The 72,089-nt window shown below is 37.0% G+C and overlaps 1 protein-coding gene across 1 annotated transcript; it reads left to right on the forward strand.

Moving 5' to 3' along the window:
* Positions 1 to 23,916: 23,916 nt before the first annotated feature.
* Ldoc1 (LDOC1 regulator of NFKB signaling) lies at positions 23,917 to 25,358 on the forward strand. The gene has a single exon (XM_070039626.1). It carries the CDS (start codon positions 24,066 to 24,068, stop codon positions 24,510 to 24,512), a length of 447 nt encoding a protein of 148 aa, XP_069895727.1. The 5' UTR covers positions 23,917 to 24,065; the 3' UTR covers positions 24,513 to 25,358.
* The last annotated feature ends 46,731 nt before the right edge of the window (positions 25,359 to 72,089 follow it).

The raw sequence follows: 72,089 nt of genomic DNA on the forward strand, positions 1-72,089 counted from the left end.
TGTTGGGCTTTGATTTAGTCTTTCTAAAGAAGTATACTAAGAAATGTACTCATTATCTTGCCCATGTAATTGTAACCCCTCTGTACAGTATTTTCACAATAAAAAAGTATACTAGTTGGGTTCTCCGTAGACTCTATTACACTTCACTTAATTCATTTGTAACCCCTCGTTTACCACACAATGTATTTGCTTGTAGATTGATAGACACAGTCTAGTTACCACAAATGAGGGAAACTGTGCAACCTATGTTTCTCTGGAGCTCACTTCACGTATTTTTTTCCAAGACTTTCTAATTCAGTCATGAATTGATAGGAACCAATTGATGTTAGTCCCCTGCCAATCTGGAAATGAGTGTCAGGAAATCACTGGACTCATTGTCTCCTAATTTAAATTCTGTGATTCAGTTAATAGTAACAAAAAGTAGCAGATTTGAAACAAAATGATTTCCTTTTCATGTTCGATTCAATGATCTTATAAATAACTCTTCCCCCAAGTCACCTTCACCGTTCTTTCAGCCATGGGGATCTAAAGAAAACCTCTCGCCACTGGCATCTGCTTCAAAGGCTTCTGCTCCCAAGTCTGCAGAGAGCCTAAAGCGTTTACAATAAACACTTCTCTCAGCACAAAAGTTAATAGGAGGCTCCACTCTCTCTCTCAATCTGAATGTTGATTAAGACCTCAGTAATCATACTCCATTTATACAAATCCCAAATCAAAAACACAGATTAATTGCCAGGGAATATAAAGAAAGCCAAACGTTCATTGCCAAAAGAATCAAGTCTCGCTCACTAACCTAATTGGATATATTTTTATGGCTAAAATATTCACATATCATAGCATTTTGATACTCTTAGAGACACATGAGCATATACTATCAAATGTTATGTTTAAGAAGACTAACTTGTTACAGGTGAACTTTAAATACCAGTATTGTCGCTTGCTTAATGAGAGCTCTGATCTGTAAGCACGTGCCTCATGGTGCCTTTCTAATTCCACTAGCAGAGCCTGGAGCAGTTTCTTCTACTACTGGATGTGCTTTATTGAATTTCCTGCCTGTCCTAATTCTATATATTTCCAATTAGCTGACCTTCAAAGCTGATGTTAGTACAAAGGAATTGTTTTCTGACAAGCTAACATTTTAAGGCTAATGGCTTTTTAATAAGCAATTGAGTTTGCAGTGTTCAGCTCCTGTTATGTTTTATTGGGTTTTGCGCTTTAATTTGGTATGTGTATTTTGGCATGACTCCACAGCAGGTGCAATTTTTAAAATGCAATCAATAAGATTCACTGTGATGTATGATATGTGCATTCCAAACTTAGCTTTCAAAACAAAATACCACTGTCGTGCAAAGAAGATGTGTTGACTCCTTAGGGTTTTCCTTTCTGGGGCCTTTTAAAATCTTATTCACACATCTCTAGTCCCTAAACAGTTCTTACACTCCAGATCTCATCTCCTTTTTAGAAGAGATCATGTCCATCTAGCAGGAGAATTGGGAGACAGTTTGTTTTCCTCTTTCTAGCACTACTAATTAATAGGGCTTAAAAAAAATCTTAGCCAAATGACTGGTAGAATTTTTCTTCTCTTTGTACTCTTACTCTCAGGAAGAGAAAACCTTCGTTTCCAAGTCTGTAATAACATCAATGATGTCGAATTTATCTGACTCTATCCCCTTCTGTCCTCTTCCTGTATTTCTTCTTAGTCTGAGTAGGTTAGGTCTTGATTTCTCCATGGACTACTTAGTAACCACCTATAAAAACAGACAGACATATCTCAATTTTGTGCAGTACTCTGAAGGAATAAGTGTGTGAACTGAGACATAATCATGCAGGAGTATATTAACTTGCTTGGCAATGTATTATCATTTGATATGTGACTGGAACAGGTAAAGCCATATACTGTTTTAGTGTTCTTCCTTTATTTTTGTATAACATAAATACCCTTGATTTTAAATTGTTTTAATCATACTTTTATTATCTTAAGTAGTTGTACAAAGTAGTTATCATTCCAAAAGTCAGTTTATGAGTACAGTGTGTCTTGATCAATGTCAGCCCTTTCATCATTTTCCCCTAGCCCTCCAAACCCAAGCCCTCCCCTCAATTTTCTTGGTTTCATAGGATATACATTAGATATTATGACTGCATTCTTCCCCTCATTCCCTTCGGTCGTTTACTCTCCTCCCTCTGGCCTCATCTCTACCATCTTTCAAGTGCCAGTTTACTGTTATTTATTTTGTTGCATTGTGAGTTTTTCTAAGGAATTACACCTTTTCGACGTTCCCCCGCAAATGCCAGATTTCACCTAATGCGCTTGTGTACACTTGTATACAGCACTGTATTTCTTTACTTGTACATTTTTTAATTTGTTCTAGCTTCCAAATATGAGAGAAAGCATGTGTCCTTACCATTCTTTACATTTAATGTAATATAATTCTTTAAATTTAATATACGGTTTTCAATCAGCATATATATATATATATATATATATATATATATATATATATATATATATATACTGTTGTTAATTATAATGTCAGTCCAACTCAGAAGAAATTTAACAATTATGATTATTTGAAACTAAAGTGAACCCCAATGTGTATTTTTTTTCTGAGATTAATAATAAAGTGCTCCATAAAAGAAGTTATAATGTTGTTGCTTTGGGTTTTGGCATTTTGTTTTTTCGGTTCTGATTTTTGTTGTTGTTGCTTTTTGGAGATTGAACTGAGAGCATTATGCCAGTTGAGTTACACCTCGTGCTATGTTTTGCCTTGGTCATTTTCAAGACAGTATCTCACTTTATACAGTGGAATGCCTGGACTATAATGTACCCTCTTGTACAGTCAAGACTAGGATTATAAGCATGCACCATGTCCTGCAACTATTTAGTGAGGTCTTAGAAACCTTTCTACCTGAGCTAGCCTCCAACCTTAAGCCCCAGACTTTGCCTCCCAAGTAGGTAGTATTAACAGCTTAAATTATCTTGCTTAGACATTGGAAAACTTCTAAGCATTATAGAAATAACATACTGTCAGAGATGAATCAGAGATATGTTGAAGGTTAATTTCCAACCTAACTGATATCAAGAATTAGAAACCTTTCATATATAGGAGCAAATAGTATTAAATGTTGTGGCCTATACTGTCTGTTATACCAAATGTTACTTTAGCTGTTGTCATGTCAAAATTGCCAGACACAACACACACATGAAGGGGTTCTGATCTAACAGAACTATTTCCAAATAGTTGATGAGACAGATGTGCGCCTATGTGCTGTAGTTTGGTTACCCATGATGCACACACACACACACATATATATATATATTTATATACATACATACATATGGCACTATAACAAACCTGTGGTGACCACTGAGTTTGAAAAAGAGTTAAATTGGCCAGTAGAAAAGTCCAGGGAAACAGTTTTTGTTTGGGGATTACGGAGTCTGTCTTTTATTTTTGGCAGTGCTAAAGTATAAACTCAAGACCTCATACTTCCTAAGAATGTTGTCTAGTACTTAAATCATGCCTCCTCAACCATTTTTTTGCTTTACTCATTATTTCCTTTTTGGTGATCCTCGCATATGAACTCAGGGCCTCCATTTGGTAAACTGGTGCTCTATCACTTGAACCACACCTCAACACCTTTTGTAATTGGTTATTTTAGACTTGGAGTCTAGCCAACTTTTCAATCCAGGCTGCTTTTGAATCTCAATTCTCTGTATTTCAACTACTGAGAAGCTAGGATTATATGTGTGAGGTCTTAGTATCTGGCATTTAGTTCCTTTTTTTTCAGATAGGTTCTGAAGCTTTTGCCTAGGGCTGTGTTCAAGCCAAGATATTCCTACCTTTGCTTCCCATGTATTTGGCATTACAGGTATGCACCACTACATATTGCTAGCTTTAAATACAGAGTCTACGCAAATTTTCTCCTAGTTAGGCCTTGAACTGTAATCCTCTGGATTTCTACCTCCCAGGTACCTAAGATTACTGTCATGAGTCACTCCCTTGGGTGAAATACTTTATTTCTTGTACTTGATTGATTACTAGATGATTGTTCAATGGAAAAACACTTGTTAAACTTTACATATAAGTTTTATTTCATTTTTGTGTGTTCTGTTTTATGATATATGACAATGACTCTGCAAAAATATTTCCTTAATTTATTTTTATGCTAATAAAGAATAAAAATAACCTTTTCTTTGAATATCCAACAAAACACATTACAAGGTTTGACCTCAAAATCTCAATAGGACGAATATATCCTAGGAAACCAATGGCATCAGGGGAAAATTACAATTACACAGGAAAATTTGTCTTCTTGTATTTTCAAAGTGCTTACTACAACCTAAATAGCCACCAATTAAAACAGTGTGAAATAAACTATGGAATGCTATGCCAAGATTAAAAGTGTTAATGCAAATCGATATTTACTTACAAGTAGATCATTAAACAAAAATGAGCAAATTGTGAAGTAGCATCCAGTTTTCTTCTATATTTGTGATGATGTATGCATATACATGTTTGGAAAATACTTCTTAAAGTTCTGTCTGTGATTAACCTCAGCAACTGACCTAAAAATGGTACCTGCATTTGAATCCAACCTTAATAAGAACCATTTCTTCTGCAGATGTTTTTCTTCATTAGTTGAATAGAGTTAAAGGCAGGTATTCAGAAAGCAACAGTGTTTCAGCTCACTGTGTATTATGTATCAAGAGACTGAACTGTACCTGGTCAAGAGGACCCTGCCAGAAGGATGTTCTGACTTATTAAATGCATTTCTCTGTGCACAATAAAACAGTTGATGCAATATTTTATACATTTCCTCTCTCATTTGATCTTAGGAAGCAATAAGGTAGTGTGAGGCCCTCACTTCTTATGTGTCAGCCTTGGTGAGAGGGTTCAGTGAAAGGCTGTGTGTCCTCTGAGTAAATGAATAGCACCAGACCTTCAATCTAAGAAGCTGTGATAAATACTCTGAGTCATGACTACACCTTGGGATCATGACCTGAAACTAAATGCTACTGTTCTTGATTACCCTTAGACAGTAAAAAAAGGAGGGTGGACCACGGGGACCCTATAAGTGAGCCATGGCACAGAATCATTGACTTTGAATTGAAAAGAAACACCTTTTACCACAGCTCATCAGTTCCCTATCAAAGGCTAGTGAAGACGTAGAAATGATTTAGGATCAGTGCCATTTTTATTTTTCTACTCTTGCTATACATATAAGAAAGTAGTTTTTGTACCTCCTTCTGATGTTAAGATTTGAAACACATAAGGAAGCTTCTGACAAAGTTATAAATACCTTCAAATGTGGCTACCTAAAATATGAACAGTGCTTAAATTTCTGTTGATACTTTTCATAAACATTTTGCTTTGTTCTTTGTGCATTTTGTATTTTTATTTTAAAATAAGAATGCACCATTTTTAATGCACAAAAACCTAGGAAAGCCACTTTTCAAAAGTAGTTTTCCCTTGAAAATACCATCCCTAGAGCTATTTCTCTGCTTTCTATTTAACGTCTCCTTTGCTCATTATCGACTCATCTCTTTTCCAAGAATGCCACCCTTACCACTTCATTGAAAATGTGCTCCCCAAGATGAACCTTTATCTTTACAAAATCTTGTCTTCATTTCCTTTGACAGCTCTCTCCACCATTCAGTATAATCAACCTCTTTTAGCTATGCAAAATATCTCCCTTGGCTATTCATTCCCTTGTTTTTCCCCTTAACTTTCTGCAGGCATTTGATCATGTCTTTGATTGGTTTTGTTTGCTGGCTGTGCAATGTAATCCCCAGCCTTAGTTGTTAGGACACTGCTCCTAGGCATGTCTCTCTGAGCAATTGCATTGTGGTGAATGACTGTGCAGCCTGCATTCAATGTTCTATGACCTTCAGTTGTACCTCTCCAACTGCCATTTCCACCGGGATACCTTGACAACACCTTAAACCTAACATACCTAAAACTGGATCTATTGTTCCTAGACAGTTTTCCCCCTAGACCATACTGTTTCTGTCCACAAAACTAGGTCACAGTTTTCTTTGTTTTTGCAGCCTTTGGCTGCAAACTTGCAAACTGATCTTAGCTTCAGTAGCAAAAGAATAGTGAGCCTCGGAATACAGAAATATTTATTTTATAGAGCTAGTGCCATGAGAGAAATCATAACAATATATCATGGTGTCAATTTCAACGTAGTCCCAAGAATAAATTTAGCTCCAATTTTAGAGTCAGACCCTGAGGAAAAATGTTTTCATTACCAGTATTTATACTTTGTCCTCTGATGTATTTAGATTGTCCACCACAGGGAGGCGTAATTCTGTTCTTCAGCCTTCATTTCCAAGTCATTCATCAATTCTTCTCATGTAACTTTCTTTGTTCATTACACTGTAACATTTTAACTTACACAAAATTTCTGGTTCCCACACTGCTTACCTTATGGTAGAATGATATAACATTCAATCATTTAACTAATACACTTTGCTTCATCTTCCAGACTTTTCTGATTTGAGAAAATGTAAGCTTCTTAAATTACCTTTTGCACTTGTGCTCCAAAGTGTCTGTTTGAGACCTTCAATATCTGAACAAAAGCAGCTTTTCCTGATCCATTCATCACTATATTATTTTACATACTATTTCTGATCTGTTTGTGATAACTACTATGTAGGAAGAAAATGATGAAACTGATGCATGGATAGAAAGCAAACTGCAGGAAGCAAATTGGATTAGATGTAGTAAGTGAAGAAAAAAAAGCATAAAGACTAAGGGTGAAGTTCAAGGGATGAATAAGGTAGGCACTAGTAAAGGAGGTGAGAAACAACTCACTGAGTTAAAGGAAAAAAGAGATTGACTGAACAAGGATGTTCAAACACAGAGGAAATGGTTAGCCCTCTTAAGACAAAACTGATAAGTGACCATTAAATTGGGACTTTGAATGTGTGATAACAGAGAAACAAGCAAGGTAGAGTGGACAGACTGAAGTCTGCAGTGGCTTAAGAGAAGTTGAGAATTCTCTGAAGACAAAACAATATTGACAACAACTATCTGTCTTTTTAGTGAGAAGAGAGAAACTGGAGTATAGATGGAAAGAGATGCAGTGTGAAGGAAGATTCTTGTGTTCTTTTATACTTAAAACAGAATATATTGTAATATATCTGGACACTGACAGAAATGACTCAATACAAAGAAAGATGATGTAACCTAAAGAGGAAAATGTAAGGGCAGATGAAGGAGATCGATTCAGTGCAGTTACAGTGTGACTGAACTTTGTTGGGAAATGGGTTCTTCATCATTTATAATAAAATAGAAGATATGTAAATAACAGGCTTGGGGATTTCCCACTCAGAAGATAAAGCAGAGTATTTTACATGGCTTCTTACCATTTTTCTCAGTAAAATATATAAATGGAAATAAGAGAATAGGGTGGATAAGTGAAAAGTCAATGACCAGAAAATGGATGGAAATAATGTGAAGCAAGGGGTGGGATGGTTGGATTGTCTTTTGCTAAGAAGAAAGGGTAACCAATGTACAAGGAAGATGTGGAATTCAGTTTCATGATTTCTCACTACAAGATCAATATTCTTTCTACCCAACTTTTTGTGTACTTTTTTCTTTATTTATATGCCAGTCCTTCAACTTGAACTCAGGATCTGGGTACTGTCCTTGAGATTGTTTCCCAAGGCTGGCATTCTACTACTTGAACCACAGTTTCACTTCACACTTTTTGGTGGTTTGTTGGAGTTAAGAGTCTCACAGACTTTCCTGCCTGGGCTGGCATCAACCCAACAACCTCAGATCTCAGCCTTATGAGTTGTTAGGATTACAGTCATGAGCCATTGGCACTCAGCCCAACTACTTTTTCACTGTTATTGTTTGGCACATCTCCTTGTAGAAAAGTAGCAGCTAAGTTAATAACTGAAATACTTCTTTAAACTAGCAATATATTTTGCAGTGGACAGTGTAAAACAATACAGAAAGATTGAAAGGGCTTCCAACCTGAACTCATTTGAACCTGTGTGCCAATCAGCATACATTTCCTCCTGTAAATATTGCAAAATGGCCATATGTTCATGCTGCAAAAGTCCTCATGGAGCCTTGTAATCAGGCCATTGGACCATATTGTTATGCGCAGTGTAACCTCTTTCATTCTTGGCCTCCAACAAAGGACAGCAGGCTGATAGAGCTGGAGCTAATTAGCACCCTGTTCATCTTGCCTTATGCTCCTAATGCCTAAAGGAAGTTTCTTTTTTTTCTGGCTGCTGCTGATAAAACACAATCAGTCTCTTTTCTTCTGATCTGTGTCACTTATCAATTGCAATTCGACAGACACACTGAAAGGCAAGGAGAAATACAGACACACACACACACACACACACACACACACACACACACACTCTCCTATGTTCAAACTGATTTATGGATGGATGGATTTGTAGATATGTGTTTGTTATCATGGTATAACATAAGGAAAATTGGGAGATTTATTGAGAAGTCAGGAAAATGGCTATAGCTAGTTATTTCTAGAGAGATACAATATCATAGGGTTCAAAGCAGGGAAATACAATATCAGGGTTCAAAGCACAAACGAACTCTCAAGTCAAACTAGCTGAAAATCCACGCTCTGACACTTATTAGCCATGAGGCTTTGGATAAGTGAGTCACCTTTTCTGCATCTCAATTTCCTGATTTGTAAAACAGGAATAATAATAATAATAATAATAATAATAATAATAATAATACCCAAATTAAAAGTTTATTGGTATAATTAAGCAAGTTACTTAAACTCTAGCATTTATTATCTATTAAACATTGGGAAATTATAGGGTCCATTTTCTAATCAGTAAATCTCATCTCTCTGAGACTACTTGTTTTGCAAAACTTTTCCTATCACAAAATTCTACATTTTTTCAGGCTTTGACAAAATGTTTCGCAAGACTTATGGGAAAGTGAAAATTAGACCTAGTTATACAGTTACTTTAATGTTCCCTGTTACCTATGTTTATGTACTCATTGATAGCCATGTAAATGTATGCACATTCGTGCTTGATTCAAGGATATCATATGTAAATCTGGAAAGTAAATAAGTCTTCCTAAGAGTTCATGTCTCATTGCATTCCTTGAAGCCTTATCAGTGGAATGCACAAAGGCATTCAACTGAAGAAACTTAGCCAGCATAATGGGGGGATATAGAACTATCATTATCTGGAGCCAGGACTTGATTTCCCTGTCTTACATCCTCTAGTTTCTGCTCCTTTATAAAGATTTGAGATAACTCCACAAAAGTGGGCTTGTATGTTATTCTCTCCACATTCCTGCACCTAGAGTACAGGTTATCATTAAATAGGTTTTCAAAAAAAAAAAACCTTAAAAGTGTGGAGGAGAGAATAAAACACCCACCAATGTCTCATCATCTATCTTCCTTGAAGTCAGTTTCCATAATCCAAAACCTTTTACTGATATGATAAAGGAAGAGCAATACATATATTTGGGTGATCAATTCCTGAGCAATATTTAGAAGGCTCACAAGAAAATTCTGATTACTGGTAATGTCTAGGATAAAGCCTTTGCCTATATCATGAAAAGTTGCTTCTTACAATGTTTGTGCCCCCTAGTCACAACACTCACTCACACACACACACACACACACACACACACACACACACACACACACACACACGTGTCTCTGCAGTAAAGACTAAGTACACTTCAGCAGTGCTAAAAATGCAAAGAGATAAAGGAAATCCACAAAATGCTGTTTCATACTTAAGGCCCTGGGCTTTTGTGTTCCATATGGTTACTGAGCTTGCACCACAGCAAATACAGATTTAAAAGATCTTTTTATCCCTCTACTTTGTGATTTGTGCAGTCAGGCATGTGAGAAAGAATAAGTAACCAGAACAAAGAGCTGACCGGCAAACAGATAGCAATTTATAATCAGTGAAGAGAACACTTTACTTGGGCTCCAAGATTATTTTTTTCTTTGTTAAACCCCATACTTCTGGGCAGAGAAAATACAGTTATTTGACATTCAAATAACCATATATATATATATATATATATATATATATATATATATATATTTGACATTCAAATAACCCTTTAAGGTAAGAATTAACAACATATTATAACTAAAGAAGCCAAAATGTTCAATATTAACACATTTCTCTAAAATCATTCTGTTAGAATTTTGGAAATTCAGATCTTCCACATCAAACTCACTACACTTTCAATTATGACATACTGACTCTCCTATGCATAACATTTACCCTAATGTTCAAAGTTTCTCAAATTAAAATATTGTATTAGCCACACACAGTGAGGCAGTAAAGCAACAAAACATTTAATTGGACTAAAATACAATGTTTTGATCAAAAGAGCTAGAGTTAGGGAGATATTAGTCAAGGAGCACAAAAGAAGTTAGGAATAAGTTCAAGAGATCTACTATTCAACATGGTAGCTAATAACAATAAACCTGAAAATTGTTAAAAAATGGTAGATTTCAAGGTTCTTTTGGTATGTGTGCCTGTGCTGAGGCTTGAACTCAGGGCTTTGTGATTTCCTTTGGCTCTTTCTGCTCAATATAAGGCCACTTCTGATTTTGTGCTTGTTAATTTGACATAAAGGAGTTCACAGGTTTGTCTTCTGGGTTGACTGAACTACGATCATCTGATCTCAGCCTCTTGAATAACTATGATTATAGGTATGAACCACTGATACTTGGTTGATTTCAATAATTTTGATGAAAATAAAATAAGGAAGTGAACTAATATACAAATGTTCAATCATTTAACTTAGCCATTCCACAGCGTGTGCACACATTAAAGCTGTGTGTTCTATTCAATAAATACTAATCAATTAAAATGAATGAATAAATGGTTAAAATGAAGTAAAACCAAAAGTAAAAGTGTCCTTTCAAAGTTTTATATCAAAAGATCATCGGAAACACACTGTCATGGAACAAGCTGGGTTTATTGTTCCTTACATTGAGAAAGCAACAGAGCGAAGTGTCGGGCATCTGATTAAGAAGAAAACAGAAAATACTTGCTCTAGTTCTTGCTTTTGTATTAGGTGATTTGTGGGAGGTTTTTTAAAAGCAGCATTTTGTTCTAGATTGTATGTTTTCAGAAACTGGAGGTGAAATGATGACGTAGTGACTTAAAACAAAACCAGGGTGAAGCTATAATTGGTTAAAAAAATCAGTAGAGTTTTATATTAGTTAACATAGTGGAATGTTTGGTCATTTCTTGATTTGTACTGTGTTCATTTTCTGTTTGCGATCAGATGTGATTATAGACTGGTCTTGTTTTTGTCTTCGTACATCATCAGAGTGCTCTTATTTCAAGTTGATGTTTTGTTCATCAGCAATATAACGGAGAAGACTAAGTGTGTTAGAACACCTTGTCATAACACCTAGACCTAGTTTTTCAACATCAGAGGCTATTTTTCCCTTTTATAATACCACTTAACCAGTTTAGTGCTTTGCCTTGCTATATGTATATGAGGAGAAATTTTCAAAGATGAAAAATAGAATATACTAGATCAAGAAACTGTGGTATACACACACACACATACACACACACACACACACACACACAAACAATGGAATTCTATGCTTCCATCAGAAAGAAAGACACAGTCTCATTTGTTAAGAAATGGAATTACTTAGGAAAAAATCATATTAAGTGAAGTAACCCAGTCCCAAAGAAATTGAGCTCCCTTGGTTTCCCTTATTTGCAATAATTAGTATACGTATATGATAATCTTATCAGAGAAGCTGAAAAGCTCCAAAGCCATGTACATATGACCATAGAAGATGATGCTAAGTGAAATGAACCCCAAGATATGGACACAAGAGGTCTGTCTTTATTGTTATTGTTTGAAATGTACGATGTGATTTTATTTTTTGTTGTTGTTTCCTTTGTATGTTCTTTCCTCTATGGCATATCCCCTGTTGTCACTGTACTCGATTTTGGTAGCCTGCATCTTGTATATACATATGTCTAATCTGGGGAGGGGAAGGGGAATAACAAAATGCTGAAATAGGGACACAGGATGACCCATTACAACAAGGATACCCACAGGGCAGTATATTGGAAATGAACTTTACAACTTCAGATGGGAGGGGCTCTGGGAGATGGGGGAGGGAAGGAATAGTGGGACTACAACAAGAAAGGGAAGGGGTAACAATGATCAACTAGTAATGTACTCATTGCCTTACTTATATAACTGTAACCCCTTTGTACAACATCTTTACAATAAAATAAAAAAGAATATATTATACTGTTTTTCAGAACACTGTTTCAAGTACTACATTTGTAAGATAAATGCTTTCTTACACAACGTTGAAATATAAACGAGAGTGAAAAATAATCACCATGTGTGTAATTAAAAATTAATATATAAAACCATTGTATAAACAAAATAAAAAGCAATCAACTTAATAGGAAAACAGAATGGCCATAAACAGGCTATTATCTGATTAATAACTACAAATGAATAAGGAAAGGTATTCAATTTCACTCTTCAGCAGTAAGTATAAATTAAAATGAAAGGAACAATTGTATTACATTAAGTTGACCCAAAAATAGTATGGGAAGAATAAATATCTGTAATATGATAAAAAAAAAAAAGTGAGCACTATACAGCTCCTTTGCAGAATTCAGCAATTTCAATAAGACTTTAAAGTGTACTTGACATTTGTATAAATCCATACTAGAGAAAAACCTTGCATTTCATGTGGCATTAAGTCAGGACATCAGAGGATATTGTCATGGTTATGGGAGAAAAAAACCTACCTCTAGATTAGTAGCTAGTCTGGACATTTCTAACGAAGTTTAAAACTAAGCTTCAAAACAATCATATATTCCAAGTAAATTAAAAGCATATTAAGTGAAAGGTTCAACTACCAGAAGTGATGCTTCTTTGAAGAAGGAATTCTTCCAATGGATGATACATTTAATGCAAGGCTGAGAGTTCCAACCTATCCTTCTGATGTCCTACCCTATATATTTCAAATTTGTCTAAAAAGACTTAGAATAATTCCATTTCTTACAAGAACTTTTAAATAAGTACATAAAATGGTGTGTGTGTGTGTGTGTGTGTGTGTGTGTGTGTGTGTGTGTGTGTGATGGTCACATTGATTAATTGATGATAGGAAGACAGACAGAAAGATAGAGACTGACAGACAGATTCTACTGATGCTTTATTTGCCAAACCCCTGGCTGATAGATTTGCCAAATAAGAATAAAAATAAATGTAAAGTTATAAAACTTAAATAAGTATTGAGTTGAAAATAACAATAATGGAAATTTACTAGAGGCACCCAAAAGCAAATTGGAACTACTTAAATTTATTCCTCTAATATAGAAAATACGTAAAAATATAGAACAAAGTAGTAACCCAATCCTTTGCAGGAAGAAAGTTTCAAGTAGAGATTGCACTGCTTCTGAACTTATCCACAAACACCTGAAAATGATTATATACATTATCGAGATAGACTTACCCAGATAACAGAAGAATAGTTCACATCTGAAAAGCAATATATTTGTTTTATGAATATGATAAGGGTCGAAAGCCACATGTCCAAATCTGTACATACAGAAATAGTACTTGACACAAACTAACACTGATACTGGAAAGTAATTTCCTCGGCCTTCAAAGCTAATAAACAAATTTAAAGAGGTAGCAAGAAGAAAAAAATAACAAGTTAAAATAGGTTGCAGCATGATGAACATTGAAAACTTCGTACAAAATCAAGGAATCCAAACACAAAGGCTCTATCTCACAAGAGCCATTTTATATGAAGTGTCCAAGCAAATCCACAGGGAAAAATATAGGTTTGTGCTTTCCACAGACCAACCACAAAGGTAATAGAAAATGTCTCCTGATGCAAATGGTGGGTGTTTTTGTTTCATGACTATGTTCTGAAATTAGGTAGTGATGAGTTGCATAACTGATTTTTAAATTTTAATAGGTGAGTTTCTGTGGAATGCTAATTATATCTGTGTGAAGCTGTTACTTAAAAAATTATTCATCAGTAAGTAAATGGCAAACAAATTGGGATTTAGCCATATAATATGCTTCATCAGCTAAAAAAATGCTATCAATAAATGAAACAAATTGATGAATCCCAACAGAGTTATCCTGAGTAAATAAAACTCAGAATACAATAAAACATACATATTGTTGCTTCATTTGTATATAACTGTAGAAAGAAATCCAAAGTGAGCTACTATATCATCAAATGTATTGGTGACTATGAGTGGACTGGGGCAGGGATAAAGACAGGAAACACTGGAATTCCAAGCCGAGAATAATCCAAACACGATTTTGAATGTTACAAATTAAATTCATTATTTTATAAGAATATGTGAATATTTTCCTCAAGAAAGAATGAGTATGAAGGTATTATATGATTAGATATATAATATAATTATATGATCATATAATTATAATTAAATATATAATATAATATAGATATAGATATAGATATAATTAGATATATCCAGAACACATAAAATTACTGAATAAATCATTACTATTAATGTTGGAATTTACTCTTCGATGGATCTGGATTCTACCCTCAGTTTTCTCCTTTGTTTGAAGCATATATGAAGTAGTCAACTATGCCTGATCTATTTGTTTAATTATTAATATTTAATATTTAATGTTTAATATAATCTACTATATTTATGTTCAATTTCAACAATGATATATGCAAAGGAAGACATACTGTGTCAAGTACTGAGATTAAACCAGTTCAAGTAATGTTAAAAGATAGCAGTTCATTCCCTCCAACGTAAGGATTTTCCAGAATTTACAGGGATACATAGACAGAGATCCTTTGCCTTCTGCCAAGTTCATTGCTGACATTAATTGGATTTTCTTTCAAAGAAATTAATGTAAATGTTCCAAAGGAAATACATAAGTGAATCCATAGACTACAAAGAAACAAAAAACAACAAGCTAGGTTAGATTCATGCCTGAAATCTTAGGTACATGAGTATAGGGCGACAGAAAGATGGCTATTCAAGGCCAGCCTAAGAAGAGCCGTTCAAGAGGCCGCTTCTAGGCACAGAGTCACATGTCTATCATCACAAGCTACATGGAAAGCAGAGAAAGGGGAGAATCTTGGTTCCCTGGTAGCCTTGGCACAAAAGTCCACAAGAAGTATTAGAGACAACTACTTTCAGTGGTACACACCTATGATCTCAGAAACTACAGGAAAACTAACGTAGATGACTCATAGTTCAAGGAAAAAACATGACCTATACTAAAAACAACCATTAAAAACTGGGCTGGGGGCTGGGAAGGTGGCTCAGAGGTAGAGCACTTGCCTTGCATGCTTGAGGCCTTGGGTTAGATTCCTCAGCACCACATAAGCAAAAAGAAAAAAGCCGGAAGTGGTGCTGTGGCTCAAGTGGTAGAGCGCTAGCCTTGAGCTGAAGAGCTGAGGGACAGCTCCCAAGCCCAGAGTTCAGGCCCCAAGACCGGACACCCCCCCCCAAAAAAAAAAAACTGGGCTGGATGCATACTTTAATGGTGAGCACCAGCTTTGCAAGCACATGGCCCTGAGTCCAAATCATAGTATTGCCAAAGCCAAAAAAAGAAAAAAATGTTAAAGTAGTAAACATGCTAAACTGAGTGCCACATATGCATAAACATATTGAGTATAAACCAATAATAAGATGTAACAGAAAAATTGCTACTTTAAAAATTCCCATTGACAGGGGCTGGAAAGGTGGCTCAGTGGTAGAGCACTTGCCTTGCATGCATGAGGCCCTGGGTTCGATTCCTCAGCACCACATAAGCAAAAAGAAAAAAGCCAGAAGTGGCGCTGTGGCTCAAGTGGTAGAACGCTAGCCTTGAGCTGAAGAGCTGAGGGACAGCGCCCAGGCCCACAGTTCAGGCCCCATGACCAGACCACCCCCAAAAAAATCCCATAGATAAATTTTATCTTAATACTAGCACACTGTGACAGTTATTTAAAAACTTATACTTAAAGAATTGAGCCGGGGGCTGGGGGTTTAGCCCAGCGGAAGGGTGCCCGCCTGGCGTGCCCAAGGCCCTGGGTTCGGTTCTCAGCCCTAGTTTAAAAAAAAAAAGAATTGAGCCTGGCGCTGGTGGCTCACGCCTATAATCCTAGCTACTCAGGAGGTTGAGATCTGAGGATCTCGGTTCAAACCCAGCCCAGGCAGGAAAGACTGTGAGACTCCCATCTCCAATAAACCACCAGAAAACCAGAAGTGGCGCTGTAGCTCAAGTGGTAGAGCGCTCGCCTTGAGCTGAAGAGCTGAGGGACAGCGCCCAGGCCCAGAGTTCAAGCCCCACGGCCAACCAAAAAACAAAAAAATAAAAAAGAATTGAAATAGTTCAGCTATCTTTCTTAAGTCATTACAGATGAATTTGCAAAAAGATTTAAATATATTTCCCAGATGTATCTCATGTGGTTTTTGCAAGAAAAACTTGTTTTTTAACTACAAGGTTCACCCAGCTTTCCTTGGAACTCAATGTCTAGGGATATACATGGTTTACAAGCACAAAGCTGGGTCTTGATTCTCTTTCTAATACCCCAAATATAAAAGTATCTCTCTGATTTGCCTAGAGCCTTCCACACAAGGTCTTAGGGTACAGTTAAAAAACAACCAATAACCTGACTGTGATTGCTGTTTTTGTATGACTAAGTAATGTTCAGAGAGCTTTGTCCTTTAAATTTTAATTAGGGGATGTTTGAACTAAACAATGCCTCAGAAAGAATTTTTTAATGAAGCTGAAATAGAAACTTCTATTGAGTCACATTGAGGGGATATTTTTATCACTTTGAACATATATAGGAAAATAAGTTAATTAGGAATTAGAGATGCTCAAAACGTGTTCATAATAGAAATTATCTCATTGTCTCCTTTGCATGGTACTTGGAATTGAACAGAGCTATTCTCTTGCTAGAAAGTGGCTCTGCCACAGGAGCCATGCTCCACCCTTTTAGTTTAGATATACCCACATCCGTTATGTCACACAAATCCTCCCAAGATGTTAAAGAAGATAGGAAACATTACATGCTTGACTTTTAAATGTGATAATGGTCATTCCTTCCTGTTTTCCTCCGTAAAGATCAGTTAAATCTTGCAAGCTTGGTAGGGTATCTCTATATTTAGTGTTTGGGAGGTTGAGACAGGAGAATCATGAGTTTCAGACTCGATCAAGATACATACCAAGAGCCTGACCTCCCTTTCCAAAAATGAAAATCAAAAAAAATTAAATCTTTTATCTCATCTTTATAATATCAGCAAGTAAGGAAAGTTCAGTTCTAAGTTCATTATATTCTTCCAATACTTATTGAAAAGTAAATCTTTTTCTTTTAATCTTCACATATAAATTTATGTGTGTTATATTAAAATAGAAGATATGAAATAACTACACATTAAAATTTAAATGCAGGGAACATAGTCACATTAAGACTAGTAAATCACAATGCTCCATTGAAATCTAATATGCAATCTGTATAGAGCACATTGTAGTTTTCCCAATTCATTTTATTATATAATTGATTTCCACGGTAGTATTATGATCTAGATATTGTTGCTGTACATATTATTAATAAGGAGACTCATGATCAGAAGTAAATAAATGAGTTGCAGAAGCCACACAGTTAATGAGCAACATTTCTATTTTAAACATTTCTATTTTTGTCTATAATATTTCCTCCAAAATGCATTTCACTTTTTCCTATGGGAAATGCATCTGCATTCCCTGGAGCAAATGTGGCTGCTTCTGATTCTATCTTTGTTGATCTGTGGCATTGTCATTTCTTTCCACAAGTAGCATCTAGGGTGGTTCAGAGAAGCAGCATGCTCGTGTCTGCTTACACGAGGAGACTCATACAAGGACACAGGAGTCCTTGGAGGAAAAGATGTCTTTAGCTTTATCTCAACAGTACCCACAGGAATTTAGTTGACAGACATGACTAAATGTCATCATTCAAAAATATTAATGACTTAGTTTCTCGAAGGGAAATGACACTCCATTCTATGTCCAGCTCACCCCCTCCAAGTACCCTGTTCTGTAAAAAGAGTGCAGAGGAATATAGGGAAGCTATATGCCACTGTTCTGTTTGTTGGAGGCTCTATGGAAAAGAAAAGAGGGGACAGGATAAACAAAATAGTAAGAGTGATCATTTTAAATAATTCCTGCAAGCTTTAGGATATAGAGATTAATCCCTAGTAAGTCTGGGGTGACTTAAAATATGGAAAATAATGTCTGAGTGTGTCAGTTACAGGAAAGAAGTGATTTTACAATATAGGCCCTGGATCTCCGTAGAGGCAAAGAAATGCGGCTATTAGTGGAACTCTGAAATTAAAAGAGGTCAAATAGATAAATACATAATCTAAAAGCTATAATATGGCTGTAGATCTAAAATAGAGCATCTGTTCTTTTGATCCAGCCAGTCATTCTGTTGTGTACAGTCCATCATCAGTGTCTGCTGCCAAGAAACAAACCATCCTCAAACTGTGTACTTTGAAGAAACTGCAATTCTATAAGCTTATGACTCTGTGGATCAAACATTCATTTAAGGTTCAGCTGAATTTTTGTTCTGTTTTATGTAGTCAGCAAGGATCTTTCAGGTGGTGACTGCTGGGCTGGAAAGTATGACAAGGGTGGCTGCTTGTTTGCTTTCTTGCTGCTCCTTTGTATGGACTCTATTTGTCCATGAGTCTGGTTTGTGCTTCTTCACAGTATCACGGTCAGGTAAACTAAGATTTCTTTCTTATATGAAAGCTGGCTCCAAATAGTATACCAAGTGAAGAAGGCAGAACTTTCAGATCTTTAAGGTCTTGCTTCATAAAATGTAAGTCACATTATTATCATCTACTTCTTAGATCAAATTATAAATGTTGACAAATTGTTTCTTCTTTTCTGATTCATAGCAAAGCAATGGTGATTATCTTCAGTTCACTAAACTATTCTGATTCATGAGAAACTAAGAAGCCAATCTGAAAGAGAAGCTTATTAAATATTAAAATAAGCAAACAAATTATGAACAGATATTGTTTAATATCCATAAGGACAGATTTAACACAATGCCATGTAGTTTCCCAAATAAATGAAAGTGCTGTAAATAAACCCAATGTATAAGCTCTTGTATAATGAGCATGACTAATTACATAAAGTAACTAGGCAAGAGAAATAATAAGAACAACAAATCTAATGTGAATATGCTACAGGCAACAAATTCTATATTATTGAATAAAGAAAATATGGGATACATAAAGAATACAGTTTACTTAGTATAAAATACTAATTCAAAGAAAATTTCCTTTAGTTATAGACATTAATTTTTTTCAGTTAGGCATCCTTGAGACTATAAACATGTTCAGCATCACATTTTTCTATCATCTAAAAAAGCAAAGTCTTGGATCTCCTTAGTTATGAGACAAGGATATAAGTCAAATACAATTATTAAGAAGAGAAATAGCTCTGACACTGGTACTCGTGAGTGTGGACGGAGAAAACAAAGCAGGAATACAAAAAAAAAAGGAAGAAAGAGGGAGAAAGCAGATTTTAAATTTAACAATATTGGCAAGTGATATTTTCTGGAATTAAAATGTGTTGGGCATATTCACTATGGTATTTAATGTAATTTCTTTCAACCATAATAAAGTATCAAGTTAGTACCTTACAAAAACAAGCAGCCTAGCTACTCGGAGGCTGAGATCTGAGGATCGCGGTTCAAAGCCATCCGGGGCAGGAAAGTCCAGGAGATTCTTATCTCCAATAAACCACTTGAAAACGGGAAGTGGCGCTGTGGCTCCAGTTCTTTTATAAACTGGAGAGGGCAAAGGCAGGAGGTAAAAAACTGACCTGTGCCATTCTTTGCTTTAGGCTAGAGGGTTCTACAACCTCTGGATTATGTTCTTGTTCCTGTAAAAAACAAACAGACCAAGACACCCAGGAACTATTGGGCAAGAAGTAGGGAGAGGAGGTAGGATCTGTGAACAGAAGCATGGATCTTGGTAGCATCCATCTGCCTGTTTTTTGTTGTTTGTTTGTTTTTGTTTTATAAATGCTTCTGGGTACACATTGCAAGACCCGATATACTCTGTACACCCCCTTGGTGATGGATGAATTAAAGGACATTTCTTCATGTTTATTTCAAAAGAATCCTACAGCCTGCTTGCTAGATATATACCGGAATATTATTTGGAACACGCAAGATGGGTGCAGCAAGAAGCATCCGATGCCCTTCGCTCATCCTTGGAATGTGTTCCTGCTACCTGGTGACTTCAACCACCCTTTAGGTGTTCCAAGCCAGAGGTGTTCTGTTAAAAATTAATGAAAATGAAGCTGGGCGCTGGTGGCTCACGCCTGTAATCCTAGCTACTCAGGAGGCTGAGATCTGAGGATCGCGGTTCAAAGCCAGCCCGGGCAGGAAAGACCGTGAGACTCCTATCTCCAATAAACCACCAGAAAACCAGAAGTGGCGCTGTAGCTCAAGTGGTAGAGCGCTCGCCTTGAGCTGAAGATCTGAGGGACAGCGCCCAGGCCCAGAGTTCAAGACCTACGAACGACAAAAAAAAAAAAAAAAAAAAAAAAAATTAATGAAAATGAGACAACTCACAGAGTACTCTCCATCTTCACACAGGTGTAAAGGAATATCTGAAGGTCATTTAAGAGGTGGAAATGGGTATGAGCAAGCAGCCCTGAACAGGATGAATGAACAAAGAAGTAAACGTTAATTGCCTTGGGCAATAGTAGGGGAGAGGTTCACAGGCACTTGGAATACTGGTTGCTATCAGCATCAAAATGCTACATAGTCTGTCAACAGATACTCCTTTCCAGCTACTTCCTCTGTGAGCCAGTGATAAGTTCTCTGTGTTCTTGCTTCAAGCAAGAAAGCATTGCACAACAATGTTGCGGCTCCACTCTGGGCACATCTGACCAAGCCATTTCCAGTCTTTTTGGATTCCAGCGTTCCCTCAGAGGGAATACAGGGTTTTCCTCATATGGATATATTGATGAGTCACTCTGCTTTGGAGTAGAAAACTAAGAACAGAATTGGGGTAACGCACCTAGGTATGGAGGACATATAAATTGTTCCATGGAAGTCAGAAAAGCTGGGATGGTGGTATGGGTGTATAAATTAATGGCTGGTGATTTTTTTGTTCCTATTTTATTTGTTTTTTTTTTTATTTTATTGTCCAGGTGATGTATAGAGGCATTAGAGTTACATAAATTAGTGATTACATGTCTTGTCTAACTTGTTACCCCCTCCTGCATTTTTCTCCCTCTTTCCCCTACTCAGTCCCACCCTCCAAGTTGTACAGATCATTTCCAACATATTGTCTTGTGAGTATTGCTGTTACATAGGTTCCTACTTTGTCTTTTGTCTCGCTTGGTTTTAAGCAAACACTTCAGGGTCCAAATTGCTCACATCTGATTGTGAATGTGTCAACCCTGTGGCCCAGTGTCTACCATAGGAATCAGTTTCTGGAGCAGAACTCCAGGCATCTCTTCGTGAATTAAGCATTGTAGCGCAGGATAGTACCCCTGCTTAGGCCAAGCCCATACTAAACTGAATGAGGAAGATAGCTAGAAATATTTTCCAATATTCCCCTTGCTTTTCCCCTGTTCCATTCATTGGACATGTATGTAGTAAGTAATAGACAATGTCAAATGGAAAAGATAAAAGTATGAATCAGAGCTGATGCCTGCCTGCCCTAAAAGAGTTTTAGATCTAGTTGAAGAGTTCCTAGTGCAGGAGGGGGTCAAAGGCTCATATTCCTCCTACCTTCTCTTTTACCTTGATTGCTTTTTCATCCAGGTAACCTTTCCTTCCTGTACTTGTTTTACGGCTGTTTTCTTTCTCTCTTCAAGCCTACGACTTCCATGGGTGATCATTCAATTCTATTGTCAAGGACAAAATAAGATTGCTATGGAAAAATTTCTCTTGTCATTTATATATTTCCATTTCCCAATAGAGACTTATGCATGACTAGAAATAGAATATACTGGACAATTTGGAGAGTAGGTTTGGACACCTTGTGCAGCCACTACTTTATATTTTTATCATCAAACTGATATTTTGGGAGTTCCTGCTGTGACTTCTGTACATTTACAAAGAGAGTGTATCTTGCAAGGCAAAGTCCCCTCCTGGTACAGCTACTTATATTCAAAAGTGGGTGCAGATGACCAAAGAACTATATGGTATCAGTCAGTATAGTAAGTACTATATAGATAAGTGAAGTAAGGTAATGGATTAGAGATCTCTAGCAGAAGACAGGATGCTCTAATTGATTAGAGTTCTCTCTGTGAGCAAGGGATTAGACACTGGTTGCAGACCTTGGTAAGGCAAAAGGGATGGCAAAGACACTAAGATGTAAAGATGGCAAAGATCAAGGTCAGAACTACTTCATAGGCATATGAATCAGCTAGGTAGATAACATGATTAGTACAGAAGAGGACATAGGAGAAGGAGCAGGACCTTTTGTGATGTGGCTAGCTAAGCTCTAAAAGATTCCTGTGGCTACACTGTAGAAAATTATACTATGGGAGGAGAAGAATGAAAGGGGTTACATACAAAAGTCTGTTTGAGAAGGCTGGAATCAGGGCAGTAGATATAAAACTGAAAAAATGAGATTGAATTTGGGGATATATTTTTAAAGCAGAGGTCATAGCAGAAGTCTACACTAGTATTCTGGACCAAGTGAGCTGTCAAAAGTTATTTCAATAATCACATTCAAAGCAGAGACATGAAATTAAAGGAAAGACATCTAACAAGGTGCCTATGGCCTGTAATGCTTAGAGGCAGGCAATTCTGTGAGTCTTCAATTAACCAATAAAAACCTGATAGTAGATCTGTGACTCAAGTGTTAGTTAGAATGACAGCCTTGAGAACGTACTAAAGGATAGTGCCCAGGTTCTGAGATCAAGCCCCAGTACTTAAACAAAACACAAAATAACAATAAAAAAATAAAACTGAGATATCTTTATCTATTGTTAATCAGAAAATATTACTCCAAAACAATGCAATTAATATCAGAACATGAAAGGAGTCAAAGATAGGAGTCCTACAAATGGTTATTGGATTCTGATTTTGCAGGTTAAAAATAATTAACAGAGAGAGAGAAAGAGAGAGAGAGAGAGAGAGAGAGAGAGAGAGAGAGAGAGAGAGAGAGAGAGAGAGAGAGAGAGAGAGAGATTGCAATAAACTGGGTGCCAGTGGTTTACCTATGTAATCCTAGCTACTACCAAACTCAGGAAGCTGAGATCTGAGTATCCTGGTTTGAAGCCTTTTGCGATAGGAAAGTCCATGAGACTGTACAATAAACCTCCAAAAAGTCAGAAGTAGAGCCATGAGTGAAGTGGTACAGGCCTAGCTTTGAGTGAAAAAGCTAAGGAACAGTACACAAAGGAGGAGGAGGAGGAAGAAGAGGAGGTATGAGTGTTTAATCGTTCTTTGTTATGAAAGATAGGATCCTATGATATTCTCATGACTGAAAGGAAGTGAACTCCTACAGTGTGTTCAGCAGTGTTGATATTTCTCTAAATGATATTTAAATAAGCAAAGGATTGTGGTAAAACATCAAGCCAAAGAAATTCAGTGACCACAGACCCATAAACATACACTGTACTGTAGGAGTAGTCTGGAACAAAGGCTTCCAACTGGAGCAAGTCGGAGGTCTCTAAAATAGGAGTCTGTGTGCTAGCTTAGCTCCCTGCAGAAACAAGCCTATTATGCCTCTGCCTTGGGAGCTACCTCATGCTCACAGCTCAGAGACCCTGCTCTGGCCACGCCCTCCCAGGCCACTACTCCCGCTACACAACCGGTCCCGTCCTAGCCACGCCCCCACGTTGTCCCAGCTCCATCCCGAGCCACTCCCTTCTCGTCGAGCTGCGCCGGCGCGCTGGCCACCTGAATGACCTTGGAGGCGGTGCTTGCGCAGCTGCCCATACCCCCGCCTTGCACTGTCCCAGCCTTTGGTCTCCGCACGCCTCTGCGGACACGCACTTCCTGCAAGGCCTTGGCGTGCACTTTAGCCGAGCCGAACTAAGTCGAGCCCTAGCGATCACTTCGCCATGGTGGACGAATTGGTGCTGCTGCTACACGCACTCCTGGTGAGACACCGAGCCCTGAGCATCGAGAACAGCCAGCTTATGGAACAACTGCGGCTGCTGGTTTGCGAGAGGGCAACTCTGCTGCGCCAGGTACGTCCGCCGAGCTGCCCGGTGCCCTTTCCCGAAACGTTTAACGGCGAGAGTTCCCGGCTCCCCGAGTTCATTGTGCAGACGGCCTCTTACATGCTTGTGAACGAGAACCGGTTCTGCAACGACGCAATGAAGGTGGCCTTCCTGATCAGCCTTCTCACCGGGGAAGCCGAGGAGTGGGTGGTGCCCTACATCGAGATGGATAGCCCCATCCTAGGTGATTACCGGGCCTTTCTCGATGAGATGAAGCAGTGTTTTGGCTGGGATGACGATGAAGATGATGATGATGATGACGACTACGAAGAGGATGATTACTAGGCCTGGAACCCCTTGGGCCTAGAGGGGAGAAGGCCCTGCGTGCCATCTCTCCTCCCTCCTCCCCTCCCCCCGCCCCGGAGTTGCCGCGCTCCCCCTTCTGCTGCCATCCCCTTTGCTGCCCTTCCATTCTCTCCTTCGCCCTCCTTCCTTGTAGTGCTTGTTGTTTGGTTTCAGGAATAGTGTTCCAGTTACCTGCTGCCAGGGCTGGGGTTGGGCCTGGGCTTTGATCTGCAGCTCACTGTGTCTCCGTGTGTTGTCTTCAACTCTGGCCAGTCAGAGTGCCCCCTCCCTGCTAATCCGAACTGTGTCCTGAGCTCCAGCCACTGGCCAGATCATCCTCACCCCTAAGGATGGCACTCACCCTACAACTCATCTGCCCAGACACCTATGCTTCCACTTTCCCACCACCCATCACATCTCACCGACAGACTACAGCCTTTTGGAGATAAGGACCAAGCGAAAGATGCCTGAGTTGGCTACATGACTTTGGACACTTATTTGGACAGCTCACCAAGCCCTGAAGGGGTACATTTACAGTCTGGTTAGTTCTCTACCCACTCCCAGCGTCCTCCTCTGCCCTCCTAGAGTGCTGCAGGAGGCTAATGTGCCTGACAGCTAAAATGTTATTATTCCTTTTTTTTTCTTATGCACTCGGTTTTGCACAACGGTTGTGTTTTCTTTCAAAATTGTAGCAGTCTCACCGATGTGAGCATTTGGACACAAAATATTGTAAACAAAACAAGCAGAGAAACAAGAACAGGCTCTCAGCCCAGCTCCTCAATACTACCTTGAAAAACATTGGCATTCTTTTTAATAAATATCAAGCACTACAAAAAGTACAAAGAACTGTCTCTTAATGGTTCAATGCTATTATTGCCCACCTACCCACTTACTTGTGGCAACCCAGTTCAATCCCAGTAATTCCCATTGTGTCTGGATTTCAGAGGACCATGACCATGGGAGTGGGGAGGGGTGGGGGTGGGGTAAATAAGAATGCTAATGCTCTTCTCACCTAGGTGTTTCTTAACCCCTAGGAGCAGGGGATGTCCTCTGGACCTCCATGGGTAAGGGGTGTCTGAAGAAGTTACTTATCACTCTGAACCAGGTCATTTGAGGTAATGAAAGTGACATTGCTTTAATAGGTACACTCATATCCCTACCCGTATTTAAGTCCCTATTCCCCCAAAATTTTGGTTTCCATAATACTGAAAGGGAAGTGCTGTGCATAGTCCATACTGCCTGTGGGCTACGGGTTCAAGCACCCACGAACCAAACTCGTCAACTGACAAATGCTTGAACTACTATTCATTTGTATCCTTAACTTGTACCCCCATAATCAATGTAACCTGAACTTAATATTTCATCTTCCTTGAGCAGATGTCTGGGCATCCTTTGAATCCCTGCTCACTCATGTGCCCCAGATTTCTGTCTATAGCAATTGACAAGCTGCTTCATTATCTCTTGGACCTCCTGTTCTCAGGGATATGCTAAGGTCCAACTGGGAGAGGAAAATTCAAAAGCAGTGGAGGGTGGGTGCTGAGCATATGTTACCTTTATGAATCTGCTAATGTCTGGTTAAGTCACTGAAGTGTTTAAGTCAGAAAAGCTTGTCTGGGGATTTGTGGGAGTATCTGGAAGCCAGGAATATGGAGATGGATTTGAAGTTAAAGAGTTTCCATATCTACCTCAATGTCCTCATTTTGTCATTTCTAGAGCTAATCCTATTCAATGTCCTCTAAGTAACCACAATATACATTTCCTTACAGCTGAAGCTTTTTTTTTTAAGGCAAGTATTCTTTCCTTGGTATTAGAGGATCTCACAGTATGGGTTATCATATTAGTAACCTCACAGGTGTCAATTAAATGAGATCCTATACATGAGGCATTTAGAATTATTTGCTGCATTTTAAGCATCTACTACCCATCAAGGTTTGGCAAGCAAAGACTCAGGAAGCCCATCTCTAGCTATGAGCTTGGTGTTAGTAAGAAGATGCCACAAATGAGCAGGCGCAAAGCAGAAAGAAGAAATTAGAATATGGCAAGATCCCATTTACTCTTTTGGCCCTAACAAGAAGCCAGGAAAAAAAAATCATCTTACTTGTTGAATAAACAAAAAGGACAGTAGTCATTTTCTGGGCTTAGATTCTAGAGGGATGTGGATGAGTGGAGGTGGGTATGATGTAACAAAGATGCTGAGGCCTGGGTGGAAATGAGATCTGGCGCTCATTAGGAAATCACTTTCTCTAAAGCCCAATAATGATCATTGTGATTTGGAATGTTAATCAATTCTCTCATCCAGAAAAACATATAAAGGAAAAGTGATGGGCTAAATCTGAGGCATAATATGTAAGAAGCAATATAATCACAAGATATTCATTACTAAAAAGGCTTTGAACAAGGGATAGACATAAGAAGATAGTGACCAAGAAATAAAAGCTAGGTAAAGGACAGAGAGTAAAAACAAGCGTTTCATCTGCAATTCAGCATGTCCAGGTACACTGAGAAGAGCCACTAGTGAGTGCAATATGTCCTTACCCCTATAGTCATTGCTATACTCTTATTATAGTACCTCTGACCCAAATTGTGATGATAAGTAGTAGATCAGAGCCAGGAAGAGAATCAGGTCTTGATTATATCTGGGAGTGGCCCTCTAGATAGAAATTGAGAAGCTCCAAGACCTATTGTCCCTCACTTCAGTCAAGAAGGCACATACTCTGTGGGGAAAGGAAGGGATCCAGAATTAGTGTAAATGACGTTACAGCAGTACCTGTGTAGATCTGTGTAGGCCAAGAAGTTTCATGACCTGAAATGTCCACTTCTGAGCATGTGTCCATATGCACATGAGGTGGTTTCCAGGATGGTATGTACATGTATTCATGCACATGTGCCTGTGTCAGGTGATGTACTCCGTGGATCCTGGAAGAAGAGCTTATGCTGTGAGCTGCAGTAAGATTATTGTGAAACTGTTTACCTGGAGGGCAGATTCCAGGATAAAAGCAGATACTGGCCAGGAGTTTAAACACTTAGAGGAAAAAAATCATAAAAATGTCAAAAGTGCAGCTGTAAAAGAAAAAGTAGAAGTGATAAGCATTTCTAAAGATAAAGGCATTTCTTGGACCAAAAAAAACTATTAAAGAAATGTAGGAATGCTGAAATTACAAATATGAACAGAAGACTCCTGAATTTTGATCTTGGCATACTAGTAGTAAAATAGTTACTATATTTGAAAGGATTATTGAAATTTCACTGTCATTAAATCATGGCAAATCTACCAAAAAATTTTTGAATAATTTTATTTGAATTAGATAAGCACTGTTATTCATTAATTCAAGGTTACCATGTTTTGCAAAATAGTATATAAGGCTAGCTATTCTTTATGCACATTTTATGTCCTATTATTTGCCTAAATCCTCTGCAACTTGGAAGTATGCAGGATAGAAGAAGTCTTAAACTAATAGTATATTTACATTAAAAAATGAGGTCTTGGGCTGGGAAGGTGGCTCAGTGGTAGAGCGCTTGCCTTGCATGCATGAGGTCCTGGGTTCGATTCCTCAGCACCACATAAGCAAAAAGAAAAAAGCCAGAAGTGGCGCTGTGGCTCAAGTGGTAGAGCGCTAGCCTTGAGCTGAAGAGCTGAGGGACAGTGCCCAGGCCCACAGTTCAGGCCCCACAATTGGATCCCCCCCAAAAAATGAGGTCTTGGGGCTGGGAAGGTGGCTCATTGGTAGAGCACTTGCCTTGCATGAATGAGGCCCTGGGTTCGATTCCCCAGCACCATATAAGCAAAAAGAAAAAAAGCTGGAAGTGGCGCTGTTGCTCAAGTGGTAGAGTGCTCGCCTTGAGCTGAAGAGCTGAGGGACAGCACCCAGGCCCAGAGTTCAGGCCCCACGACCAGACCCCCCCCCCAAAAAAAATGAGTTCTTAACCCAGAAGCCGAAAAGAAATATACTACTAGTTAATACAGAAACTGAAACCTGGAGGACTGCAGTTCAAAGCCAGCCCAGGCAGAAAAGTTTACAGCCTGGGGAGATATGGGTCAAGTGGCACAGATCCAGCTGCAAGCCAGCAAGCTAAATGAAAACTAGAGACCTGGAGTTCAATCTACAATATAAACATGGGGGCGCATGCGCATGGGTGCACACACACACACACACACACACACACACACAGAGAGAGAGAGAGAGAGAGAGAGAGAGAGAGAGAGAGAGAGAGAGAGAGAGAGAGAGAGAAACACAAGCACATGCATGAAGTTCAAAAATGTTCCTTAGATCATCAACTCAGTTAAAACAAAACTTTTAAAGCAAGAATTTCCTTAGTGCTGGAGTTGAATAACTATGTGAGTAATGTTTGTTATTTCATGTGAAATAAGGATTTCAATAAATACTGTTAAAAGCATAGGGTAGAGTCTGCATTACTGACGCTTAGTCCCCTTACTTTGAACAATACCTTCTTTGTTGCTTTCACAGTGCTGGTAAACCTATACCATTCAGAGTGGAAATCTGATCTTTTCCCTTGCATTCTTTTCTCCTGACTGAAAAGCCTGTTAGGTTTGTTTTGTTTTGTTTTGTCTTCATTCTATTTTCTTAAGACAAGGTTTTCGTTTGTTTTTAAACCCCGACATGGGTCATATCATGCTTGAAGAAATTATGAACACAACATGAACATTTGCTGATGAATCAGAGGTGTACTGTGGAAGAGTTACTATTTCCAAATAGCCAGATAGAACTCCATTTGTATATTTCCCTTTATCCCTTCAGAGCCTGCTATCTGAGTTATCATCAATTAACTAATTTATTTTTATTATGATTCAATCTACAATATGTGCATGCTGCTTCTCTATTCCAAAATGACCAATGATTTCATCAGCAAATTGCAATATTTATTTTCAATATTTAATAGAATGTATTATTCTAATTTAGCTAATGTCCCTAAACTGTTTAATTAAAATGGACAGTTTAATCACGTCGATAAACAAGCTGCAAAACCATCAAAAGGCTGTTCATGTACTTATATTTTTCCATGTACTTATCTTTAAACATGTAACTTAAGCAAAAAGTATCAGAAGAAGAAAATTAAGGGAATTATAGTTCAATGGTAATGAATTGCTCTATTTTTGATTTATCTGTTTGCTAGACATAATTTTATTGCCACATAGGACTTGTAGAAACTGCACATTTGAATGTACATATTAAAATATTAAGTATATAATATTCTGATATATTATAATAACTGCTAATGTCTTTTTATGTTGATTTCCTTTATTTGCCCTCCACTTTCAAGTTTTCTCAGAATTTTATCCTGTTTTGATTATTTCCATTTCAATCTGCTTATATTTATTAGTATTGTTGTTTATTTCCTTTAATTTTTTTATCTTCTTTCCACTTAGGCTTTCTATTAAATTACAATTTTGTTTATTTTTCCTCTAATTCTTTGTCAAATACTGCCAGTTCCTAGTTAGTTTCTAATGGCACCTGAATAGTGTGCTCTCTATCTTTTCTTTTTTCTCTTATTGTCCAGCTGTTATCTCCCTTCCTTCTCCCTTCCTTCCTCCCTTCTTTCCTTCCTTGCTTTTGTTTTTGTATGCCAGTACATCAGCTTAAACTCAGGACCTCACACTTTATTGGTTTTATTGGCTTCTGGATGGCACTCGGCTTCCATACCTCCACTTCCAGCTTTTTGCTGACTATTAGATATGGAATCTCATGAACTACTCTACCCAGGCATCTTCCAGCCCCAGGCTGCCAAGTCTCAGCCTCCCGAGTCACTAGGATTACAGAATATGTTCAACTAGTACTCCAAGATTTCCTTATGTTTTAAGCATGAGTGTTGAGAATATGCTCTTATTGTATTGTAGCACATCATACTATATGCTATGCTATATGTGTATAACATATATAATATATAATTACCATTTCACAGCATATGATATGATAATATGATGATGTAATTGGTCATATTTATTTATATCCTGGCCACGTTTTTCTAGGGAGTGTGATTTCCCATTTTTTCCTTCTCCCTTCTCTATGGGAATGATCATGGAAAGCCTCCAGGATTTTATGTACTTCCTAGTAATGTTATGCTTCCTCAGTCAGCTCTTTCAGTCCAGTTCCCAATGGCATTTCCTCTGGCACAAATGACTTAATGCTGTTGTCCTGTACATGGCATTCTTCTTGTTTTCCAGACATGAAATTGGTCTCACAAAAAATCTTCCCTCTGGGCCTTTTTAACATTTCATGGGTCATTTCAATAACTCTTTTTTTTTTTTGTCTTTTTATGCCTGGATATACCTGGATGGTTTCTGACTCTATTTTCTGAGGTTACATCCTGTAATTTCTGTTTCTACCTCTACTGTTCAGTAGTTTTGATGTCCAAGTCAAATTAGATGGGCAATGTTCCTGGGAATTATGGTAATAACTTTTGAAAGGAATTGAATGAGACTGGATCCACGGTGGGCAGGAAGAACCTAAAATAAAAATGAAAATATATCAGTATTTTACATTATTTTCTCACTACAACAGTGCCCGTGTGTGTGTGTGTGTGTGTGTGTGTGTGTGTGTGTGTGTGTGTGTGTGCTTTTAAAATTAAGATGAATGTTTTTCCTGGTTTTGGTTTGAGATCTTTTTATCAACTTGTGTAAAAGGAAGAAAGGTGGGATGAGTTTATCTGTGATGAAGGGAAGTTGCATATATATGAGACCTGATTAGCATATGTGTTGAAAAAAATCTCTAATTCCTCCGAATACAGTAGAGCAGTTCAATTACAATGTAAAATGGAACCTTAGAAGAGATAGAAAAAGTGGGCATGGATGGGGACATAGATCTGTAATTACAGAGCTACTTGAGAAAGAGAATGGAGGCAGAAGCAAAAGTCTTGCAATTTTGACCCCAATCTAGATGATAGAGCAAGAACACACCTCAAAAATAATACCGAGGGGCTGGGAAGGTGGCGCTTGCCTTGCATGCATGAGGCCCTGGGTTCAATTCCCCAGCACCACATAAGCAAAAAGAAAAAAGCCAGAAGTGGCGCTGTGGCTCAAGTGGTAGAGCGCTAGCCTTGAGCTGAAGAGCTGAGGGACAGTGCCCAGGCCCAGAGTTCAGGCCCACGACTGACCCTCCCCCAAAATAATAATACCGAAAGAAGAAGAAAAAAAAGAAGGAATAGACAGGTATATGTGGAAAGACTGCTCTGTTGTTACTTGAGACTTGTTATTCATACAAAGGTTAAATCCAATAAGATTGAATAACAATCAAAAAGACTCTGCCATACAGTTGTTCTGGCAACCTCATACAACTTAATTCACTTCCCTGACCCTAATATTTATATCACACAAATAATTTTAACTTAGAATTAATATGAGAAAAAATTACCTAGTGTTGCTGTTCACACAGTGAAACCCGGGAACGCAGTGTCTGGTAGACAGAAAGGGACCATACCATGTGGGTATAGGCAAAGTTTATTAAAACATCATATGTTTATATATGGCATAGGGGCATAGAAGAAAGTCTGTGGTCACGGGACAATAATGGAACAGAATGTTGACCTTAAGAAATGTGGGGAGAGCTGGGCACCGGTGGCTCACGCCTGAAATCCTAGCTACTCAGGAAGCATGCCAACTTGCACCCTCATGGTACACAGGAATTCAGATAGGATCACGCGAGTTAATGCCTCCGACAACCTAGTATCTTGTCTGCTAGGTAATATCACCAAATTTATGTAATTATTCATCACTTAACGATGGGGGTATATTCTGAGACATGACTCACCAGGTAATTTTGTCCCTGTGTAAATGTTAAAGTGTATTTACAAAATTGTAGATGATGTAAATTTTCTATTGTATGTATGGCATACATATGGAGTATATGCCATATAACCTATCACTGTAGGGCCATGGTGAACAAAACAGCATAGAATTCAGTCAGGAAGAAGTGAAAATAATTCACTCAGATGAGGTAAATAAATACAAGATGTATGAGGCTGCTACTGAAATACAAGTCATGCTGATTTATAGTATACTTTTTTTTTTATAAATGGAAGAAGTATACTTTAACAGTAAAAGGGATGGAATATAGTTTGCTAATGCCATCCACCAATTGTGAGCCTCTCCAGGGAATAAACTGGGGACAGGATTGGTGATGGTGAAAAGCACTGAAGGTTCAATAGCAAAAAAACCAATATTTTTTTCTGTTGTTTTTTTTTTGTGTGTGAAAATACCATACAGAGGGTTTACAACCCACATGGTTTTAAAAATTGAAAAATTTGAAAAATAGGAGAGCTAGAAAGATAACTCCAAAAAATGAAATACCCAGTGTGGAATATGTGCAGCTGCCCAGAGCAGGGATAAGGTTACAGAAAAAAAAAGGAGAATGTTATTTAAAGAAGGTGGACTACAGTTTCAGTTGTGAACAGCCAGAATCTTAAAAAAATAACACTTAGGATGGCCATTATCAAGAAAACAAATAACAGATGCTTTCTTTAAAAGTACCCAGTTCGAGGGCTGGGAAGGTGGCTCAGTGGTAGAGCGCTTGCCTTGCATGCTTGAGGCCCTGGGTTCGATTCCTCAGCACCACATAAGCAAAAAGAAAAAAGCCAGAAGTGGCGCTATGGCTCAAGTGGTAGAGCACTAGCCTTGAGCTGAAGAGCTGAGGGACAGCGCCCAGGCCCAGAGTTCAGGCCCCAGAACCGGACCCAAAAACAAAAAAAAAAGAAAGAAAAGTAACCAGTTCTAATGGCCATTATCAAGAAAACAAATAATAACAGATGATGGTGTGGATTTGGCCAAAACGGAATGCTACTACACTGTTAATGCTACTACACTGTTGGTGGGAATGTAAGATGGTTCGACCACTTTGGAAAGCAGTTTGGAGTTTCCTTAAAAGACTAAACATAGAACTTCCCTATGATCCAGCAATCCTACTCCTGGACATTTATCCAAATGATCAAAAGCAAGGCCACACTAAATCTACCAGCACAATTCATCACAATTATGTTTGTTGCAGCTTTATTTACCATACCCAAGATGTGGAACCAATCTAAATGCCCCTAAATAGATGAATGGATCAAGAAAATGTGAGATATATATATATATATATATATATATATATATATATATATGCAATGTAATTTCATGCTTCTATCAGAAAGAATGAATGACATCGCCCCTTGTGTAAGGAAATGGAAAGACTTGGAAAAAAACTCATACTAAGTGAAGGAAACCAGCCCCAAAGAAGCATAGGCGCCATTGTTTCCCTCATTTGTAATAATTAGTATATGCCTATGATAGTCCTGGCAGAGAATAATAATAGCCCAATAGCTATGTGTATATGACAATACAAAAGGATGCCAATTGAAATGAATTCCAAGACAAGGAAACAAGAGGTCTTTTTTTTTGTTTGTTAACCTTGTCACCAATGTACTTTTTCTAGTTCTTTCTTTTTATTATATTTCATTTTTCTTTTTCCATTGGGTTATCCCTGGCAATCACTGTCTTTGATTCTGGTACCCTGCAACTTATATATACATTTATCTGATTTGGGGAAGGGAAGAGGAATAACAAAACGATGAAACAAAGACAAAGGATTACCCATTGCAAAAACAATAGTCACAAGACACTATGTCAGAAATAAACTTTACAACTTCAGCGGGGCGGGGTGGGGGGGACGTAGGAGGGAAGGGATAATGGGAGAAAAAGAACATAGGAGTGGGTAACAATGTACGACAAGAAATGTACTCATTACCTTATTCATGCAACTGTAACCCCTCTACAGTATGTTTACAATAACATAAAAATTTTTAAAAATGACTAAAACAAGCAATAGGACACATGATATATATTTTTCTATTCTTGGTTTTCTTTATTTGTGTGATTTTTCTGTGGTGAACTTTGCTTTTCAATTCTATTGACTTATGTTTTTCCATTTAATATAGAATGTCTTTGCTATTTTCTGAAACAGCCATTGTGCACAAGCTACCGGGGGCTTGGAATCTCCCTATCTAAGACACCTGCACATGAGTCAATACAACAAACATTTTTTCATGGCACTGCTTGGGGCAAGCATTATCCTTGTGCCTTATTTCCAGTCTAACATTTGGTTTAATATTGAAACTTTAATCGGCTTCCTCGTTTTCCTCCCTCCCCATAATAAGTACTTGAGACAGGAAACAATTCCTGGTCTCATTCAAAAGTGTCAGTGCCAGTATTCATTTGAATATTCATATGCATCATAAATACACCATGAAATAGTAAATTGGTTACGTTTGAAGTACTAGCTTCCTATGGCTACTGAAAAGCAAACTGTAACTGTAGATTACAGTTTGGATATGAATTTTTCCCCAGAAAGGTTTTTGTATTGATTCCCAGATCTCCAGCTAGTGGCACAATTTTAGAAAGATTTGGAAACATTGAGAAGTGGGATGTAGATAGGAAAAAAAATTAGTCACCACTGTGAAAGTGTGTACATGGGTTGTGTCATGTTCCAGCACTCTCCCTCTCTCATTCCCTCCCTCTCTCTTTCCTTCCTTCCTTCATTACCACACTCTTTTGTTTCTCTCCCCTTCCTGGTACTGCTTTGATTGACTGAAACTTTTGCAACTGCCAGCAGAAATAATTTTTTTCCTCGCTCAAATTATTGATATCTGGCATTTTGTCAAAGTGCTAAAAGTCTGATTAACACACTGTGTGACTTATTTCTTTTATTAGCATCAGTTAGCTGTACAAGGGAGTTTTATTTCAACATGTCCATTCATGTATATGATGTACCTTGATCAGAATTACCCCTTCCATCACTCCCTGCCCTCTATCCTATTACTATAGTGTAAGGACTAAATTGGTCATTTGTGCTACACAGAAAGAAAAACGTTTAATACGTGTGAGCTATTGTCTATTACTTTAACTTGGATTTTTGCATAATAGTGACTTGGTATAACTTTTTCTATAGGAACATTTTTATTGTTATTTATTAAGCAGGAATTTCTTGTTTGTGTTCTTTGCCCAATGTTGTTGTGTTCATCTTATTTTCAAAATCTTGACCTTAATCTCCTTGTTTACCAAATAATTTCTGACAGCTGGTCCTTGAAAGTCTATCTTAGTTTATACTTCATCTTGAAAGCAGAGCCATTTTAGTGAAAAAGCCTGAACCTCTGAAAGTCTGATAACAAAGTATGGCATTGACATTTAGGAAATAGATATTTTACACTTAAAAATCCTTTCATTGTTAGGTAACAATATTTTACATATCCTCAAATCATTGGTGTTTCACCGTTAGAAGAACAGTATACGTAAAATGTGTCTTGAAGTAGAATAGATACCTCTTCAAGGCCATCCTTTTTTGTTGAGATTCAGTTGTTTGTATTTTCAAAAGAATATCAAATAATATACTTAAATCTGACAAAAGTAACTTTTACTTTCTAGTATGTCCTAGATAATCACACTTCATTTTCCACTTGTAACTAACAATGGCATTATTAATATCGTGTAGCAATAATGTACAGGAATAATAATAGGAACAATATAGATTGAGACTAAATTTTAAAATAGTCTCTTGCTTTGAGTTTAAGCCATAGCACGTCTCTGGGCAAGTGAAAACACGATGGGTTTATTGCTTCACTTTTTTCTTCCAGTTCTTCGAGGCTGTAGTAAAGCTTCTTGGAATTTTAACTAATACCTTGTTTACCTATAATCATTAACTAAATTCACTTAGAGAGTTACAGAAAAGTATAGATTTAGATTCTTCAGAGATTCCTAAAAAATATAAGATCTCTGCCCTCCTGTAGCAATTAAGACATGCTTTTATCTGAGACACATTGCTGAGAGCTCTGATTCATACGAAGAAGAAAAAAATATTTTCACTCACAGTTTCAGAAGTTTTAGCTCATGATTGGTCTATCTAGAGTTTGAAGCTTGTCATAGGGCATGGTGGGAATAGGTAGTAGAAGTTGTTCACTTTATGGCAGCCAGGATAGAGAATATTAGAAAAATGTAACAAAAATAAAACTAGCATAGATTGTATACTTAATCAATGACATTCACTTGGTATCTCCTATTTCTTTTTCTTATCACAGTAACCAAGCTTGGAGTCAGAAAGCTATCATTCCCTGACGGTGTGTTACATTAGACTCTAAAAATTGTACTTGTCAAATAAAAGAATAAATGGACATTCAATAAACTACTTTTCTTCAGATACTACATTTTTTAAAATTTTATTTTATTGTAAAGGTGATGTACAGAGGAGTTACAGGTACATAAGTAAGGTAAAGAGTACATTCTGTTCTTACCTCCTCCCTCATTTTTCTCCTACTTTCCCTTCCCCCAAATCCCCTGCCCCCCATGTTGTAAAGTTCATTTCCAATATAGTGTCTTGTGAGTATTTTTGTTGCATGGGTTCACCCTTTGCCCTTTGTCTCACCATTTTGCTATTCCTCTTCCCTTCCCCAAACGTATATACAAGACACAGAGTACCAAAATCAATAAACAGTGACAACATAAAAGAAATGCAAATGAAAACTACATTGAGATTCCACGTCACCCCAGTTAGAATGGTCATTACCAAGAAAACAAATAATAGTAGATGCTAGAGTGGATGTGGCCCAAAGGGAATGCTACTACACTGTTAGTGAGAGTGTAAACTAGTTTAACCACTCTGGAAAGCAGTGTTTAGATATCTCAAAAGACTAAACATAGAGCTCCCCTATGACCCAGCAATCCCACTCCTGGGCATTTACCCAAATGATCACAAGAGTTCCTTTTGGGCTGCATCCTTTCCAACATTTGTTGTTTGTTTTCTTGATAATAACCATTCTAACTGGGGTCTGGTGGAATCTTAGTGTTGTTTTGATTCTCAGTGATGTTGACCATTCCTTCATGTGTCTTTTGACCATTTTTACTTCTTTTTCTAAGAAATCTCTCTTTAAGTAATTAACACATTTATTCATTGGATTGCTGTTTCTTTGAGAGTTTAATTTTGAGGTCTCTAAATATATTCTGGATATTAGTCCCTGTATGATAGATAGCTGGTAAAAATCTTCTCCCACTCATCAGTCTTTCTACTTAGCTTGTTAGCTATGTCCTTTGCCATGCAGAAATTTTTTAATTTGATGCAATTGCATTTATCATCTTCTTTGATTTGTTGTTTTGCTGGGATTTTTTTTTTATTTAGAATGTTTTGGGAGGGAAGGGATGGTAGGGGAAAAACAAAGGAGGAGGCAACAATGCTCAATAGGAAATGTACTCATTACCTTGCTCATGTAACCATAACCTCTTTGTTCAGTATTTTTACAATGAAAAATATACAAAAAAAAGAAAGTTTCAACCTATGCTTAGGAGCCCTAGTGTTTCCCCTACCTTTTCCTGGAAAAGTTTCATAGTTTCTGTTTTTACATTGAGATCTTTGATTCATTTTTAATTGATGCTGGTAGAGGTGATATGTGAAGATCTAACTTCAGTTTTCTGTATGTGAATATCCAGTTTTGCCAACATCATTTGTTGAAGAGGCTATACTTCCAGTCTATTCTTTTGGCTCCCTTAACAAATATTAGATGGCTCTACAGCCATCAATTGTTTATTTCTAGGTATTCTGTTCTATTGGTCTTCAGGTTTATTTTTGTGCCAGTACTAAGCTGTTCTCATTACTATAGCTTTGTAATAGAGATAATGTATGGTATTGTTATTCCTCCAAAACTATTCTGCCTGCTAAGGATTACTCTTGCTATTTGGGGTCTTTTGTTATAGAATTTGTGTATTGATTTCTCTATCTCCTTGAAAAACATTGGGATTTTGATTTTTATTGCATTGAATCTGTAGATTGCTTTGGGTAATATTGCTATTTTCACAATGTTAATTCTTCCAATGCAGGAGGAGCAGAACAAGTCTTTCTATTCCCTTAAAACTTCATTTTCATTTTTCAAATTTTTGAAAGTAATTCATAAAAGACATCCTTCACATCTTTGGTTAATGTATTTCCTAGGTATTTTGTTAGTTTTAAGGCTATTCTAAATGGGGTTGCTTTCCTGATTTCAGTCTCAGTATTCTCATCATTGACATGCAGACAAGCTACTGATTTTTGTGGGTTGATCTTATATCCTGCTACTTGGCCAAAGTTTTTAATCAGCTGTTGTAGTTTGAGGGAGAACACTATAGGGTCCCGTATGTACAAGACTATGTCATTTGCAAAAGAGATAGTTTTACTTCTTCCCAACCTTATTTGGATCCCCCTTATATTTGTCTTTTGCTTTATTGCTCTTGCTAAGAATTCCTGTACTATATTGAAGAGGAGTGAAGAGAGTGAACATCCTTATCATCTCATTCTTGATTTTATGGGAAAGGGATTTCTTGTTTCATCATTAAGTATAATATGGGCTGTAGGTTTTTGTTGTGGATGTTGGTTTTTGTTTGTCAGAGGACTTGAACTCACGGCCTGCATCTGTGCAGTCCCTGAGCTTTTTCACTCAATGCTACCACTTTACAACTTGAACCATACCTCCATTTCTAGATTTTTTGGTGCTTAGTTTGAACCAGGCTAGGTTCAAACCATGATCTTCAGATCTCAGCCTCCTGAGTAGCTAGGATCACAGGTATGAGCCAGCAGTACTTAGCTTAAAGGAATTATCTTTAAGGGAGTCGTATTCCTCCCTAGTCCACAAAAAGATGAAAGGTGCTGTGACTGAATGTGAACTGCCTGGTTTTTCAGTTAGGAAAGAATAGGCAAACACATTCATAGCAATGTTTAGGGAAGTATATAAATAGTCTTAACGATGTTATTCACATCCTTGAATACAGTTGCGCCTAAGGTCTGTTTGAATGAATAGTCCTGTCCATAACTGCTTCATGCTAGTATTCAAAGACAGATACTATACCATGGAATCTTACTTTATATTTCAACATTCAGTACACAAGCAACTTCTTATATATCCGTATGCTTGCCAGCCTTTAATGATATTGAACTTCAAACACGTTAGCAATTATATGTTTATATTTAATTTGCATTTCTCTGAGGAGGAGAGGAAAAGTAATTTTCCAAGTAGTTGTGTTCTCTCTACTTTTGGTCTCTCACACCCTACAGGTCTTAAGTATTTGACTGTATGGTTAAGCTGGTGTTAGCTATAGTCACATTGCCTCTTTGTAAAAGGGGGATACTAATGTTATAAGGATAATGTTTTTCCCTAGACACATTTCAAATTGGATTTTATTGGACGGACTTGACCACCAAAATGTACTTAGAGTACAGACATGTAAGCTTAAACTCTTAGTACTGGGAAGAGCTGAATTTTAGCTGTCATTTAGTTCTACCTAACCATTTTATCTTTAAAATTTGTCTTCAAATCCTAGAATAAAAAAATACCCAATAATGTTTGAACTATGCTTCCTGAGGCATCCTAATTTGTTGTGGACAGTTTTGCTGATTATACATTTTTTTCTTGTATTGAACCAAATCTTGTCTCCCATAGTTTCTACCCACTGTCTTGAGCCTCAGAGAACAAATCTGCCTCCTCCTCCACGTGACAGCCTTTCTAATATGTAGTGACAGTTTCTACAATACTCCAAGTTATCTTTTCTTCACCTTAAACATGCTAGTTCCTATACAAGATCCTTGTTTGAAGTAATTTGAACGTTTTTTAGCCATCATAGTCACTTTTTGTCTTTAAAAAGTGCATCACTGATCTAAATGCCTTAGAATAGATCGGTTTATAATTTTAATAATTGTAATTTAATGCATAATGGTCCTTCTCATAATAGGAGGTATCCTTATTGTACATCAAGCATTAGGCCAATTACTTTGTGTATATTAATTCATTTAATCCATATTACTACAAGTTAAGCATTTTATCCTCATTTGGTGTCTAAGGGAACTTAGGCACATGAAAGCTGAGCACCTACGGCTATTCTGAGTATAGTAGATATAGAATTAACCTGTTTGAGGTATTATATTTTAATTTGTACACCCCTAAGTAAAATTTTAAACTACTGATTGATTCCTTTAAAGTGAATTACCAATTGAAATCCCCAAATTTAATTTTAATAGGTTATTTATAAAGCACTACTTCAGTTCTTGTACAGTTAAGGTTTGAAGTCAAGCTCAAAACTGAAACTTCACACAGCCTCACTTAGTATATTGAAACAATTTCAAGTAGCCCACACTCCTGCTGAAGACCCCTCACTCATCCCATTTCTCTTCTTTGATACACTTAGCTGACTTTCTTCTTGTAATGGCTAACTTCACACTTGACACTTATCTATAGCACCAAATATTATACATTTCAAACTTAACACATGGCTGAGTTGCTTAATTTATTTTGCTTTCCTTTTCTGTTTGCATGCAGAAAAAATCTTCCAAGGGTCAAGTCACTAGATATTGTTCCACATTTTATGAAGGTTATCTACTACATTTTCCCTTCCTGCTGCAAAGATCAAAAGCATTTACCAACTAGTCATATGATTCATGCAACAGTGTTGTTTATGTTCTTTTCTTTTTTCTTTTCTTTTTTTTTTTTTTACTTCTGGGATCTATTTGAATACCGTGAAGATGCTTTGCTTCAACTTCACTCTATTTAAGAAATAAATGCATGCTTTTATTTATTAGGTATATGGATATAATCCTAGCTACTCAGAAGGCAGATATCTGAGAATTGTGGTTCAAAACCAACCTGGACAGGAAAATCTGTGAGACTATTATTACCATTTAATCACCAAAAATTCAGAGGTGGAGCTGTGGCTTAATTGGTGGAGTGCTAGCCTTAAACAAAATAAAACAAAACAAAAAGCACAGGGACAGTGCCCAGTCCCTGAGTTCAAGCCCTAGGAACAGCACAAAATAAATGGTAAATACTTTTGACCTATGTACATTTAAAAAGCTTAGTAAAAATAACTATCTTGAACAAAATTTAGCTATACTTTTGTACTTTAAAATAAAAAATAGATTGGTATAATGGAGAAATTAAGTGATGGAGATTGACAGGGTATGGACAGGATCCCTGGTTTCAAACTGATATTTTCTTCATTGTCTGACAGGGTAAATTGTGAGAAGTCAATTAATTTCTCTGGGCCATAAAATTTGTAAAATAACGAAGTGTGGGAAAACTCATGACAGCTCCAACTTCATCTTGAATTATATACAATTGTTACCCTCATGTGTGGACAAAGCACAGTATTCTGCTATGCAAATAAATGTTTGTGTTTGAACCAATCACAGTTCTCCTTCTGGCTGAAGTGTCCTGCCCCAGCCTGGGTGAAAGTGGCAGTTGTGGCAGTTACAGTAGTTGGTCTGTTGAGCCAAAGCATCTTCACAAGGGGAGCTTACAACCAAGCCTTATTGTCAGTAACAGCACTTTGATAATATTTCTCATGAATATAATAATAAACATTTAAAAGGGTATCTACAATAGAATTCACACTATTCTAAAATATTAAAATAGCTTTGTATGGGTACTTTTGCATTTTCTACTTTTTCTATTATATCTTTCTACTTTTCTATTGATTTTTTTCTATCATTTCTTTTTGCACTGCTGGAGATTGAACACAAGACTTCCTACTTGCTAGGCTACTGCTTTACACTTGAGCTATGCTCCCAAAGTTGTTGTTTAATTTTAGCTTTGAGAAAGTATCTGGCTAAATTGTATGCAATGTGGTAATTCCTGCACGCAGTCACTAGCCATTTATCTCAACTTATTGATGTGGGATGTTACAGACAGGAGTGTTGCTCTTTCACTTATTGTCAGCTTTGACTTCTCTGACTTCTGGACCAGATATCTCCTTGACTTCATTTTTATTTTTTATTTTATTGGTACAAAGGTTTAAAGTCAAAGCCTTGTGCTTGCTAGTCACTCAGTAGTTCTTGGTAGCTATTCTGCCACTTGAACTATGACCCCATCCCCTTTCTATTTGGTTCATTTTTAGGTTGGTTCTTGCAATTTTTGCCAAGACTAGCCTAGATGATGATGCTCCCACTTACTCGACCAGAATAGCTGGGATAGTCATATACTACTACATCAAGCTTTTTTTTTTGTTGAGATGATCTCTCTCTCTCTTTTTTGGCTGGCATCAAATTGCAATCTCCCTGGTATCCACACCCCACATAGCTCAGATTACAGGCATGAAGCAAAGTGTTCAGCTCTTTTTACCTTCTTTTTTTGTCAAGGTGATGTACAGAGAGGTTACAGATACATAAGTGAGGTAGTGAGTACATTTCTTGTCAAATTTGTTACTTCCTCCCTCATTTTTCTCCAACTTTCCCTCCTCGCAACCTCCTCCCCCCAAGTTGTATAGATCATTTCCAACATATTGTCTTGTGAATATCGCTGTTGCATTGGTTCCCCCTTTGTCCTTTGTCTCACCATTTTGTTTTCCCCTTCTCTTCACTAATTCAGATAAACATCGATTTAACTTCTTGATTAAGAACACTGGCTTCTATTAAAATTTATCTGCATCATCTAATTTGAAGATATAGAGGTGTAAGAGGATAATGAAAGTTCCAGGTCACTCTTATAGATTCAGTTTTGTCCCTTATCTTCTTCATCTCTATGTATCCTTCCTTTTCAATTGCCTACCCTGCTTTGCCACTTAGAGCACAAAACAAAGAACTGACCAGTGAATCTCTATTCACTGCCTTCGCAGTTCTCCTAAGAGCATATTTCAAGCATCTCAATAGTACATTCTTCCCTCTATATCACTGCTAGTAGTTCTGATGGAATTGTGATGATCTCTTATCTCATTACATTTCTGCACAGTCTCTGGCATATATCTGCCACTAAACTTTCCGAGGATGCCATTCTATATGCAGTTCTCTGAGATAGAGTTTTCCATCCTTCCAGTTTTTATCTTCTGACAATATTGCTGTATCAAAGCAATACATGACAACTTAGCATCACCTTTAAATTATATTTTGCACTGAAGTCTTCTTCATATCAGTTCTATGCTCTGTCGTGCCCCATGGTACAGTTGGCAATTTGTAGCAATGTGCAGTATTGCTGTCTTCACTGAGTAGTTTGCCCTAACCAGTAAGGGACATAGGAAAACTAGAAACTAGAAACATGATCTAGTAAGATTATCTGGATATGTTTGCAATAGTGACATTTGAATGGCTGTCTATGCTATGATCTCCTTTACTCCTGTTTTGCACATTTTGCAGGTAAAAACCTTGAGATGAAGAGAGGACGATGCTATAAATAGCAAGAATATTGATTTGTTTGTAGAAAGATACCTCCTTTCCACCATATCTTTTAACTTGCGCAATGACAATGAATTGGTTTTATTCAGTGAAGAAAGGACTTTCCCACAAGACTGAAGAGTTGCTCACAGCAAAATCAACCTTGCCTTTTTCCAGTTAAATAACTCTAATAGGAAAATTCCCAGGAAAGGTATCATTTGGACTGGCAATGCTTTGATCAGATCTCCCTTGAACCAATTGGTATAACTAGAGGGATGTCATATTATCAATGTTCTATACCAATTTAGCAACCCTTGCCCTATTTCCATGAGCAGAAGCCAAGTAGTAAATCATCATCCTCATGAATCCATGAAATGGAAATTTTTCAGACAAGAAAGAACAGGGAAAATGAGAATCTGTGCTGAGTGTTTACCAGAATAACATATACAAGCTGACTTGTTTTTACAAGTAAAATTTTTGTTACTGTTTCTGTAATTAAACTTATCAAATTTGTACATCTATTTTAAACATTGTGGCCAAGAAGTAATGTAAAAACATTATTTTATTGATATAAATATATATTATCAAGAATCCCTTTCAAACTCCATCTTTCTTTCTGCTTAGTCTTAGAAGATATCTCAATGTCATAATTTTTTATTTGAAATGGGAAATTTTATGCAAACTTCATCTTATTAAGAGATACTAAACTATGTTACGGGGTAGGATAGGGTCCACACTTACAGATGTTCAATATATAGAGAATATATTAGAGCAACAAAGAGCTGACAATGTATTTGCTACTTTTAGATAGATTTATTTTGGCAGCCTGGTAGTAACTCTCAGAAATGATCAACACAAGCTTCCCATGTAGCAGAAAATGGAGATAACACTCTAGGGTTTAAGCTAATCTCTTGTGAGATATGTTTTCTCCTTTCATTTAAGAGCTGCTATTTTGCTTGGCCTCAAATACGATAGAAAAATCAGGGCTTAGAGGGAAAAAAAAAACAATCAAAAGAAAGCCAAAAGCACTCAACTTCTCTGTTTTTTTTTTAACAATCTGGTCTTGGCATGCACCCAACAATAAAGGCCAATAGACTCTTCAGTTAGTTGACCACATTTTCTGAGCAAAGTAAAACAAAATTTCAATCTTAAGAATTTAGCTGCAATTGTGCATATAACAAATAAAACTAGATATGCATGTTGGTTCTATAAAGACTGCTTTAAGTACGATTTTAAATGAGAAATTCATACAAATAAAAAGGAAAATATGGCAGCTACAGAAACTGAGTAATTTTTTACATAACTTCTTATCACATTTTCAAAAGAAACTACTGCAGAAAATTGATAAATCATAAGATTCCATTTCCAAGTCCCTAGACTCACAGAGAAAGTAAGATGGATACAGTGAAGGTAAAATTAAAATTTGAATTACATTAACTTTTAATTAGTCAACTTAGTTACCTACCTCTAAAAACACAATAGCACTCTATGGAAGCCTATTTTTGATGGACAAGTGCAAGACAAAAACCTGTGAGTTCCTTCTGTTTTGAAGAGCCTTTTTAATCTCAGAGCAGCTCAGTGGCAAAAGGGGAGTTGAGACTTGACTGGAACATTAGTAGGAACTAAGGACAAAATCATTTAAGATAGCAGTAGTTTTCCCCAGAGTTCTGATGGATTTCTCTCAGACACAAAAATTATATACAAATGCATTGGCATATTCTTTCATAAGTGTTTAGTGTTGGAACTACAAGGGATCCTAGAAATCACCAAGTCTAAGGCTAGGATCCTATAGATTTGCTCTTTTTTTCAAAGGTAGAACACTGAAACTACTAAGAAAGAGTAAGGACTGAAGAAAGAGTAAGGACTTAAAGGAGTAGCTTTTCAAAGCAAAAATCTTACTTTCTGTGATAACGTCAACATTATCAACTTTCCTCATTCAAGTTAGTAAATTGTTCTTGAGATATCACTACTCTTCTTTTCCTTTTTTATTTTAGTTTATTTTCATTTTGCTTTTTTTCAAGTTTTAGTAAAATCCTTTATTTCACAAAAGAATCACAATTTGTCTCAAAAAGGAGGAAAATGAAGGTAGTTTTATTTTATTTCATTTCATTTCATTTCATTTTTTGTTGCTTGTGGAGCCTGAACTCTGGGCCTGGGAACTAACTGTCCCTCAGCTCTTCAGCTCAAGGCTAGCACTCTACCACTTGAGCCACAGCACCACTTCCGGCTTTTTCTGCTTATGTGGTGCTAGAGAATCGAACCCAGGGCCTCATGCAAGCAAGGCAAGCACTCTACCATTGAGCCACCTTCCCAGCCTATTAGTTTTATTTTTTTATTACTTCTTCTTTGGCTAGGAGAATGAAGATAGAGTCCTTTCTAGAGATGGGGTACAATAAAATCAAGAACACCTGAGAAATGCTGGAAACAAAGCACAAATTCAAAGATAAATAGGAATTCACCTGCTGAATTTTTCCTTTGGTTTTGGAGATAGATTCACTAGGATGTCTTGTATAAGATTACAACTGTAGGGTAATAGCAAGAAAACTAGTCAGTGTAACAAACTTCAGAGCACTGGCTATGGCATGTAATTATAAGCAAGTCAGCTGACCTTTCTCCTCCAGCTTTTTCTGTTGTAACATAGCAAGGATTGTTGAAAGTGAAAAGCATTATATTTATTAAAATAGGTAATATGTATGGAAGTAAATCTTAGATAATAGGCATCTAAAAGCTATTTCTTATTACAACTATTTCCAGTGTGAGTGAATCAGATAGAATAGTTCCTTTAGACATTTTAATGTTGGTTTCCTGGGCAGATCGCACAACTCAGTAGTGATGTGAATGTTTAGAAGCTTCATGTATGTTTTTTTCTTTCTTTTTTGATGGTATTGAGGGTTGAACTCACAAACTTGCATATGCTAGAGAGGCAATCTAACACGTTAGCCACAGACTTAGTCCTTTATACATTCATTACTTTTTAATAGAATCTGGAGTATATGATAAAACCAACCTAGACTGTGATCTACCTATTTATGCTTCTCACATAGTTAAGATGACAGGCATGCCCCATCACACACAGAACTATTGATTGAAATAAGCTCTCTCATTTATGCTTGGGATAATACATCTTAGAAATTTTATAGTATCCAGGATCAGGAACCCACTCAACTTTTCACTGCCTCAGTTTAACCACCACCAATGAAAGACTGGTTCTCACTGCTTCATTCTTTTTTTTTTCATTTCTCCCTCTCCCCACTGCCTCATTGTATGATGGCAAAATGTAAGAGTTAACCATGTAAAGGGTTTCCTTCATTTGTGGAGTGAGTTATGTTCTCTGAATTGTGGCTAGTGTTTTCACTGGTGCAGCAAGATTTCATAGAAATCTCTCTTGTGAATTCTTCTTATTCTAATCTGTAAATCTTACATTTTCATACATTTCTCTCTTTTGTGAATGATTTTCAATAATACAATGCAAGTTTTTAATGAGTCTATAATGGTATGTAATGAATGATTATTGAGTGTATTTTCATTTTGGAACAGTTTTCAAAAGAAATTCAAATTTCTCAGGAGAGACAAGAAAAAAATGAACTTTCCATCTGAAATGGCCCAATATCAGCTTTTTACAGCACAGAAAATGAAGGAAAAATACTTCCTGCTCTGGAAATCATTAATCAATACCTAATTTATTTGATAAGGCAATAGACAACTCCATAATCTGACTCAGCTTTAAAATCAAGTTCTTATATGTGATATGCATCTTATTAATTTCAGGAAATGAAACTGAAGTTTAAAATAAATAACAGTTAATGATACTGTGAAACAACCTAAACCAGAAACAGTAGCTGGATACATCTCTGTAGTGTGTTAAGTTTCGCCTAAGCCTGTCTCCATATGAAAGCAATCAAGTTTGGCCTAAAACATCATCTTCATGGAGTAAATGTGAATTGACCTTAGCTTGGTAGTAAGCAAAGTCGAGAGTAAACATAAGTTGACCTTAGCTTGGTAGTAAACAAAGTGGAACTTAACCAAGTTAAGTGATGTATATACTTCTAAGTAAATAACTCAAGTCAATGGTAGAATCCACCTCCCCCCCAAAATAAGCAAAACAAAAATCACTCTCATCCTCTAGTGAATCTCTCAGGTTATCTCTGCATGTCCTTTTTTTCATTTGTTTTCTTATGATAGATATTATAGCTCACCATATAGAAGAAGAGACATTCTGAGCCATTTTGGGTCTTCAATGCTATCAGTTCTAGAACTGTTTCTTTGTTACTCAAATAAACTGTGTTGAATGTAGTTGTTACTTTTGTTTGTTTGTTTTAACACTGGGAACAAGTAATCACTTCCTTGGAGAGGAGTTTAGCTTTCCTTGCGGAACAGATCATTAAACCAATTACTTGTACATGCAGTTTTAACACTACTTTTTTCCCTCTTGAGATAGGGTCTTGCTATGTAGCCTGCAACTCACTATCATCTTGCCTCAGCCTCCCAAGTGCTGGAATTATAGACAGCTGTTGTCATACCTGGCTGCAGTTTTATTTCTACTATCACTGACATAAAAGGATATCAGAGTTCTCCTTCCCATCAAGTTTGTGTAGATGTAATTTTTTAATATTGTTTACATAAAACGTACTGTCTTCCCCAAGTGACCTATAATGAATCACTTCTACACAACAGAGTCTAGCTGTCAAAATCACTCTGTTTTTTTTTAAAAAAAACTCCCTTTCATCTATCCTCTAGTGAATACCTTTCAGTACATACTTGGGCTTGCATGCCTCAACCAAATCCCTAGGTTGTCTGATGGCATAGAGATCTAGTGGTGTCTCATCTCCATTTTAAAAGTCTTCAGCTATTGGACATGAACATGAATAGAATCCACAATTTTCAGTTGCACACATACAAACACACACACTCAAGTGCATACAACCTGACATATTCTCTCAACTATTCTGCTAAGCATTTCATCAGTATTTTGCTACTCTGTTTTGTCAAAGTTTTCCTAAGTAAAAATATAATATTAAAAACATAATAGGGACAAAAGATCAGTTAGCTATTAAGAATTAGTGAGATTGTTTATAACACTATTCATAAAATCACCTAAGAATTCTGATTTTCTAATTTCATTTAACATGTTAGTTCCTGTAATACAGTGCATATATTTAAATTTCATAGATCATTTACCCATTTCATGTGAATTTTGTGCAAGTTAAATATAACTCAATTGATATGATAATATAAAGAATTAGTTTTGGGCTTTTTACATGTTAGGTCCAAATTGTAAAAGAATCTTAATTATGATTTTTGAATTATTTAATTTGACAAAATATTCTTTAATGGTCATCTCCATTTTTTTCTGAATATTGAACCAATTCATAACTCTCACCAGAACCACAAATCAGAACACAAAAGTAAGTTTCTCCAGGTGCCATTATATCACACCTGTGATCCTTGTTACTCAGGAGGCTGAGATCAAGAGGATTGTGGTTCAAAGCCAGCATGGGCAAATAAAAAAATAATATAAGCATCAAGCACTCACTACTGGGAAATATAACACTCCTTTTTATTGCCAACTGTTTTACTTGTAAATTTTTTAAATTGCTATGAAACAAATTGTGTATACAGAAGTGTAAAAAACACACACATAATATTTAATGAAGAAATGAAATTATATTGCTTATATATATAATTACCCACCAGAAGAAGAAACAGACTAGTCTCATCACCTCAAGGGACTCAGTGATAATAATCCCCAAATTAGAATTTCCAACATTATAATCCAATTTGTTTCCCTTCCTTAGAAGTAACCATTACTCTTATGATATTTTATGTTTCTTCCTACTAGAAACCATGTTTCCCTTATTCAAGAATATTGTATTATGTTCTTAGTAGAAAGGATAGACTTGCTAAGTACATTTGTTCTTTTTATGTCTTAGAAACTCAGACTCTCAAACCTCCTTACAGTCTAATGAAGTGTCCTTTTCTACTTTTATCTGCTATATAAACTGTGATCCTTCAAATACTTTATGTACACTTATTTTCTCAAGAATATAGGTGAATTACAGAAGAGAACTGAATGATACTTATGAGAAGAATGGGTATTTATGATTATGGCTCATATTTTGTAAATGCTAAATATGTGTCCTTAAGTTGTAAACGTATCCAAGTTTATTTTTTTTATAAATCTATTGTGAATGTGCTTAGAAAATGCAGTACCCTGTAAAGAAATGAGTTGAGAACAAAGGCATTACTTACATGTATCTAAAGGTGGCATAGGAATAGAATCAAAAGTATGCAAATCCCAGATATATGGTTAAGGAAAAGCCAAAGACTACTATTCGCTGAGGTAGAAAAGACTGTACAGGATAGGAAGGGATGTGAAGGGTAAACAAAGGAGGAGGCTACAATGTTTGATAAGAAATGTACTCACTATCTTGCCTATGTAATTGTAACCCCTCTGTACAGTATTTTCACAATAAAAAATAAATAAAAATAAAAGAAAAGACTGTACAATGTATAGACTATGGGAAAATAGGAGCTCTTATGTTGAAATCCTACTCTAAGATATCACTTAGATAACCAAGTAGAAACATCAAGAAAGAATCCGCATGCTCAGGTTTGGAATGTAGGAGTAACAGCCAGGCTGGAAAGATAAATTTGGCAGTTATTAACATGCAGACAATACATGAACAGATGAGATTGGGTGAAATCATGAAGACAGAAAATACATTTTAGAAAAGATGAGACCAATGAATATTGTTCTATGGGTATTGTTATATTGTGAGGATTAGAAGGAAGAAGCAAAAAAGACAAAGGAAGGCGAGAAGACAAAAAGGACTTAATAACCTTGTGTCAAATTTTGCTGTCCAGGTGTAAGGTACAGATTATTTGGTATAATTGTTCTTTAATGGTGATAGGATACTTAGTGGTAATAAAACTGGATTGATAATGGAGAGACATAGCTAGCTGCCTGACTATTGATTGCATCTCCCAATTCTCCCTCATAGAAATTGAGTTTTCTTTTGTTAAATTAATTTTAACTATGGGTTTAGCCAACTCACAAATCAGGTATCAAGTGCCTATTATGTACAGGAATTTCTAATAGAAAATAAGATTGAGAAAGGGAAGTTCTGTCTCACACTCAATTATCTAATTTCTTTACAGATGCAGAATGTTGTCCTAATTTCCTCTGAAAATATTTTAAAAAATAAACATAAGGCTTTTTATTCATTACAAGCTGTGAAGAGCCCACTCTTGATGAATACCATTTAATCCTGGAAAATTTTAACTGATAATGTGGCTATTATCTATTAATTAGCTAAAACTTAAGGTGCTAACTGATTAGTGGTGGTCTCCTGGTAATATTTCCAATTTTTAAAACTCCTTTACACATTTGTGTTGCTGAATGATAAGATGGAGGGCAAGCAACATACTCTTCTTGCAGCTCCTGACCCATTAGTCCATTGTTAAACATTAGGTAGGGTGTGTGTTTTTTCCAAGCTTAATGAATGATCAAGCATCCGCCTTTTTTTTCTCATTGTCTTCTCATTTCAGCTGCTTTGGCACATTTCTTTCAAAGGTTATTGAAAAGAAAAAAAGAGAAAGTGTACTAAAGCCTGCTTTAGGAAAAATATTCCTGACTAGGGAAGAAAACACAACAAACAACAACAAAATCATCCTGACAGTTTCTATCTCTCCACAGCTTAAATCCAAATCTATAAGGCGCGGCAGTCCACAGGATCAGTTAGTTCCTCAGTGGTTTTAGTTAGTGGATCTACAGTAGCACTACAAGGATGCCATCATATCCAAGTCAGGTATCTTTGAAGCCAGTGAAACAACAAAACTGATTTTATACAACTTTAGCTAATAGTTCGATGAGCAGTTTTTTCACGTCTGAGCCATCTCTAACACAATGGAAGGAAGTGTGACAGGAAGGAGCCATTGTTATCTTTGAGCAATGATTGAAGATAGCACCTATTTCAGACTTCAAATCATGCTCACTGGGGAAAAGCCCTAGTGTATAATCAGCAATGACTGTACTTCTTTTGTCCTTTTTGAAAAAGGCCAGATAATACCTCAAAGTGAAGGAAGTCTTCATGTGTTCTAAGACTAAAATTAGAATAGTTACATTCATCAACTGTTTACTTTCTGAAAAAGTAGCCTTTTGGGAACAAGATTCTTGGAACTTTTAGTCTCCTTGTTTTTCTGGAAGACAGCTATCGCCCAGGGTGGCTTTGGCTTTGTTAGCTATTTTTTTTTTCAATTCCTGAGGACTGAATTCTGGGCCTGGACACCATCCCTGAGCTCCTTTTGCTCAAGTCTAGTGCTCTACTACTTGAGCCACAGAAGCAATTCAAGCTTTGTCTGTGATTTAATTGTAGATAAGAGTCACTCCTGCCTGGCCTGGCTTCAAACAGCTACCCTCAGATCTCAGCTTTGTGAGTAGCCAGGATTACAGGTGCCCAGCTAGTTTATAGATTTATCTACATAGTTAATGAATTATACTAAATACCACTTTTAGAAGGAACACAATGCAAGCGATCAGTAGGCAAACATTAAACCATGCCTGCCACACAGAAGCTCACAGTATACTGTAGAGTACTAACAAATAGACCATTTTAATCTCAAACGTTTGTGATAGGGACTAACAAAGATTTAGTTGATGTGTAACAAAGTATAAGGAAGGTTTACAAATATTTAAGCCCTTTCATTTGTATTGAGATGGCTCCTTTTTATTTTACAGTCAGAAGATATCAATGATTTACCTAATTCATTATCAAGCATATATATTATATTATATTATATATTATAAATTATATTAATGTGCATATATTATGTGCTATATTAATTTATTATATATGAATAGTTGTATTAATATGTATATACTACCTAGTATGTAATATATAAAATATAGTATATAATATTATATTGAGGTACAATATTTGAGGTACTTTCCTAGATATTAGAATCATGTGTAAGAAAGAAAAAATTGCATAGATTTTAGGGGAGGCACATAATATACAACAAAAGTGAATAGGATTATAAAGGTCCAAACTGTTACAGAAAAAAGACAATCAAGGGAGGAAAACAGAGGAATGCTACATGGGTGACATCAGATGGAGAAAAGTTTGCAAATACTGCAATGGTACAAAGCCAAAAATATGTTTTAGCAGAAGAGGTCCTGAAACTGATTTTTATTTCAAGAATCACTCTGATTTATTTGGCAAGAACAGTATTATGGATCCAAATTTGGAAGCAGGAAACTCTTAAAATAATCCATGTAGGAAAAACAAGGGTGGTTTGAATCTAGATCTCAGCAATGAGAGTGATCAGAAGTAGATAGATTTGGATACATATTGCAGATAATACTCAGATCTTTCTCTGGGTAGTTGCATTTGAGATAATAGAGGAAAAAGAGGAAAACAAGGCTATCTCCAAGAATTTTCAGCTGAGCAATCAGAAAGTTGGTATTATCGTTACATAAGAAGAAATGAACAAAGATTATGAAGAGAGAGCAAGAGAATGTTAAGAATTTAGTTGGGGATATAATAGTGAGTTCTTTATTGAGCAAGCAGACACACTGAGTAGTGAACTTGACAGATGAGTCTGAAGTTCGGGGGATAGCTCAGAGGGCATGCAATAAATTTGGAACTTATAAACTAAAGGATGTACGTAAAAATGTGCATGGTATTACCTAGGAAATGTGTGTACATAGAGGAAAGTTTCAAAGACTAAGCGTTATAATGCTGCAACATTAAAATTTTGAGAGATGGGGATGAACTGCAAGGGGTTGTGAGGAGAATGGACAAGTGGGTCAGAAAGAATTTAGGGCACAATATCTGCAGCCAAATGAAATGTTTTAAGAAAGGAGTCAGGGCTGGGGAGGTGGCTCAGCGGTAGAGTGCTTGCCTCACATGCATGAGGCCCTGGTTCGATTCCTCAGCGCACATAAGCAGAAAAAGCCAGAAGTGGCGCTGTGGCTCAAGTGGTAGAGCGCTAGCCTTGAGCTGAAGAGCTGAGGGACAGCGCCCAGGGCCAGCATTCAGACCCCACTACCTACAAAAAAAAAGAAAAAAAGAAAGAAAGGAGTCGGAATAACATTAACTGTAATGTCAGTAAAAGTTAAGATGAGGGTGAGAACTAAATACCCAGATTTTATCAATGTGACTATAATTCCTGGTTTGCAGAGAAATAGTTGTGATAAAATGGTAGAGTCCACAGTGGAAAGGAAAGAACTAGAAAAAAATAATCAAATAACTGCTGAAAATGAGGTCTTCCTTTTGATGAGTCTCCTTAACAGACCACTCATCCTGCAGTTGTCTTTACACACAAAATGGCACAAAGTCTAAAGGGAAGAGTTTATGAGAGAAAAGAAAGCAGAGAGGAATAATTTGGCAGGAGGGTCTCAAACTCACATAAGGCAGTCTGTGACTAAGATCTTTCATTATGCAAGGGGCAAAGGTATATCCAGACTGACTGAGTTCAAAAGTACTAATTGGAAAGATACATAGCAAAACGGAGGACAGAATAATCTCACTTTCAATTTAAGGCAATAAACGCTAAATACAAGGAGACTTTGAATCATTAAAGCCTACATTTTCTGGGTTGAATTTTATTATGAATACTTAATACACAGGAAACCAATATGTGAAATAGCCTTCAACATATACAAAAACTGAAGAAAAATAACAGCCCCATTATATGTTAATATTATTGTCTTGATTGTTCTTTCCCAATGGGACAGTGAGGATATTGGGGTGACATCACTGAGTACATACAAGATACCTCAAATCCCCATTTGGAATGCAGTGACAGTCTTGGTATCATAAAAGTATTATACTGCTAAATAATTAACTAAGAAATTATGAAAACATAATGAAGAATAAAAGAAAACTGCCTAAGCATCTATCACAACAAAATAGTTGTCTTTTATAGTTGATTGTGTTTATTTTTCTGTGACTGAAAAACAAAATATCAATTATGGGCAGATGGCCATTAGCATAATCCATAATGCCAGAAGACAAAACAATGCTTTGTATCTATCACCTTTGATTAGTAGCATAATGTTTTATTAGACTGTGTATAAATAACATCAAGTAACAGACTAAGCAACAGTTTATTTCTCATAGCAGCAACTCTGTTAGGAAATAAAAGGAAGAAAATATTGTTCAACTTCTCAAGCATGTATCAAAATGATGGATGTTGCTTGAGTTGTTCAAACCAAGGACACAATGCAATCTATTGAAACCCATTTGAATAAAGAATTAGCACTTCCATGAAGAAATAGCGATTTTTGGCTCTCTAACCTAAAACTGATTGCCTTCAGGGACATATCCATATTTGAAGTATTTGAGTTGAGTTAAAGCTATTCTTTAAAAGCTGCCTTAGATTTTACTTAATGAGCTCTTAACCTCTGGTCCATGTGGTTTTTCTCACTCTAGTCCCACCAGGAGAGAAAAGAACCAAAGGCCACAGAACCCGAACACAAAGGAACCTCCACCTAGGGTTTAAGATGCTCCTGTGGCTTAGACTAGCTGACTCCCAGCTAATAGCCAATTCAGGTGAACATTTTCTTTAAATACAACCCCTGCTGGAAGACTGGACAAAGGCAGTAAAAGACAAGACTGAAAGTTCTTTAATTTCACTGGAGTGCAAAAGTTACAACCACTTTTATAACCTGAAGGAAATAGAGTAGAGAACTAGCAAACCTGCAAAGACAAGTTTTAACTGCAATTGCATCTGCTAAGGTGATGACAGAGGGTAGGGGAAGCTGAAAAAGTCTATAGGCAAGAAAGAATCTCTAAGCAACACAGTCTTCTAAGCAGCCGTCAGCGATTTTTATTCCACTACCTATATCCAGCAAGGCAGCCATTTTGCAAACACATTTTGGCAGTCAGTGCATTTTGCAGATGGCATTGGCAGAGCCAGTGTGCATGGGGGAAAATTGCCCTGCCAGCATTCCACAAATCTGCAAAGATAGCAACTAGTCATAGAAATATAAGGACAGGATGTTGAGCAACTGCCATTAGCTAAAAACTCCCTGCAGCTAATATTTTGTAATTGCTTTGCTAGACCTTGCAAAGCAAATAATGACCCCCCTCTGACTGTCTCAAAAACTTTCTGCCTTGCACTTACGAGCATCTAAGCTTTTTTAGGATCATGAGAATTATATGTACATCACGGAAATTTGAAGTTATCTAAAATATTAGAAAAGTTGAATTCTACTGTCCAATGATTCCTTCATGTCCATATTGACATGGATTAACTCATCCTTTTCTTTCACTGTGAATATATGTCAGGATGTGATTTTTAAGGCCTTATAATATTCCAAAAGCTAATTTTGTATCTTTTAAAATATAATATATAAAGAGTATGCTGTTAGACATTCTCCAAAAATGTCACTGTGAATGGCTGCATAGCATTCATAATTTCTCTACAGACTGAGCATTATGGTATCAACTTTGTTCCTCTATCTGTAATTACTGTGGAATATTAGCTAACATGATAAGACAGTAACATTAAATATTTGGTAGACTTTTTAGAATGTAGGATCCGATTTTATATTATTCAAAATATTATGATTGTATACCAAGGGAATCTAAAATATTTCATTGCAAAGATAATTTGGTGCCGGGTGCTGGTGGCTCATGCCTGTAATCCTAGCTACTCAGGAGGCTGAGATCTGAGGATCGCGGTTCAAAGCCAGCCCGGGCAGGCAAGTCCATGAAACTCTTATCTCCAATAAACCACCAGAAAACCGGAAGTGATGCTGTGACTCAAGCGGTAGAACGCTCGCTTGCCTTGAGCTGAAGAGCTGAGGGACAGCGCCCAAGCCCAGAGTTCAAGCCCCACGACCGACCAAAAGAAAAGATAATTTGGTAAATTAGGTAGAAACAAGATGACATTTGTTGTATACTGACAATATATTATTCAAAATGGAAATGAAAAGAAAAGGAATTCCAATCACAATTTTTGCAAGTGTCGACCATCAATATCATAAGGAAAAAATATGAAAACAGTTTGAAACCACATAAAAAGCATTAATTAATGAACAGACAATGCCAGAATCTTTGGAAAAGAAAATACCATAATGATAGAATATAATCCTAGATATGGATTCAGTGTCTGATTTTGGATTTGATTCTCAAAACATAGTCAAGTATATAACATGAGATAAAATGGGGCTAGTTGGCTGACATGCAAATCATTTTAGAGGGTTCCCCGGTCCACCTCCAGGAGGTTTGCAGGTGTTCACCACAACAGTTGACACCAAAGCACAATACATCCTTATGAGTGCCCACTAGCAGTGACAAAACACAGACAGAGGAAGCACGTGAGTATAGAATCACAACAGCAGAGATGATGAATTGCATATTTTCTTTTGCAAGCAGGATAATTTTTCCCACCGGAATAACAAGTTGTTAGGTTAAAGAGCTAGGATTTATTCATTTAGTGTTAGGTGATAATACTAATGCTTCATAATAGAAAAAGTTATTATTTTAACAAATTTTGATTCAAGATCCAGATGATTCCTTTGCAATTGTACAAAATAAACACACATATAACAGAAACATAAGAAATACCAAGAAATTTTTGAAGATTAATGAAGACATTTAACCTATCAGCTATTCAAATATATTTTTAAAGCCACGTTAATCAAGGAGGCACGATATTAGGAAAGAATAGACAAATGGATAAGGCAAGTCAAGGAACAAATCTTAGTATGTATAGAGATGAAATGTATTAAAATGGTGGCACAGAGGTGAAGGAATGAAGGATGATTCAGTATTTCCATCAGCTATGAACTTGAAAGAAGACAAATTTAGGGGCTGGGAAGGTGGCTCAGTGGTAAAGTGCTTGCCTTGCGTGCATGAGGCCCTGGGTTCAATTCCTCAGCACCACATAAGCAGAAAAAGCCAGAAGTGGTGCTGTGGCTCAAGTGGTAGAGTGCTAGCCTTGAGCTGAAGAGCTGAGGGACAGTTCCCAGGCCCAGAGTTCAAGCTCCACGACCGACATTTGGTTGACAATTTTGGTAGAGGTAACATGGATCAAGATGAATTGCACTCATAACCTGATGTATAGAATTGTAAACTTTTAGTACAATTCTGTAATAATAAACTTATTTTTAAAAATGAAGTTAATGCATATTTATAAGATTATTTCTTTGTTGCTTTGTATGTCCCTCCCCCACAGTATAACCACTGCTTTCACTGTATTTGATGTTGGTATAATTTGTGGAGGGGAAGGGAAAAAACAAATCATTTAAATAGGGATACAGGTGGACCCGTTGCAACAATGAGAAGTACAAGTTGTTATGTCGAAAATGAACTTTACAGCTTTGGGGGGGGGGCAGGAGGATTGGGTGGGGGGACGGGGGGGGTGAGGATGGAAAGGGATGGGAAGGGGAAACAAAGGAGGAGGATACAATGCTTGATAAGAAATGTACTCATTATTTTGCCTGTGTAATTGTAACCCCTCTGTACAGTATTTTCACAATAAAAAATAAAAATTAAAAAAAATGAAGTTAATGATTTGGACAGAGAAGAAATACAGGATAATATTTTTAAAATTCAACATGGATAATCACTTCTCAGAAAAAAATGGAGTAAAGATAAGCAAAAATTTTATCTATGCATTAATGATTGCATAAATTCAAATAAAAACCTGGAGAAAACATGTTAAACTATAACAGACAAAATGTTCATACCTGGTACACAAAAGTCCTTCAAATCAATAATGACTAATTTATTATATAAACTATAATGAGCAGTTGACCAATGATGCAAATACTCTATTTATAGAAATTTTAAAATAATAGAGATGTCATGCTTGGTAAGAATATTAATGTTTTTATAACTGGCAGTATACATGGATGTCTTAATAGTTCATCTTTTTTGATGTACCCATTTCATTTGCAGTGGTTCACCCAACTGATGTAAATGCTTATGTTTGCACTGCTGCATGCATTTCTCAATGTCTTAAACACATAAACTATTGAAATCAGTTGTTTTTCTTCGTCAATATAGTTGACCTGTAAAGTTTTATCCAAAAAGTAGTCATTCAAATGACATTAGACGTTAAAAAGAGCAGCTCACTTCTTTTATGAAGGCAATTAATCCTTTTGTGAACATAAAACTTTATTTTTTTTATTGGTCACGGGGCCTGGCTGCTGTCCCTGAGTTCTGCTCATGGCTAGCACTCTACCACTTTGAGCCACAGCACCACTTCCGGTTTTCTGGTGGTTCATTGGAGATAAGATTCTCATGGACTTTCCGTCCTGGGCTGGTTTCAAACTGTGATCCTCAGATCTCAGCCTCCTCAGTAGCTAGGATTACAGATGCAAAAAACAGGCTCTTTTTAAATCATCCAGTAGTATACATGGATATTACTGGTAGAAAAAATTATTCTTTTGCCAAGCTCGGGTGGCTCTGTAATCCTAGCTACTCAGGAGGCTGAGATCTGAGGATCACAGTTCAAAGCCAGCCCAGAAAGTCCGTGAGACCCTTAGCTCAAATAAACCGCTAGAAAACTGGAAGTGGCACTGTGGTTCGAGCTGTAGAGCCTTGCTTTGAGCTGAAGAGCTGAGGGACAGTGTTCAGAGTTCAGGCCCAGAGTTCAAACCCCACGACCAACAACAAAAAAAATCTTGGGCTGGGAAGGTGGCTCAGTGGTAGAGCACTTGCCTTGCATGCCTGAGGCCCTGGGTTCGATTCCTCAGCACCACATAAGCAAAAAGAAAAAAGCCAGAAGTGGCACTGTGGCTCAAGTGGTAGAGCGCTAGCCTTGAGCTGAAGAGCTGAGGAACAGCACCCAGGCCCAGAGTTCAGGCACCATGACCGGACCCAAAAAAAAATCTTTGAGACACTAATTTCATTTCCTTTGTGTACTTCCACTCTGATAAAAAAATGTATTTATGAGGGGCTGGGAAAGTGGCTCCGTGGTAGAGTTCTTGCCTTGCATTCATGAAACCTTGAATTCGATTCCTCAGCACCACACAAGCAGAAAAAGGCAGAAGTGGTGCTGTGGTTCGAGTGGTAGAGCCCTTGCCTTGAGCTGAGGAGATGAGGGACAGCACCCAGAGTTCAGGCCCCATGACCATGTATGAGTATCCCCTCTTGTTCAAAACCTTTTCCTATACTTCTTAACTATCACATTTTTATTTTGGCCTTACTATTCTGTCTGTTTTACATAACATAATCTATACAGACAAACTTTAATGACTTCCCCAAAACACTAGTAAAGTTGCAAGAGATAAAATCACCATGCAAAATCCAGTATATTTTTACAGACTAACAAAGAATTTTCTAAAATATTAGGGGATTAATCTCAATTACAATAATAAAAAGTAAAGTATTTGGGAGGAAATGTAATCAAGAAAGTGAATGGTTTATATAGTGACAACTACAAAGACTGATGAAAGACACTTAAGAAGACACAAACAAATGGAAATACACAGATCCCTGAGGAGAATTGGGGGTGCGGGGGGGACTCCATGGAGCCTGAGCCTCAAATAAAAGCAATTGCAATTATTAGACAGTGTTTACAAACACAGATGGGTTAAGACATTTGGTGGTGGGACGTGATAGGAAATTTTGCTTGTTTTGTCTCTCTTTTCTCAATGAAAACTAAGATGATACTATCTTTTGAAAGTTGAATAACATTATCTAGGATAATTTTGTAAGTGAAGAATGAATGTATCATTAGTGAATGGTATCAAATTATCAGACCATGTTGAAATGTAAGGGAGTTTTTCTATGGATTGATACATATTGTAGACAATTAAAAGGGCAATAGGGTTGATTGTTAAACCATGTGCTCCAGAGTCTGATAGATCTAGGTTCAAATCCCAACGCTACTGGCTATTCAGTGAATCAGGCCACATTATTTAATACCAATGCAATTTTCATCCTTCTCATCTATAGAAAGTTTATTTTGAAAGCTACATGAGATTAGTGTAAAGCATTTTCCTATGGTGCCTAGAAATGTGTTAGAACTAAAAAGGTCCTTAATTATTTCACTGTTTAATAATTGTTTATTGACTGAATGGAGTAAATATGTAAATTTTCTCATGGTTAGATATTTTGAGGCATGACTGAGTAAGACTTTAATGTGTCTTAATTGCTGAAGCCAAGCATGTAAGAGTGGGGCACTAAAGTCATTGGGGTACCTCCTTCTGCTAGTCATACCGTGTTTTCCCCTAACAAAAGATTTGCTAGAAATTCCAAATATCCACTAAGTAGCTCTATTTATTCATTTCTGTAAGGACTGGAACAAGGAATCACAGAGTTTCAAGGGTCGGAAAAAGTCTCGAAGTATGTCAAGTAAACTTCCAACTAGTGCGGAAATGACCTCTTCAGCATTATTGACAAGGACTTAATTGTGCCTCTAATTGAAATTCCAACATTTCATTGAGTTGTTCTGAAGTGGCCTTAAAAAGAGAGTAAAAAAGAGGAAGACTGGGCAAATCGCGCCAGGGAAATACTCCCTCCACTTCTGAAAGATTCTGGAAAACAGAGACATCTAGTGGAGATAATACCCTTTCCTCTTCCTAGACACCTGGGAAACACAATGTCTCTGAAAAAAGCAATGGCTCTGAAAATCTTGGAGCAGACCATGGGGGAGACATGTACTCAGCCTCCTGAGGTGATACCAGAACAGCTGAGACTCACCCAAAGAACTATAAGACAGAGTCCATGAGCCTTCATTGGCTACCTATTTGTGAACTCCATTTATTGCTCTCTTACGCCAAGAAGCATCTACTCTTCTCTCCCTCCTGCTTGCCCCGAAGCAGGTGGAAAAAGCCTCTATGGCAAAAGGCAGCCCTCCTAGCTGGAAGTCCTAGTTGGGGATTGATTCCAACCTATTAATAGTTAAGGGACTTTGCCTCAGTTTCCCTGGTGCCTTACCTTCACAGTCAAATAAGCTGTACCTCTGCTTCTACTTTTCCTTCTGCATTATTCTAGATGGTATCATCTGAAGGTAGTGCCTCAAGACTCCAAAAAGGAGTCCAACCAGTGGGCTAGAAAACAAACTCCACTCAGAACTATTTAGTATAAATACGAAGACAGAAATGTTTTGAATTTTGGCATTACTGTATGCGATTTAAGGAATGGAATGACTGAACATGATTCCCATATCCTAGGATTAGATGACAAAGTAGTTAGTTGGTGGTGCTTTTGCAGAGGTGCAAAACAAAGAAGGAGGAGGAAGACACAATCCTATCTTTTCTTTTGCTCCAGTGAATTTGAGGTATGAGAAGGGCATAGTACTATCTGAGGTGAATTCAAGCTCATAAACACAAGTTGTGGACTGCTCACACATATGGATCATAATTTTTTTCAAGCACACAAGTCTTACTTTCACTCACATGGTTCTTTATATCTTACATTCTTATCCTCACATTCTCACACTTAAACATAACTATTTACAACTTTTTTCCATGCTTTCCAACATTAAAAGACTCAAAAACTCATACACACACATTCTCTCTCACATATTGCTATATATGTGTGTGTATGTATGTATAGATAGATAGATGGATAAATAGAGATATAGATATATAACACAAAATCACAAGCATTGGTAGTCACAAGTAATCTCAAGCTGTTATTCATATACACACACTCATGAACAGGAAGGGCATTATTAATGTTGTGCTATTTTACATGGAGACTATTTGGGGAAAAATATACATGCCCTTTTGAGTTGATATGCCAGAGGCAGAAGTAGATAACAAATCAGGTAGGAAATGAAAATCAAGTAGTAATATATGTCCTGATGACAAATTGAATTAGATACAGCAATAATATTACAGAAGTGATATTTTTAAGTATAGTAGTCTGGGAGGTTTTCAAACATTTGAAAGGAAACATGATATGAACCCATTTATAGTTTAAAACCTAAGGATAAAATATACTAAACAGAATTAGGTGATACTGGTGGAAGCAATTGGAGGGAGGGGCAAGAGATGATGGTGATTTTCTACTCATTGGGTGGCAAAGTTGATGCTGAGGAATGTTTATATTCTGAAAATATTGCATACTGGGAACAGACTTGCTGGAACCCTGGAAATGGAGCAGGACATAAAGGAAGGACTTAGAGCAAGTTGAAGGAGGGAGTTGCTATTTACTGAAATGAAGAACACAGAGAATGACTCATTCATCATTGAGAGGAGCAGGGATGTAGTGGGAATCCAGGAGTCAATTTTAAATGTCAAGTTATGATACCCACCAGTCATTCAAGCATCAAGGATAATGAGGAAAAGTATATGTGAGTCTAGAGTTTAGGGCAAAAGCTATTTCTGAAATATTCATAATTCACACAATCATTAAATACCGGGCACCTTCACCCTGCTGGGCTCTGGGGGGACAGAAATCTCCAGTATCTTTCAGATACTGGAAAAAATCCAGTATCTTCCTTCAGAAAGCTTACATTCTGGCAGTCCATAATGGATATGATCAAGGCAGTTGTGTTTTACGAAGACAAAAGGAAACCCAAATGTCACGTGGATTTATATCAGGTAATGAATACAAGAAAATGCCATGCACTATTAACTGATACTGTTTCCACATACAGTTGGGAAAGCAACCATTCCATGTGCTACGTGATAAGTTAAGGCGTACTGAACACATTAATAAACATTTTGGTCAGTTTGACTCTCTGGGAATATGATGGCTCCTTGTAGAGGTCCTAATATGGCTCATTCAATTTTGTTTCCAACCCCTAGAGGAACTTACTCCATATAAAACAAGCACCCAAATGCCACAAAAACACGAGGGGCTAGAAACATATTAGGTTGCAATTCTCAATGCAATAGATGCGAGTACAAAAAGGGAAAATTCTAATTGCCCTTTAAATTTGAATATACTTTGATTACAGAACTTTTATGATTGTATACCAATGTCCTTATCTTACCCAGGGCCACATTTAAAATGCAAGGCTGTTCATCATCCCACTAGTCTTTAAGGTACCAGACTGCCAAGTGGCTAAATAATCATGACCTTTTGTCTTGATCTAAGTCTCTGACTGAATGTGTTTCATTTATGTAGCATAACCACTTTTAGCTGATTCCACTGACTTTTCTACAGGGACTTCGATCAATTCTTGGTACTCCTGCTGAGACCAAAGCACTGGAATTTCCATGGGTCAAAGATGCAGGGTTCTATGGAAGCATGAGGAGATCACTTCTCTTCTTTTGGGTACCACAAGCAAAGTCTTAGAGCTATTTCTTTATAGCTCTTCAAAGCAAAATGCCCATTCAAGAAATGGAATTTACTCCCAGGTCTCCACTCTCATATAGGATTCAGACTTAAATCTGTTGACAAAAATGGAGGTAGCTCTCCTGGCTTTTCTGCTCACAAGGAAGCAAATCATCACTCAGTTTGTTACTTTCCCCTTTGGGTCAGGCCTGCAGTGAGGAATTCCAAAGATTAGTTAGGAAGACATTAGTTTCTTTCACAGTCCTCATTGGATGGAGTGTCCTTCATTCAGTCAGTGCCATTTGCCTAAAACATATTCTTCACACCCAGAAATTGAGTAATAACGATGAGATGGTTGATCTCTGAATCTGTCTCTGTTAATTCCAAACTCAGTTGCACAAGAGGAATTCATAGACTGAATTCACTGAAAGTCCCTATCAGACAGGATAGAGTTTTCTGTAGAAGGCTACACTAAACACCACCCTTCCTAGGTTGCCACTGCTCACATTTTCACTGGGAAGTTCCTTAGGGGAATTCCACTAACCATGTTTGCAACTTTGTGTTAAACTTTGCATTCCTTCCCTCTAGTAAATTTTTTGCTGAATTCGTGTTCTCTTCCACAAGCTATTCAAAATCTTCAATTTTAGGGAAGCAGAATGACATAACACTTGCTCCCTAGGAGTTTATTGTAGTTAGCCCCATAGGCATTAGTGACTTGATCAAGTATTATCATGCATGATTTATACAAAATAAGACTATGAGTACTTTGGACTCTGATATCATCAGCAGTGTGAAGATGGGTTTCCATTTAGTAATGAGCTGAGATGTGACAACGTGGTTGGAGTTTACTAGACGGAATAATAGAGAGAAAGGGTGAACTTTTGACAAACAGGATGGAATAAGCAAACTCTTTCTGGGTTGGTGAGCTAGTGGGTTTCTATGTGCCAAAATTTGTCATTTTAATCCTCTTAACAGTTCTTTCCACACAGTAGCCAAGATTCCCATTTTACAGATGAGCAAATTGCAGCATAGTTATGAGCTACATAATTCTGGGTAAGTAGTAGAGTTAGAATTTAAAGCCTAGGATTAATGCCTGTATGGCAGCAATTCTCCATCACAGACTATCTGCTGACCACACACCCTCCCCCAAGCACTTAGGCATTTAGGTTATCCCATCTACAGAGGGGTGCACTACTGCCATCTAGTGGGCAAAGAACAGGGCTGCGGCTAAATTATATATAGTAAACAATTATGTGGCCCCAAATTCTAATAGTTCCAAGATTGAAAAGTCCAGGAATATGATCCAAACTTCTCATCCTTTTGCAGTGTTGCCTCAGTCCTTGGCGGCTTCTCAATATCTCATGCAAGTAGACTTTTAGTACTCAAGTTCAATTATCTATATATACCAATAGTGGACATGCATTAGGCTTAAGCAGGGACCTCTGCTACTTGGTAATTATCTTAATGCTCTTCACGAGCTTTGTATTATCACTTCAGCTCATAGATGTAGAAGCAGAAGTTAAATTATATGCCTTGGGTAACAGAACTCAAAGTGACAGAGCAATTGGGTCCCATTCTTTTAAAATTGATATGATGTTATTTCACTTTCCTATGGTAGTCCTTCAAGGATAAATGCTTTCTCCTGGCTTCTTCAAGGAAAGCTGGCAACGGCTGGAGTTGCAGCACGTCTAGATGGGAACTGCAGGGATTCTATGAAGAGCATGTCTAGTTTAGTGCCTGCATTATTTTTATAGAAGCTTGAAAATCAGCCCAGTGTTATTCAGCTTGAATTCTTTTCTCACTAGGCTCAAAGCACACCAGACACACAATCTGCTGTTTGTGTAGAAAATGTGTCAGGAGAGAAAAGGATAGCACCCACATGCGAGCATCTGCTCAAAAACTCCATTTCGCCATTAACCATACAATTGACTGAGAAAAACATCTGTGCCTACTATTGCAGATGTAATCATAAAACCCAAATGTAGCAATGAAACAAACTGGAAGAAGGGCAGAGGTTGAGAAATTGGAGAAACATGTAGCTTTTGTGGCAAGGAAAAGGATGTATGTGTGCCTCAGCTCTTGCAGTAAACACTTTCTCGTTCACCTTTCAAACATGACACCATCCCTAGGGAACAGCAAGATTGTAAGCAAGCAAATTATGCACAAGGCATAGCAGCCCCAGCTCAAACCAGCAAGGCCGCTCTGAGGAAGCAATAAACAAGGCCAAGGAATTCCAGAGACTGCAAAGCAGCATATATATATATATATATATATATATATATATATATATATATATATATAAAACAAAATATATGCTGGCAGCATTTCAATGTTAAGGCTGACTTAGAATTGCAGACATACAAAATGTAGAAAATGTCAAAGCAGCAAGTCCCTCTGAGATCAACTAGGTCAGCCTCCAGTTTTACTCATGAGAAAACAGACTTCCATTGAGAGATGTGAATGCCCAAGTTCACACAACTAGTTAGTGGCTGCTGATTCTGGACAGTTCCTGTGAGACTTTTTTGGGGGGCAGATTGGCCTCGAGAAGAACTTTCACAAAACTTTTCAGCTCAGTGAAGATCAGCTTAGAAACGTAATTGCTACAGCAATATAAATTTCTATCTTGACTCTGGGAGCTAAAAGCTAATGTTGATTAATCATTTTCTGTCTGTAATGTTAAGGTGCGATTTGGCCACTTGAGCTAGAATAGAAACACCTGGTAGATCTCATGAAATGACACTGCACATCTACTTCAAAATACTGGCGGAAAACTAGGGAAGGGGTGACACTGTTCAACAAGAAATGTACTCATTACCTGACTTGGGTAACTGTCTCTCTTCTGTGCATCACCTTTACAATAAAAATTTTTTAAAGAAAAGAAAGCAAATCTTGAACTCAAATGAAGTTCTTCATCTACTAGGCTTCAAGATGGATAATACCACTTCAGAACTTCTTAACTTGGATTTGAAGATAGAAAGAAAAGTAAAGCTACCAGGAAATTAGAAAGCCTGGCACTGGCTTCTGGTTCTGACTGGAACTAGCTGTATGACCTCCAGACAAAGACTACTGGAGTTGAGCTCTCCATAACTCGGTCAGTTTGGGAGCGTGCAATAGGAAATAAAGAGAAGACATACAGAGATGTGTGTGCCCACGCTTTCAATGATCCGCTTAACTGGCAATGTGCTATTATGGAGCTCAAAACAAGAACCCTCTTACAAAGAGTTCACCCAAGACTACACAATTCATGTATTCTTTTGTGAAATCTTGGTTGAAATTCTGTGCCCACTCATATTGGTTGTTTTTATTATTGTTGAATGTTAAGAGTTATTTATATGCTTGATATATAATAAGTACTCTAATATTTTCTCTACAGTTTTTTTATTTTCTTAACACCCGTTTTCAAAAAATAAAAGTATTTAATCTTTACACAATCAAATGTATAGTATATTTTATTAGCCAAAATTAGCTATTTATATCTATCTTCATGTGTATAATGACATTCACCCTCATTTTTTTTCTCAAACCAGTATCAGTAAGTTTCATTGTCTCATTTTCACCTTTGATTTCTTTTGCACTATTTGCCCAAAATTATTATTTTTCAAATTTTAGTTTTTATTCTCTGAAAAACATTGTTTTCTTTTTCTTTCTTTTTTTAAAGTTTTATTTTATTGTAAAGATGCTGTACAGAGGGGTTACTATTACTCAGAAATATTATTTTCTAGGCTTTTTCCCTGTGTTTCAGAACTTGAGGATTCACATTTCAGTCCATTTAAAATTCACATCTATTTTCTTATCTGTTCACAAAGCTAAAAGGTGATGCTTGCTTTTTGCAATATGATTAGACAACTGATCCAGCCCTTCTTGTTGAAAACATTTCTCACATAAGTGGTTTGAAACTTTTAATTAACTAATCATATATGTGTTGTGCCTCTGTTTGTAGGAAGATATGTCTTCCAAAATGAGTGCAATGGAGAACCCAAGTTTACCTGAGCATTTTTATTAATGACAACTTATCAGGACTTAATTCATGAGGCCTGTCTAAGACTTTATAGCACTTCCCAGGAGAAGGAGGGTGAAAGAACAGAAGATTACAGAGGAATTAAAAGAGACCTACACTTAATTGGAACAATACTCCTTTACATTTCATATGAATCCCAACATTGATGTTTCAAAACAATACTATTAATAACAAATGGTATGTACCCAATGGTTTATGATAAGTATAACTGATTTATTTGAGGTCAAGTACAATTGGAGCAGATGGGATCGGAATTCAGAACCCAGAATGGCAGAGGTCCACTTTGAATCACGGTTTAGATAGCTCCCTATAAAGCCTGTCCTTCTCATCACTACATTGCACTATGATGATTCTTCTTTAAAACAATCTGTTCTTGCCCTCCCCTTTTGCCTGGTAGGGCTAAAATATACAATTACTGTTTTAGAGCACCAAAGTGCAACAGCCCTAGATGAGTTATGTATGTCTTATCGCCATCCATTCAGCTAATGTACAACCTCAGAGAGATTAAGTACTAAGATTTAGATCAAAAAGCTATCAAATGGTAAAACCAGAAGCTAAAACTAAACTATCAAGGGGGCAAATCCTTTGCTCTTAACATGACACAATACTACCTTATAGACTTTCAATTAGTTATTCCTGCAAAGGGTAAGGTAATAATACTGGTCAATGAGTAGCATAGTATCTGTCACACTGCTCAACATACTACAAACTAGGCAATGAGCCTTGTCCTGACAGCTTCCAATGGCTCCTGTGTTTCTTCCATTCTTCCATATATGCATTTCTATGTTTACACCTGAAATCCATGAAGGTGGGGAGGGAATAAGCATTCAAAATCTCTAAAAACAGATGAAGTATTTTCATGGAACTACAATTTTCAGAAAATAAAACCTTTCTGTATTATAAAGGGCACAACTGGCCTGGCACCAATGGCTCACACCTGTAAACTTAACAACTCAGGAGGTTGAGATCTGAGGATCACTATTCAAAGCCAGCCCAAGCAGGAAAGGCCAATGGGCTCTTATCTCCAATAAACCACTCAGAAAACCAGAAGTGGTGCTGTGGCTCAAGTGGTAGAGTGCTAGCCTTGAGCTGAAGAGCTGAGGAACAGCGCCCAGGCCCAGAGTTCAAGCCCCACAACTGACAAAAGTACATAACTAAATAAATAAATAATAAAATAAAGGGCACAATTTTAACCATTTTGCTTTGTATATTAAGAACACCATATGTGAAATGATTCATTCGTTAGAGTGCTATGGCCTAATGGGACAACAAAGACATTATTCAGGGTTATCCTAATACATTTTTTAAAATCATTAGTCTTTATTAATTTTCTTTTTTCTTTTATTTTCTTTTTTTATTGTGAAAATACTGTACAGAGGAGTTACAATTACACGGGCAAGATAATGAGTACATTTCTTATCAAGCATTGTAGCCTCCTCCTTTGTTTCCCCTTCTCATCCCTTCCCATCTTCCTCCCTCCCCCCCATCCTCCCCTCTCCCCTCCACCCCCCCCCCCCGCACCAAAGTTGAAAAGTTCGTTTTCGACGTAAAAAACTAATAGTCTTTATTGTCTTTACCAGTGCTCTTCCTTTTGGTTTTCAAAACCTTGAAACTAAGAGGAAAAGACATCATTTTGTCTATTTTACTGATGACAAAACTGAAAATCAAGAAAAATTCAGTGATTTGTAAATCTGTCACTTAGCTACCATTCAGTGGAGCTAACATTAGACCTCAAGATTTCCAGAGACCCAAAACTAACTTGCACTTCTAAAGTCACTAATATTACAATCATGTTGTTCTTACTATGTCTCAAACTGCTCAGATGGGGACTGTAACACCAGGGTCTCTAAGCCTTTTCTTTAATTATTCATTTTCCTGGTTGTAAGTATCCCAGTATCACTATCTGGACCACAGAGACCAATGTAGCTACGGTTTCTACCTCTGTTTTCTGACGTGCTGATAAACCAACAGCTGAAGCAAATAAGGAGAGGCACAGTACCACAGGGACTATTGTAACAAAGAGATGTTTGTTTGAAAGAATAGAAGGTATTTATCTAATCAGTAAGATTTCAGAAAATAAGCCCTCAGGTGACGAGAGCCAACCTATGGCCTTTCACATGTTGTCACTATAGCAGGCCTTTAAAATAGACAGCACCTGAACAAATCTATTCCTGAACTAAAGAAGGAAACACGTTACCTTGAAAGTAATCGATTTTGCGAACAGTTTCACTGCCTGTTATACCACAGATTATGCTTTCATTCTTCATGTTAATGTTCTTTTTGTTTTTCAATTAGTCACAGCAAATTACCTGTCCTCTGTCTAGGCAAGGGCAGCTCAGTGGGCCTCGGCGAAATATTTTTGAAGTTTTGTTGAGTGAATATTTTCTTGAATTCTCCTTGCAGCATTAACATATAATTTTTTTGAATGAACAAATGTGTTTCATTTGACACCATTTCATTTATGGAGGAAATTATGCAGTGAATAAGGAGTTAGAAGAATTTGCCCTTTTTTTTGCAATGGTGCATTACAAAATATAATTTCTATTTAAATATAAAAATGAACTGAACATTAAAGAAAGCTACAATTGATTCAATACTTTTTAGCTATTCCAATACATACAGGCTGTGTCATGGACCATACAAAGAAAGAGATACATATGCACAATGGAATTTTGCTCATCCATAGAAAGAATGATATTACAACATTTGCAAAGAAACGGAAGGATCCAGAAAAAGTACTTTGAGTGAAGTAACTCAAGCACAGAGAGACAAGGGAGGTATATTTACCCTCATATGTGGAAGTTACAATTAATCTACAAATATATAAATATACACCTCAGGGTGGTATGCAAGTATACACAAGTGTATTAACTGAAATAACTAGATACAGGGAGAGAACTCCAATGATGTCATTCCTTTGAAAGACAGTCCAGCAAAAGAAATACCAGGAATTAGGTACTCAAAACTGTGGGGGGTGTAGGATCAAGGGCAGGGGATAGACAGATGAAGAGAAAAAGTGGGGAGTATGCAGTTATAAAATTCAAACTGTACAAAGTTAAGAAAACTGAGAGAAGGTGTGGGACTTGGGAGGGATAGGAAAGAATGATGAAGAGGGACATTGATCAAGATTTACTATATTCATATACTACTTTCTTGAATGGTAACTCCTTTGTAAACCTTCTTAAAGATAAAAATAGCCGGGCGCTGGTGGCTCAGGCCTGTAATTTTAGCTACTCAGGAAACTGAGATCTGCGGATAGCGGTTCAAAGCCAGCCTGGGCAGGAAAGTATGTGAGACTCTTATCTCTAATTAACCAGAAAATCAGAAGTAGTGCTGTGGCTTAAGTGGTAGAGCACTAGCCTTGAGCTGGAAAGCTCAGGGACAGCGCCTACACCCAGAGTTTGAGCCCACGACCGACAAAAAAAAAAAAAAAAAAAAAAAAAAAAAAAGATAAAAATGAAATTTACCAAAATGAAAAAAAAACAGGTATTTGAAAATCCTCTCTTGGAAACTTCTCTGAAGAGGAAAGAAGGATGACCAATAGACACATGAAGAAATGCTCAACCTCCCTAGCCATAAAAGAAATGCAAATCAAAACAACATTGAGATACCACCTCACCCCAGTTAGAATGGCTATAATCAAGAACTCTAATAACAACAGATGCTGGAGGAGATGTGGACAGAAGGGAAACTTACTGCATTGTTGGTGCGAGTGTAAACTTGTTCAACCACTTTGGAAAGCAGAATGGAGGTTCCTCAAAAGATTCCACATAGAGCTCACCTATGACCCAGCAATCTCACTTTGGGGCATTTACCCAAAGGTTCACAAACAAGACCACACTAAAGCTACCAGCACGACTATGTTTATTGCAGCATTATTTACTATAGCTAAGATATGGAACCAATCCAGATGCCCTTCAGTAGATGAATGGATCAAGAAAATGTGGTATATCTACACAATGAAATTCTATGCCTCCATCAGAAAGAATGACATTGCCCCATTTGTTAGGAAATGGAAAGGCTTGGAAAAAATTATATTAAGTGAAGTAAGCCAAGCCCAAAGAAGCATAGGTCCCATGGTTTCCCTTATTTGCAATATCTAGTATATGTCTGAGTCAAGCAGAAAAGGTCAGTTAAGTTGATGTTAGGGAAATGAACCCTAAGATATGTATTCAAATGTTTTTTTTCTTTCATGCGATTGTTTCTAACACATTTATAAGATTATTTGTTGCTT

Source organism: Dipodomys merriami, unplaced genomic scaffold (genome assembly GCF_024711535.1).
Source record: "Dipodomys merriami isolate MVZ:Mamm:240054 unplaced genomic scaffold, mDipMer1.0.p SCAF_3, whole genome shotgun sequence".
Classification (NCBI taxonomy): Eukaryota; Metazoa; Chordata; class Mammalia; order Rodentia; family Heteromyidae; genus Dipodomys; species Dipodomys merriami.

What these genes read in the sequence shown, in the direction of transcription:
- Ldoc1 (XM_070039626.1), top strand. Translation starts at nt 24,066, where the DNA reads ATGGTGGACGAATTGGTGCTGCTGCTACACGCACTCCTGGTGAGACAC.